At 36.6% G+C, this 64,803-nt stretch overlaps 2 protein-coding genes, 1 long non-coding RNA gene and 2 pseudogenes across 3 annotated transcripts in view; 2 read left to right on the forward strand and 3 right to left on the reverse strand.

Moving 5' to 3' along the window:
* Positions 1-560, reverse strand: part of LOC142554072 (nucleobase-ascorbate transporter 4-like) — a 3,756-nt gene extending 3,196 nt beyond the window's left edge. The window contains exon 1 of the mRNA XM_075664690.1: positions 349-560. Coding sequence (XP_075520805.1) covers positions 349-442 — 94 coding nt within the window. The 5' untranslated portion in view covers positions 443-560. The remainder of the gene's footprint in view (positions 1-348) is intronic.
* A 1,268-nt stretch (positions 561-1,828) lies between these two features.
* LOC142554757 (uncharacterized) lies at positions 1,829-3,748 on the reverse strand (annotated as a pseudogene).
* A 14,923-nt stretch (positions 3,749-18,671) lies between these two features.
* LOC142554758 (uncharacterized) lies at positions 18,672-20,814 on the forward strand. Its single transcript, XM_075665435.1, has 5 exons — positions 18,672-18,929; positions 19,014-19,175; positions 19,365-19,567; positions 19,823-20,291; positions 20,398-20,814. Exons 1-5 carry the CDS (start codon positions 18,672-18,674, stop codon positions 20,812-20,814), a joined length of 1,509 nt encoding a protein of 502 aa, XP_075521550.1.
* Positions 20,815-30,659: 9,845 nt separating this feature from the next.
* Positions 30,660-56,009, reverse strand: LOC142554759 (uncharacterized; annotated as a pseudogene).
* A 423-nt stretch (positions 56,010-56,432) lies between these two features.
* LOC142552532 (uncharacterized) lies at positions 56,433-57,143 on the forward strand. The gene is made up of 2 exons (XR_012821830.1): positions 56,433-56,531; positions 56,787-57,143. It is a non-coding gene; the product is annotated as an uncharacterized LOC142552532 (long non-coding RNA).
* The last annotated feature ends 7,660 nt before the right edge of the window (positions 57,144-64,803 follow it).

The following is a 64,803-nucleotide window of genomic DNA, read 5'->3' on the forward strand; positions in this document are numbered from 1 at the left end:
GTCGAATGAACATGTGTTGGGTGCCATGGTAACAATCAAAACGTGGTGCTTAAATTGTTTTACGATTTAAAAGATTTGAATCCTATAATCACTGTCAGTTATAGTTTTTGGTTAGCGTTCGATTCGATATAAGAGCCAAGATCACGTGTTCAATTCCTATTGATTGGAATGAGTTCAATTATTGAGAGTAAGCTAGAATAAACAAAACACTGGTGCAGTTACCATCTCACTTAAAATTTAAGTTGTTCGTCAATAAATTTCTAGACAAACCATTACACAAATTCGTCTGAGAGGGAGCTCAAGATCAAATTTTTAATCGAAGTACGCGAAGCGAAGAGATTTACCGACCCCATGAAGGGTTGCTGTTTATGCAGTAATCTACGCCGGGGAGCTGTTCTTTCACCGGATGAGGCACGAATTCATCCACCACCTTTGCCGCCATCGTCTGTTATCTTGCACTTCTGTTTCCTACCAAAAAATTCATTCAATCCAAGCATGAAATTTGCAAGACTGGGAGCTAAAACAGAGCCCCCTTCTCCATTTATAGTAATGTTTTTTGCAACTATTGTACTTCTAAGTAGATATATGTTAGAACTTCGTATGTAAGACTATCGGTTTTCCATGCATTAACAATAGATTAATCATCATTTGCACATATTATTTTTTAAATAATTTTCGTGTAAAAATTTAAAGATTATAGTAAAATTAAGAATTTTAAAAATACCCGTTTTATAACTATTTAAAATAAATGTAATAAATATTTTTTTTTCACTTTTTAGATGATTTTAAAATAAAAGTTTTATATCATAGAATTTGAAATAGTACAATATATTATTTGTCCGAATTAGAAAGAAATAATCCCAATCTGATGGATAAAGTTAGGCAAGGAAGTTGAGAATTGTTATTTATTAAAATTAAAAACAAATAAAAAGATGAGTAACAATTATACGTTACTTATATTTCTCTGAACCGGAAACCTAACGTACCCACCAAGGATTTTCTTCCATGGAAATATTTTTAAGAAAAAATTAAATTGTATATAAACACATAATTTCTTTAAAATAACATTTTTAAAAAATTGTTAGAAAATAGTTTTTCCTTTTTTTTAATGACTTTATATAGTCATGGAGGGTTAAAATTAAATAAACGTTTAAAATTTAATGAACGATGTATATATAATACATTATAAAATTTTAAAATAAAGAGAAACTTTGAATTTGAGAAAATTTAAAAATTCAAAACTTTTAGATTTTGGAATATGTTTGGGCTGAGAAAGATAATGTAAGTAGTCAAAAATGGAGTTGACCAACCAGCATAAAGCTAGTTATATTATTTTAAAATCATTTTAGAATTTTCTTGTTAATGTTGCCGTTCCTCACTGCTTTAATTGTTTAATTATATTTTTCAGTGCAATAAAGAGCAATTATTTTAATTTAATTACATCACATTACATTGTTATAAAAGAAAGAAAGTTAAGTCTATCCCCAATCCAAAACTCTATTTTAAAGCAACTCTATTTTAAAATAGTGCAGTTTTTGTACCAAATACAATATTCATCTCCAATCCATCTACTTCAAATCTTAGTCTAAAAAAGAATATTCTCGAAATATTATTTTTTATTTAATTTTTTTCTTAATTACATTTTATATTTGATATAATTAATATTATATTATTAATAATTGAGATAATATTACTAAAATAATTAATTTAATTATTTTAAATATATTATTGAAATCTATATTATACGAATTGAAATAGAATGAATTAAAATTGGTGAAATAAAATTAATACCCGACATTAAATTAAATAACATATTATAAATACAACTTCAAATATTTGAACGACCATATTCATCCCATAAATTATCAATTAAAGCATATCGTAATACATAGTGAACATCTTTGTCTTTTATTTTTTTATATCGAGCGATAAATTCTCGAAATCTGATATGCTCATTGACAGTCATTTCTACCATTGGAGTCAGTGCTTCCCTAGCATCTTGAATTGGAGCACTAAGATCACGTTCATTTTCGATTATCAAATTGTGCATTATAATACATGCTTTCATTATATCATTCAAATGATTTCTCTTCCAACCACGTGCTGGAGATGCCACAATCGCAAATCGTGATTGAAGAACGCCAAATGTATGCTCTACATCTTTCCTGCATGACTTTTGTTTCATCGCAAAATACTGCTTCTTTGGACCACATAGATCATGGATAATTTGCACAATAGTTGACCATTTCAGATAAATACTATCAGATAAATAATATCCAGTGTCATATTCTTTTGTTCCAATAGTATAATGAGCTGAATGAACAATTCCTTGTGCAATATTGGAAAATAGACTGGAAGACTCTAAAACATTTATATCATTATTGGTTCCAGTTATATCAAAATATGCATGTCATATCCAAATATCGTAATCAGCTACCGTTTCTAAAATGATTGGTTGAGAACCACTACGACTTGCATATTGTCCCGCCCAAGATGTTGGACAATTTTTCCACCTCCAATGCATACAGTCGAGACTTTCCAACATTCCAGGAAAACCTCGTTGTTTGCCAATATAGAGAAGTCTAGCAACATCATTGGCAGTAGGTGATCTCAAGTACTGCTCCGGAAAAACTTTCACTATAGCTCGACAAAGGTGTTGCATACACTGAATTGCAGTAGATTCTCCTATTTTGATGTATTCATCAGTAGCATCCGCATGTAAGCCATATGCTATCATTCTCAAAGAAGCAGTTGATTTTTGATTAGTCGATAGCCCGGTCCGTTCCAAACTATCACTTCTTTGTATGAAATAAACATCGCGATTCTTTACGACATCATCTATCCGAAGGAAAATATTTCGAGACATTCGAAATCTTCGTCGAAACATTGCTTCATTATAGACTGGATTTTCAGCAAAATAGTCTTTAAATAACTTATGATCAGCTATTTCACGTTCGCGTCAGATGACTATGTGACCTGGAATTGATCTTCCGTGTGTGACTTCTTGTTCTTGTTGGATGATGCAGGCAGCAACTAAATCTTGTTCTCGAGCTATAGTTGACAGTATTGCTCTTTTTCTATTTTCAAAGTTTTCAACAAATTGAATATCATCTTCATTATCTAACAATGAAGATGAGCTAGATGAGTTTGCATCAAATAGAAAATACAGATTCATTTTTAATTTAGAAAGAAGGTAAAATATGTATGAAAATATGATACTATAGTTACATTATATAGATGTCTTGTAGATGCATTTTGGACTGGTAGATGAGTTTGAAATGATAGATGAGTTTTGACTGGTAGATGAGTTTGGACTGGTAGATGAGTTTTGACTGGTAGCCGAGTTTGGATTGGTAGATGACTTTTGACTGGTAGATACGTTTTGACTGGTAGATGAGTTTGGACTGGTATATGTGCTTTTGACTGGTAGGTCACCTTCCCACTATAAATAAACTTCTTGTTTGTTGATTAAATAATAAACATCTACAACCAAAAAATCTCACTGTTCAAAGAAATTCAATGGACTCCACTTTCCGAACAACTAATTACGCTATTGAAGAAGATAAACTCCTGTGTCATGTTTATCTTGACGTTTCGCAAAATCCTATCATCGGTATAAACTAATCCAAAGAACGATTTTGGAGTCGGATTCAAGAAGCTTTCAATGCCGGAAAATCGAATAACATGCAAGTACGCAATATCAGATCATTGCAATGTCGCATGCAAGTTATCCTCCGTGCTGTTAGAAAATTATGTGGATGATTGAAAAGCTAAAGCCGAGTGGCGCATCTGAAGAAGATATTGTAAGTGTTTATTATTATATTTACATGAATACTCTAAGTCTATTTTTTATACGAGTAACATATTTTTGTGCAGTTGAACATGACAAAGAATTTAATGATGCAAGATAAAAATTTCACTAAAAGATTCAAGTTTGATCATATTTGGCCTAAAATGAAATATAAGGAGAAATTTTCAGCCAACGACAGTGCACCGATGCCAGTATCCAAACAATATGTCACAAATTTGGATTCATCACAGTCGAATACTCAAGAACCAGAATCTCCAATTCAAGTTCCGCTGCAATAAATTCTTTTTCAATTAATTTAAGCAGTGATGAAAATGAAGGTGGAACTCCATCTCAACGACTTCTTGGAGTGAAAAAATCCAAATTAAAGAAAAAAGAGAAGGAAATGTTTCAAAATTAATTTCTACGATGAAGGAAGGACATCGCGAGCTTATCAATGTATTGCAAAAGGGATCTACCGATATGCAACAAAATTATGATATTAAGCTGTTAGCATTGCAAAATGAGCAAAAAAAAGTAGAAATTCGTCAACAACAAATATAATTGGCTAAAATTCAGGAGGAGGATAAAGTTTTATACATGGATCTAAGCACAGATGGCTATCCAGAAATGCGTCAAAATTTTCAAAATGAACGAGCAAGAATTATGCGAAAAATAGATGTAGAACGTCGTCAACATGAGGGCAACACATTTGGAAAATATTTTGGTGATTTTGGAGGATCAGGATCTGGATTCAGATCTGATTTTCCAAATTATTGATGATTTAGTTTGTTTATCTTTTATTATATTTGCATTTAAATTATCTGAAATCAAATTCACATTTTTATTTTAACTGTGTGCTTGAATGTTTAAATATTATTCAATAAATTTGTGTGTTAGATGTTTAATTATAAAATTATTTTAAAATCTATTTATAATTTTTTATAATTAAATATTTCAATTTTTTATGATTAAATATCTAATTATTAAAATAATATAATAAATATTATACTATTATTTAAATATATCTAATTATTAAAATAATATAATAAATATTATAATATTATTTAAATATAAATAATATTTATAATTTTTAATATAAATATTTATAATTAAAAAAAAACAAAAAAATTTTAAAAAAATAAAGCTCCCCTCTGCGCCAAATTTGGCAAAGCGCAACTCCGTCGGAGAAGAACCCTGCACCAAAATTGGAGATGCCCTAATCTTATGGAGACTGATGGGTCCAAGCCATTACATTTCGAATTAGAATATGTAAATAATGTATTCTGCAACCAAAATTTAAGGTCAGATAACTTTATATTTTGGATATTTAATTTTATATGCCAATATATATTCAGGGATCCTACAATGGCTTTTAGTAGTTAAAACAATTTTTCATAATGTTAATGATATGAGTTGATTAAAAAAGGCAAAAATACATTTTGGTCTTGTATATATTACTTCGCGATATTTGTTATCAATGTTATCAAATTTCAGCTTTGTTTACGATCTTTGTTTTTTTTTGTTTTTGATAATTTTAAATTTTTCTGACGTGCTTCTGATGTGACGATGATGTAGTTAGTATTGACATGTATACTGCACATCAACATTCTCAATGAATAATAATTAAATTTGTCAAAAATTTTAAAAATATATGATTAAGATAAAAATTTGATAACAAAAATAAAAAGATTGAAAAGAACAAATATACATAACTAACATTACAATTTCCCAAAAAAATATATCCAGTTACTCCATTTCATGTACAAAATCACGATTATTTATAAAGTGAAGTGCAAATAATAATTTTCTTTTCAAAAACTAATTTTATGTTTGGTTCAATAATTGGTCTTCGGGAAATGTCTCAAAATAATTCTTGAAATATAACAATAAAAATCGAAATTTCAAATAACAATTGATGGATGTTGGTGCTAATTTGTGTCGGACTAAAATTAGAATTACCAGCAATTCTACAGCTTAAATCTGCATTTGGGCAGGGCTAGGAGTCCCAAACTTGGATTTGGTTTGATCTGGGAGTCCACACCGGCATATCTTAAGCTTTCTGCCCAAATTATATTTAAATTTTAAATAATAAAAATATATGACAAACACAGTGATAAGTTTGAATACCCGATAACAAAAATAACATCGAACCGTTTTAGGTTCAGCCCACTATTTACTATGTAACCACAGGTTTCTAGCTAGCTTGACAAGTCAAGCCGCGGAGTGGTGAAGATCAAGACTCAAACCGGAACACAGCTTGAAGCGAAGAAAATGGAATTATCCAAGTCCGCCCCCCTTATTCATTCTGGGTATTACCGAGAAACAAATCATTACGTATATGTTCCAGACTCCAACGTACAGTTGAATGAAAGTTGGCAATAGAGATCCCAACCACTAAGTTGAATAGCACTAAAGTATCTAACAAGAAGATATGAAGTATGCATACAAGTCTAACCGGACGATATCAAGCCGTTGAGCATATTTTTTAGAGTAACAATATCACATGTGAAGCTCAAGCTAAAAAGGTAAGCTTACAGAACTTGAACCACAGAATGAAATCTGGCCGCTATGTATTCATATCAAAGTTTAACCGCAAGAAGTCTAACCGGACCACTTTATAAAGTCTAGATGTAACGTCCCAAAAATTTGAAGGTCCACGTAAACCACCTGCATGCAAGTTATTAAATTTTTTTGGTATTTTATTAAATTGTTTTAAAGGCTAAAATGCAAGTTTCTTTCAATAATTTATGTTTAATTATTTTTATGCATTTTATGCATAATTCATGCATGATAGGATTTAACTCATGAAATTTTAAAAGTTCACGCATTAGGGTTTCTAGGTGCATTTCACGTTCGAACGAGGATTAGAGACCGGAGAATTTTCAGGAAAATTATTTTATTACACGATCTATTTTTATAAATTTATTTAAAGCGTTTTAAGTGTATTTTTCGTAATGTGGTTTTATTGGGTATTTTACCCGTAGAATTTTATTTTTATCGATAAGCAAATTTTATCCAATCGGGAGACTTTTTAAGGGTCATACTATTATTTTCAAAATCTTTCCAACACAAAATATTTTTCGGGAGTGTATTTGAATTTAACGAGCCAACTTTTAAACTCATTAGCCTTAAATATTATTTTAAACCTTTAATTAGCAAGGTTAGAACCCATTAATCTTTTAATTATTATGACATTTAAACCTATTCAACCCTTTTATCTCCCGTAACTCCCATGACCGATATTCACCCATTTCTTTCAAAACACACCCCTCGGTTTCATCACCAGCAGCAGAAAACACCGTTCTTTTTGGTTGGGTTTGCAAAGAAAATATCTCTCGGGACTCCACGTGCATTGTTCTTGTTCTTCATTCACCAAGGCATGTCCTATACCATTATTTTTGCATCACTCATGTCATATATATTGCTGATATGTGTGGGTTTTGTGTGAAGAATTCTCGGTCCAACATAGAACAAAAAGAACTTACGGTTTTTGTACATGTTATGCATTCTTTTAATGTAATTCACGCTTCTATGATTTTTTGGGCAATGGGCTGCATTTTCAGGACTGGTAGTGACTGATGTAGGGGCTAAGATGTGGTTTGGGGAATGAAACCAAGTGCTGTTGTTGTAGGGTGAGAGATCGAGGGCCGTTTCCTAGTAGTGCAGGGTTGGGGGGCTGTGGTTCGGTTAGGGAGTGGATCGGGCGAGGTGATGGCTGAACCAGGGCACGGACCAGACCCTGGTGGGTCTGAGTCGTGGCCCAGTAAGGCCATACCACGGCTGGAACCGCTGGGCTAGCCGGCTACACGCTTTGCAGAATTGGGGATCGGGTGGTGTTACGGTTGGGGCTTTAGCGTTTGTGACTCGTGTGCTGCATGGGGCCGATTGTATGGTTAAGGTAGGTTCTTTAGGATCTAATCTAGGTCCATGTTAGGTGGGTTCAGGGTTGGCGCATCGGGGATTAGCTGTTGAAGTGAAATTGGGAAAGGGGGTGCATGAGGTGGTGACTTGTGAGAGGACCGAGAGTTGTGTTCGGTGCTGGAAGCTTCAACCGTGAGTTTAGAGGCTTAATGACATTGTTTTAGGAGTAGTTAAGTGTTTGTAAAATATGGTAAAAAGTTGGGAAAGTTTTAGTAAATTTTCGGTTCGATTCGGATTAAAACCGGAACCCCAATCCAAGTTTTAAAAACGAATCGTTCAAGTTCTGATTTTTGCTCGTGTTTACGTCTAGGAATACCTTTAAAAATGTTTTGGGACATTTAAGAAATTTGGTAAGCTTCGGGTCAATTTTAGAGGTCCAAGGGTGAAACGGTAATTTTTGGGTTTCCTGGGGCAAAATGGTCATTTTGCACCCGGGGTGAGATTTTGGTCCTGGCAGCGCCCTGAGCACATTTTATTATGTTTTAAATGTTTATGCATCATGTTTACGATTTTTACGCAATTATGATAAATACGATGCATGCTTGGTTTAAAGGAAAAATTACGTATATGCATGTTTTTATCAAGTGATGAATATGATGACACATTTTGAAGGAAGTGATTTAGTTGTGACTAACACGATGACATGATGATATGATTGGAGATATCGTGAGGGAAAAGACCCCAGAGGGAGCCCGTTTACGGGAGAAGACCCCAGAGGGAGCCCGACGATCGTATTTTCATTGACATGATATGATTATATGATAGACTCGGGCTCAGTTGACGGGTGAGAGTATCGCTGATGTCCCCCGCCGCCGGGTACCGCGGTTACACGTAGATGGATCCATCGACTGACATGATGAAATGATGATACGAAAGTCACAGCTATTGAACGGAATTCAAATTAAGATTTTAACACGTATATGCTGATACGATGATACATGCTATTACCATGTTTTGACAGGTCACGGTTACACATACGATATGATAACATGATGAGACATGTTTTGACACGTTACGATTTACACGGCACACTCATGTTCACGTTTTTAAGCTCATGAAATGTATGTTCATTATGCTATTTTTCACTGCTGTGTGCTACGTATATGTACTCGTTATCTCTGGTATAGGTGTGTTGAGTCTTTAGACTCATTAGGCGTGTGTGATGCAGGTGTGCATTTTGATCAGGGGACCGGAGGTGCCGAAGACTGAGTAGGCAGGCGGGATGTGCGGTGACACGACCCGAGGACCATTATTTTTCCGCATATTTATTTATGAGATTGAGAGAAGTTAAACATTTTTATATGTTGATGATATTACGATTTTTACTCCTTTAAGTTTACGTTTTTACGTTTGATGTTGGTCATTTTAAATTGTGAGATTTCTATTGTCAAATAAAGAAGATTATTTAAAGGTTATTTTTTTATGGCGAGCTTTTAAAAAAAAAAAAATTCCGCATTTTAAAACGAGTAAACGTTTCACTAGCTGCCGGATGATGTCTAGCCGTTTACAAACAATCAAGTCTCTCTGCTCGTACAATAGACAAACTTTTATTGAGAATATTTAAATATTCAAATATCCATCGTCGACATTCTCAAGCAAAAAGTGCACTCCCTAAAAATGCGAGATTATTCCCAGAAAACATGGGATCGTGCTATGTTTATGTTTACGAAAGATTTTAAATATGAAGTTTCTAAACAAATGTTTGTAGGATAGCAGCCTCATTTAGCTCTCTTTGATTTTGAAAGCATTTACAAGAAAGAGGTGGTAAGGAAAAAACCCCTAATATTATTGCTCAGCATGGAAAACAAAGGCTAGATAGCCCAGAACATTTCTAGTTCATCCGCCAGTAATACTGAGCAAAATGATTCGTTATACAATGAATTTCAAGAATTCTTGAAATAAAAATAGAGAAATAATACAGATTCTCAGTCTCAAGCATCATATGCTAATATCATTAAAGATGATGAAGGTGATTCAGCTCTATATATAGAGATAAAATATCGAGATTTAATTCTTTTTATAGAAGAAAAAGATATCCAATGGCAAAAAACTCCATGGACTATCATGGAAAGATATTTAACCAATACATCATATATGTATATGGTTATTACAAACAAAGAGGATTTTATGAAAATATTCTATTATCAACTAAAAGTGTTGAAATAAATCACTTTTATAGTAATACTTAACAGAAAGGAAGTTGTAACTTATCAAAATTTATCATAAAAAAGATTATATCTATTGAAGAATGAGGTATAGCTCCATTAGTAGAAAAAGAGTTTTACTCCCAAAATCATCAAATGAATTTTAAATTTAATTTTTGGGATTATATTGAAAGTTTTGATAAAACTCTATTATATGAAAACGAAAAAAGGAAACATACATGATTTTTAAAAATCTTTGAAAATGTTTTCCATTATCCACTTCCAAATTGGTTTTTAATATGGTGGAAAATATTTAGTCCATCAGCAAAAATTTTGCCAGAGGTTTTCATAAAATCAATGAATACTTGGTTAAATATTTCCCAAAGTATTAAAAAAATCATTTTCAGAACATTGGATCGATGTAAAGACTTTATGTCTGTTCTGTATGGAATTTGGAATCTCATGGATATGGTGATGACAACCAAAATTTTGTAAAACTAACCTTCCATAAGTATGGAATGCCTTCATCAGTATAATATTTTTTTAATAATAATTTTTAAATTTAATTTAGATTATAAAAATAAACATATATATTTATATTGTATCCACTATTTTGTACATACTAATGTGTGTGAAAAATACTAATATAAATTATTAATAATCCATCAAACTAGACCAAGCAACTTAAGATTTTCAATCAGATTTGGATTGAATTATCCATTCTACACTTTGAGAATTGTTCAATTTAAATATTTCGATTATCTTTAAACATAAGTAAGATTGTATATAATCTATTCATACAAATAAACCAATTACACCAAGTGTGCATCGAAGGTAACAGCTGCGGGTTCCTATATCATAAAAAAAAACCAATAACAATTTACAAACAAAGGTTAAGGAATTTAACAATACAATTTAATATAAGTTGTTCAATCTATTTTTCAGAGAGTTGTGTTATGTTGTTTGAACTTAGATTTATAAAGACAACTCGCTTATATTTGTTGTTGATAAGTGTACTAGGAGTTTCATTTTACCGTGAATGAGTCCTAACTGGAATGAGTTGTTTGTAAAACCAAATTCTTCTAGTAAATTTTTTCATTGAGTAGAAAAAGGTGAAATGATTTTTGTCTTCAAACTTCCATATATTTTGTGTTATTTACTTTATACATCATTATATTTATGTGCTTCAGTTCATTAATATGTTTTATTTGTTAAAAAATCATCCAAGCTAAGTGAATATTTAACAGTTCACTAGTCCAGCCAGCTCATTCAATACTTTGAAAAACCATTTTCTTGTGGCCAGTTGTGTCTAGCTGGTTGAGAAAGAGACGTCAACAACTAATAAGTATTAAGGCCAACTAATAATTTTAATTTGCATGAATTAAATGATAGATTAGATGGTACTAATATCAATGATAGAAGTAATGATGAGATAAATTTAAGAAAAACAGTTGGAGTTGATCAAGAACAAACTATAGCCATTATTGAGGAAAATCAAGCTGCTACTAAAGTCGAGCCGTTGGACAACTACCAGCCAGATTTACCTCAAGGAGATGTTTTTGCACACTCAAATCAGAATCAAACTACCCAATATCAAGTTTCAATCCCTTTGGACCTAGCTTCTGGCAGAATAAGAATCATCGACTCGAGCTTGTCATCGATAATCCAATCGCTCCTCTTAGAATTAGAAAGCAAATGATTGATGAATTATTGTATGATGAATTCATATCTCAGATTGAACCTAAGAAAATAGATGAAGCTGTAGCAAATTCTAGCTGGATGGATGTTATGCAAATTGAGCAAAATTAGTTCAAGAGAAACAAAGTTTGACATTTAGTTCTTAGACCTTCTAATCAACACATCATTGGAACTAGATGTGAGTTTAAAACAAATTAGATGAAGGTGGGATAGTTGTAAAAAAATAGGAACAAACTATATGCCCAATGGTTTAGACATAAAAAAAGTATTGAATTTGATGAATCATTTGCTCTTGTAGCTAGACTCGAGACAATTAAAATATTCCTCGCATTTGATGTACTTAAGGAATTCAAAGTATATCAAATGAATGTTAAATCAATATTTATTAATGGGCTACTAAATGAAAAAGTTTATGTTGAACAAACTCCTAAACTCCTGGTTTCATTTATCATGTTTATCCTGATTATGGATCAAAACTTGATAAAGCATTGCATGATTGAATCCAGATCCTCGAGCTTTGTATGATACATTGTTCAAGTTTCTAATTGATCACGAATTTGTTGTTGGAATCATAGATAAAAATTTATTTAGATTCACAGAGGGTGATAATTAATTGTTTGTACAAATTTATGTTGATAATATCATATTTGGTTGCACTAACCTCGAGTTTTGTGAGAAATTTTCAAAGGTAATACATGATAAGTTTGAAATGATATGATATGAGAATTAACTTTCTTCCTTAGATTACAAGTCAAACAGCTAGACGCTGGAACTTTCATTAAGCATGCCAAATATACCAAGGAATTACTAAAAATGTTTAGGATGGAGAATTGTGCTGCTATATCATCCCCCAATGACCTCATCAATTAAGCTATACAAAGATGAAAAGAGAACTTCAGTTGATACAATCATTTATAGATGTTTAATTGGGTCATTTCTATATAATTAACCGCTAGCCGGCCAAAAATCACGTCTTTGTGTAAGATTCCAAGAAAATCCTAAATTATCTCATTACATTGCAGCTAAACACGTTCTTAGATATTTAAAAGATACTCCTGATATGGGTCTTGGGTGACTCTAGCTTCAATCTAACCAGCTACTCAGATGCAGATTATGCAAGTTGTAAGATTAATAGGAAAAAATCAATGGATCATGTCAATTTCTTGGAAATAGACTGATATCATGTTTCAGTAAGAAGCAAACATCAATTGTCACATCAACAGCTGAAGCTGAATATCTAGCCGCTGGAAGCTGCTATGCACAAACACTCTAGTTCAACAACAATTGAGAGACTATGAAATTCAAGCCGTTGAATCCACAATCTTCTGTGATAATACCAGTGCAATATCAATCACATACAACCCATTAATGCACTCTCAGACAAAACGTACTGAAATCAGACATCATTTTATCTGAGATCATGTGATGAAGATCGATATTCAGCTAGATTACATATCATCAGAACAACAAGCTACTGATATCTTCACTAAACCATTATCAGACGATAAGTTTTCTTATTTTTTGAAATATTATCGGCTTAAAAAATTTAAATTAAATGCATAAGTTTAGAGGAAATAATAATCGAGCTGGTGAATTAATTTATTAAATTGGTACAAAACTCAAGCTGCTCTGTCTCGAGTTTGTGCAAAAGAGACTACACCATAACTTAAGCTACTCCAGCTAGAGTTTGTGGAAAGTTTGACTGAACCATATGCTCTGACTATTTATCTCTCTCATAAATAATATCAATATTTTGAATGGGCTGATGTTTTAAATGTTATAAAGTTTCTTTAAATATTTTTGTGGGACCCTTAACTCTTAATCGTTATTACTATGCAATTTAATTAGAGTTAATTAATTACAGCGAAACACGGTGAAAAATTTTCTTTACAATGAGCTCAAAACGTGTCAACTATTATTATGATACTAAAAATAGTATATAATATAGTCTCGTCCGTCACAATATAAAATAAGCCCACACATAATCCAGATCAACTACATACAAACAAACTCATATCCTCGGGACATGCCCCTATATATAGATACATATATATACTGGGAAACAAAACATAAAATCTCATCTCAACTGTGACTCCCTCCAGAAGTACCGTCTCATGTCTCCTGATATCCTATAGTGCCTATCAATATCCACATACAAAGATAACAACAGCCCCCTCTGGGGTGAGCAAAGCTCCGCATGAAACAACCACAATATATATCAGAAGTATCTAAACAATGATATATGATATGCAATGCATGTATGTCGTGGAGGTATTATGTCAAATGCCCATCCACTGAGCATATATCAGAATCAATCGAATCGCTTTCAAATCAATGCTCGAGCTGGCACACCGGCCGTAAGGGATGATCGTGTGATAGCGTCAACAAATCGTCATCAAATCCCAAATCTCAATCAATCACCTGGGCCACTAATAACTATGAACATAGCATCGTGTTCACAAACCCCAGAATCAAATCCAATAATATCAAGGTATCCAAGGATCATAACTCAATGTGTATGTCATGTATGCCACATCAACTCAACAGATAAGGCATATAGACACATATTCTCAGTCAAATCAATCAAACATATATCATATGATACAGATACCTGTTTTATGTTACTTGGTTGCAACATACCTTAATTCTTCGTTTCCAGTCCACTGTAGCTTTAGATTTCAGTATATAATATCTATATACATCAATAACATAGTAATTTCAATCAATAAAATCATTCAAAATCAACAATATAAGTTTCAAATATCTTTTGAAACTTTGAAAATTCATATCAAATTGAAATCATAACATAATTCAATTCCGACTTCGAATACGAGTTTCTTGTCGGTTATTCTATCGCATATATGGATCTCGACTTCAGATACATGATATTCCAGCATTTCAATAATTAAAGTTACTGAAACCAAAAGAATCTTACCTCAAAAGAAAGATCTTGACGCGAGGGTTCCGAATATACAATTTATTTTAAGTTTGGACAACGTTTCGAGGTAGATTCAGACGGTAAAATTCGAGTTTCTTCGTGTTTCTTTGAATTCTTCCTTTGAAAAATGATAAACCAAATCGTTCTCATCCACCTTAATGGCATGAAGCAGATGTATTCGCACCTGGGCGGCAAAATATGGCGCTCGAGCGCGCCTGGTACGGCTGAACACATTTTGGCTTGGTCACGCGCTGGGGCATGCAAGTTATTGCGACCTATTGCGAATTATTCTGCCCAAAACTATATTTTTTAAGTTTCGAATTAGCAAAAGTGGTCAACATGAAAGTTGTAGATCTATGTCTTGGATTTTCTTTGCCACTAGCTTCACTCAATTTGGATATTGGACATGAGAGTTATGGTCATTCTCCCAAAATATGTCAATGTAGAAACTGCAATGCACACGTTACACTTCGGGATGATTTTGCCCCTATTTCCAAATGGATTTGGACAAAACTCAAAATATAAAATTTTTAGTATTATGTATTTAGCTTTCTAATGAAATTGATCTCATTTAATTTGGACTAATACTCAGATAATTATGCTAAAAACCGTAACATGCGTCATTTTTCCATTGCGGTTCAACATACTTTTCAAACACAAATCAATTTCTAATACAATCTTTCATTATCACCACCTATTTTCTCACTTTCATTGTCAATTATATACTTCATACATTTCATAGCATAACAATTTCATGAATTATCGATAATCAACATAGGATTTACGACAATAAGATACACGGTCCTTACAATTTTAATGCATATTCAATTATTATCCACCTTTTATTATGTATTTAATTTCTAGGGGATAAATTTGAACCACCAACAGTCATTCTCTGACTTTTCAAATTTAAAAAATAATCATGAACATTCAAACACTTGGAATAACATTTTTGTCTCAAAGACCTTATATATTTTCAATGTAGAGCCGTTCATTTTTCGAACACTTCGGAATTTTCATTGTATCTTGCTATCCTTTGTTAGAATATTAGAAGTTTCAGAGTTTGACGAATATATTCGCAAGAGAACTGAAGAACCAAACTGATCAGACAAATTGTAACTGAAAAGAATTAAATCCATTGTCGTAAAAGTTCAATTAACGAATCGATATTTAAAACTGAAGACCTCGATTAAATGAACTGGAAAAATCTTCATCAACTAAAGTATCCAAAACTGAAAGTTTGAACTGAAAATGTCCAGCTGAACTGATCCGCTATAAGTTGACTTTTGATTAGTTAGCCACGACATCAGTTGTAGTATCAGCCGACAGACTGACAGTTCGTACACAATCAAAATAGATGTAACAGAGCAGAACAATATGATATTTCGTACCACTTTCAGATAAAGTCAACAGCTTAAACTAAACGACGATTCAACGTGATGATGCCCTGGGATATCCCGGGCTATGGATAGTGCCCGGGTCAGGTACATGAATAGTTCATCAAGTCAAGGATATGGATTATTCCCGGGTCATGGAGGATCCGAGAATAATGGGTGAGGTCTACAAAGGAAGCCCGGGTCCCAAGTGACCCGGAACATTGGATGGATAGCTCGTCAGGTAGAATCTACGAAAAGGGTTCGTCAGAGGCCGGGCCATTGAATGCCCGGGGCGTCTTCTCCCCGGGCTATTGAGTGCCCGGGCTCTCATGCAAACTCCCGGGAAGTTTTTTACCTGGGCCACTTCGATATGATCGCCGCACTCAAGTATACTAGTAAGATAGGGTGTGGGAGGCTGTCCCATCTCTGACACTAATCCAAATGGTTGACAAAATAAGGTAGGCTGGATGTGAGTAGTATGAGATTTGACATGTCATAATATAGGGTATAATCAATCGCCCTACTATAATTAGTAGGTAGCCTGCAGAACGACGTCATCATTACATCCCCTACTATAAATACCATGTTCTCTCTTTACATTGATTTTCTCTATTCAGATATTGAATACTCACATTTACTACTCATTTATGGCATAAAATCTTACACCAATATCACAATCATCATTTGGTTACATTGGTTTTGTGCTTAAAGCATTCACTAACTTAAGCATCGGAGTGGCCACGACGGACACCTCTCTTGCGCCCATTCATGTTGTTATCTTCTTGAGTGCAGGACATCTTGTTCGACCAGGGAAGAAGCTTCTGATCCAAACATCTTGCTCTTATTTCCTTCACTATAATGATAGCAGATTCGGTAGACCACCCGAACCGGCTCGTCCATTTCACCGGATCGTATCATTGGCGTCGTCTGTGGGAAGATAGAGTTAAGACGTTGATATGGCTCCTACTCGAAGAACAAATCAAGAAACTTCTCAAATTCAGGAAGATAATACACTTCCCTCTGGTACAGGTGGGCCACTGCCTACTAGTCCTCGGCCTACTGTTAACGTAACACCTGAAGAGTTGGCCAAAATTATATCTGGTGCTGTGGAGACAGCTTTGGCAAAGAAAGCACTTGCTCATCATTCTACCCGTCCAGAACAAGAACATGAGCAAGTGCAGGAAGGTCAGGAGGAAGAGAGGAGGGAGGAAGAGAGGGAGTCGAGTGCTGGTTCTAAATCTCCTATTGTGGCCAAAAAACTAAAAGAGTTGAGAAAGAAGGTGAAAATGTTGGAAGGGCAAGTCGGTTCTAGGGGCAGCACTCGAGTTACTGTCAAGGGTTGCCCGTTCTCTGATGTCATCGTCCGGGATCCACTTCCCGGGCACTTCAAGACGGCCAGGATTAATGATTATGACGAGAGTTTTGACCCTGAAGAACATCTAGCCAGATTCAAAAATATGGCTATGCTGCATTGTTATGGGGACTAGATCAAGTACAAAGTATTCCTAACCACCCTGGTCGACTTGGCCCAGAGATGGTTTGAAGGGTTGGCGCCTCAAAGTATTCAATCTTTTGAAGATTTCCAAAAAGTATTTTTGCACCAGGTCAGCAGCAGCAAGAAATATAAGAAGACTGCTTTCAGTTTGTTTGAAGTGAAACAGGGACAGGACGAGACTTTAAGGGCATACATCAAAAGATTCAATCGAGTGGCTTTGTATGTCCCCGCTTGCGCCCCGAAACAAAAACTACTGCATTCACGCAAGGGTTGTGGGAGGGAGATTTCTTTCGATCTCTAACAAAGAAGTTATCCGGAGACTTTGAAGATCTCTTATCCCGGGCAGAGAAATACATCAACATCGAAGAGGCCCAGAACCAAAAAAGAGAAGCATTGAAGAAAGCCAAGGGAGGCCGGGTTGTTAAGCCCGAGGAGAGAGCTCATAAGAAGGGTGGTTTGGGGCATTTTTCTCATATCCCCCTGAGAATTGCTCGGGATCGGGATATTCAAGAATGTAGCTCCGACATGGCCCATCACCCGAGTTCAATGGCGCGATTGCCAAGACCAGAGAAAAAAGGGTTCTGTACTCTCCATAAAGAATGTTCTCATGACACTAGTGAATGCTGAACTTTACGGAAAGAGTCCAAATGGCGTTCTACGCCAGGATCTAATACGCACAGTGAGCCAAGGCAACCACCCTGGTTGGCCCGGCGCTCCAGACCTAAAACTTTTGGAAGATCGGCAGGTGTCCCGAGTGGGAGCAGGAGAGAAGAAGGAAGCTCCCAGGAGAGGAGAAATAAGCAACCAGAAAAGAAAGACTCATCCTCGATTCGAGGAGTAATAAAGATGAATTCAGGGGGGATCCATGGATGGTGATTCCAACCGGGCTCAGAAGGCAATAAGTAGAAGAGAGTGTCTGGAAATTGATGGGAGGGGGAGAAATGAGCCGGTCATAAGTTTCAGCCCGAAAGACCTCAGGGGAGTCAGCCTACCCCATAATGATGCTCTTGTTATCCAAGCCCGGGTTGTCAATTATGATGTATTAAGAGTTTTCGTTGACAATGGTAGCTCTGTTAATATCATCTTCAAGGAAGCCTTGGTACAAATGGATTTGCAAGAATACCAGCTGGAGGCTGTTGAGACAGCTTTGTTTGGCTTTGCGGGCCATGCTGTGTATCCGGAAGGAGAAGTAACATTGCCATTAACTCTGGGAAATGGAGAGTTATAAAAGACGGTCATGACAGTCTTTACAGTAGTGGATGCCCCATCTTCGTATAACATCATCCTCGGGCGACCAGCTATGAACGAGATGAGGGCTATGGCCTCCACTTACCATCAGAAAATCAAATTTCCGGTTCGAGGTCAAGTCGGGGAGGTCCGAGGAGATCAACCTTCTTCTCGGAAATGTTATGTGGAGACGGTCCGAGTGGATCAGAAGAGGGCAAGGAAGGAAGATAAGGGGAAGAAGGTGAGCCGTGTAGATGAGGTGGCCGAGAAAAGGGAGATGCATTTTGTTGCTGAGGAGGAACAAGAAGTTGTGAAAATTGAGCCGGGGAAGCATATCCGGGTGGCCTGAGACCTTGGAATTTCCACCCGGGTAAATCTTTTAAATTGTTTAAAAGCTAACATCAATGTTTTTTCTTGGTCTCAGCAGGAACTAGTCGGGATCTCACCTCAAGTGGCTGAGCATAAATTGAATATTATCCCTGGATCCCGGCCTGTGAAGCAGAAGAAAAGGTATTTTGGCCCTGAAAAAGATAAAGTCATTGATGAACAGGTGCAAGAGTTGCTGCGGGTCGGCCACATTCGGGAGGTACAATTCCCTACTTGACTCTCGAATGTGGTCCTTGTTCCAAAAACTAAGTGGAAGTAGAGGATGTGCGTAGACTTCCGGGATTTGAATAAAGCTTGTCCAAAAGATTGCTACCCGCTTCCCCGGATTGATCAGTTGGTAGATTCAACCTCCGGGTTCAAAGTGTTGAGCTTTATGGATGCTTATCAGGGGTACCATAAAATACCCCTTGCCTGGGAAGATCAAGATAAAGCAAGTTTCATCACTTCGGGAGACACTTTCTGCTATGTGGTCATGCCCTTTGGATTGAAGAATGCCGGGGCCACATACCAGCATCTGATGAATCATGTCTTTCAGAAACAGATGGGTAGGAATGTGGAAGTTTACGTGGATGACATCTTAATCAAGACCCGGTAAGTCTCTTGCTTTGTTTCTGACCTGGCCGAGACCTTTGCCACCCTAAAGCAGTATGGAATAAAGCTCAACCCGGCCAAATGTATTTTTGGGGTAAAGAGTGAAAAATTCTTGGGATTTTTGGTGACTGACCGAGGAATTGAAGTAAACCCGAAAAAAATCAAAACAGTGCTTGACATGTCTTCCCCTCAATCTATCCGAGAAATACAAAAGTTGACCGGAATAATTGCTGCCCTGTCTCGATTCATTTCAAGGTCCGCCCACAGAAGCTATCCTTTCTTTCAAGTTTTGAGGAAGGCTCAAATGTTTAGTTGGGACGAGAAGGGTGAGCAAGATTTTCAAGATCTAAAAAAACACTTGACCGAGTTGCCCATCTTAGTGAAGCCCGAGCCCGGAGAGAGATTGTGGGTTTATTTATCCGCTACAGAGTACGCCGTTAGCTCTGTACTCATCCGGAAAGAAGGGACCGACCAGAAGCCGATGTATTATGTCAGTCATGTCCTCAGAGGAGCAGAGCTAAAATACAGTGAAGTAGAGAAGATAGCTCTGGCCTTGGTAGTGACTGCCCGAAAACTGAGACCCTATTTTCTTTCACATCCAATTGTGGTTCTCACTAACTACCCACTTGGGAGAATCATGACACATTCTGAAGTCTCTGGAAGAATGGTCAAATGGACAGTAGAGCTCAGGAATATGACATATGACATTAAGTATAAACCTCGGGTTGCTATAAAATCCCAAGCATTAACAGATTTCTGGATAGAGATGATTCAACCGGAAGAGGAAGAAGTATGAAGAGTTTTTGTTGACGGTGCATCGAACTTGTCAGGATGTGGGGTCAGGGGTAGTTTTGATTGCTCCATCAGTAGAGAAGCTAGCTTTAAGGATTGATTACCGGGTCACCAATAACGACGCTGAATATGAAGCTGTCCTGGTTGGATTACAAGCCGCCCGGGAAGTTGGAGCTTCCTGGGTCATTATTTATTCTGATTCTCAACTAGTTGCCCAACAAATAAAAGGAGTATATGAAGCCAAAGATGAAAAAATGCTCAAATATTTGGGGCTCATCACAGCCCGGGCAGCGCGCTTAATTGATTGGAGTATCGAGCAAATTCCCTGGGAAAAGAACGGGGAGGCTAACACCTTAGCCAAAATGGCCGCCTCCTTGACAGACATAAATAGCCGGGAAATCTTGTGCTTCACCCGACTGGTTCTCTCTATTGATGAAAATGCACCATCAACATAGAAGAATTAATGGATGGCCCCTTTGATCGACTATATAGCTCATGCCAAGCTCCCAGCGGACCGGGCTCAAGCTCTAAAAATCAAGAAGCAAGCACCTAGGTTTGTCCTTTTAAATGGTGTTATACAGGAGATCGTACTAGGGCCCTTTGCTTAAATGCATAGCAGAAAACAAAGTGGAATATCTCCTCCGAGAAATCCATGAGGGATGCTGTGGTGAACATCTCGGCGGAATCGCCCTGGCTCGAAAAATGATACTAGCCGGATTTTGGTGGCCCCGGATAAATCAAGATGCTGCTCAGTTTGTTCAAACATGTAAAAGTTGCCAGCATCATTCTAAATTTCAGCACAATCCAACTACGAGTATGCAACCTATCTCTGCATCATGTCCCTTTGATCAATGAGGCATGGATATCGTGGGTCCTTTTCCTATAGCCCAGGCTCAGAAAAAATTTCTTCTGGTGGTCGTGGATTATTTCTCTAAATGGGTGGAGGCCGAGCCTTTGGCCAAGATTACTGAGGAAGAGGTGATGAAATTTCTATGGAAGAATATTGTTTGCAGATTTGGTATCCCCAGAAGATTAATTTTAGACAATTGGAGACAGTTCCAGGGGAAGAAAATCATGTCTTGGTGCAAAGAAATGAAAATCACTCAATCTTTCACCTCAGTAGCTTACCCACAAGCCAATGGCAGACCGAGGTAAACAATAGGATCATTGTACAAGCATTAAAAACCCGACTTCACGGAAAAAGGTAAAGGCTGGGTTGAAGAATTACCAAGCATACTGTGGGCATACCGGACTACTCCCCGGACAGCCACCCAAGAAACTCCATACAGTTTAGTCTATGGCTCGGAAGCAGTTTTGATTGTGGAAATCAGACAATCTTCTACTCGAGTGGAATCCTACCCGAGTAACAATGATCAAACCCGAGCCATTGAGCTTGATCATGTTCATGAAAAGAGGGATCAGACAGCCATCCGAATGGAAGCCTATCGAAGTCGGGTTATAAAATCACATAATAAACATGTTCGAGCACGGGATTTCCAGGTCGGAGACCTAGTTATGAAGAAAGTGAAGCCAGTAGGTGATGTGGGGAAATTAGAAGCTCGTTGGGAGGGACCTTTTAAAATAATTCAAAGAGTCAGCTCAGGATCAACTTATTATCTGGAAGATTCCCAGGGACACACCCTCAAGAGACCTGGAATGCATTTCACTTGAAAAGATTTTACGCTTAAAAGTTCTTTTGTATCCCTTAATCTGTATTCGAATAAAATGAAGATCATTCAAGGAAATGTCTATTAGGTCCAGAGACCCGTAACCTGGCCCGGGGACCCGCATACCAGTCATATATTAAGTCCAGGGACCCATACCCTGGCCTGGGACCCGCACCCTGGTAATCTATTAAGTCCAGGGACCCGTACCCTGGCCCGAGGACCCGCATCCTGGTCATCTATTAAGTCCAAGGACCCGTATCTTGGCTCGGAGACCCGCACCCTGGTCATCTATTAAGTCCAGGGACCCACACCTCGGTCATATATTAAGTCTAGGGACCCGTACCCTGGCCTGGGGACTCGCACCCCGGTTATCTATTAAGTCCATGGACCCGTACCCTGACCTGGGGACCCACACTCCGGTTATTTACTAAATCCAGGGACCATTACCCTGGCTCGGGGACCCATATCCCAGTCATCGGATAAGCTTAGGGACTTGTAACCCAATTACATGTTAAAAAGATTTTTAGTGAGTTATTAATTGTGAAGATATTTGAAAAAGCTCGAGCCATTTCTAACACTTGGGAATATTTTCAACCACTTGTCAAATGCAAGAAAAACGAAGAGGAAAAACATATTTCATTAAACAAAAAAAGGAATTTACAGGGTGCCCCGAAGCCCGGGAAAAATAAAAAAAATCCTAGTCTACTTTGGGGTCCTCCTCCTCTTCCTCCGCATCCTCCGGGAGAGAGGCAGCAGCCTTCATCAAGTCCGGGAAATCTTCCTTGTCAGTAGGAACGAGGCCTGCTTCTTGAAACTGCTCCAAACATTTGTTGAAGCCCAGGTCAAAGTAGACAAAGGTTTTATTAGCCACCATCTTCTTGAACTCCCGGGACTTCAAGAATTGGGCCATCTTTTCTTCCTGAGAGGTCCTCAAGAGATCCAGAGCGGCTTATGTCTCTTCAGCTCGGGCCCAGGAGGATTCTGCTTCTTCCCTGGCCGCCTATACCTCTAGCTTAATAGCCGCTGAGTGGTCATCGAGGGCTTTTTGGGTCGACTCCAATTCTGACCGGGCCTAGGCTAATTCTGCTTGGGCCAGGTCCACTTGCTATTTCCAACCGGCTTTCTCCCGGGCCAAGACGTGCTCATGAATCTCCTTTACCCGCCCCAATTCCTCCTGAAGTTTGTCGTGCGTCTCCCAAGCAGTGGTGACTTGGTGGTTTGCTATCCTGACTGCATTAGCTACCTGCTCATAAGCAGCTATGAGCATTTGCAAGCCCTGTAATCAAAAGAGGGGTCAGAAATTGGTGATACATAATTAAATAGCAAATAAGGAAACTTACATAGAAGGACCGGGAAACCCCCTCAAAGAGTTTTTGGTTGGGGTGAAGTCCTTTAAAGTGCTCAACCTCTTCAGGACGAAGGAGACCCCGCACCATCTTGGTCAAATCCGTGCTTATGTCATCGCAAAATATGTTGGGCAAGACCATGGGCACTTGGCCCTGTGGAGTAGTGTAATGCCCGAGATTTTTTTCTGTTAATCCGAGATTATTAATTGATAAATTGATGTGATTATAGAAAGACAACTTCGAGACAAGAAATTGGAAAGCATGAGGATTGTAGTTATGAAATCCTGTAGTTATCGCGCATATGCGCTAGAAGCAAGTGCCGAAGTAGAAGACCTCGCGCATATGTGAGAGACTAGGCGCGCATATGCGCGAGCATGTGAATCACCCGAGTGCCGAGACAGTAGGTCTCGCGCATATGCGGGAGATGAGGCGCGCATATGCACGAGCAGATGCAGTGTACAAGCGTTGAGACAGTAGGTCTCGCGCATATGCGCGGGACGAGGCGCGCATATGTACGAAATGGTGAATTCATCATTTTCCGAGACAGAGATCTCGCGCATATGCGCCGGTGATGTTCGCGCATATGCGCGAGACATGCAGAATGTATATTGAGCCACTTGTCTTTGCCATGCAATAAAAAGGATGATAATCCTTCATTTCCTTCAGACTGAGCAGCAAGAATCGAGAAAAGCCCATGGCCAACTTCAAGTTTCTTCATTTTATATGAATTTGATTTTGCGAGATCCGCCCGTCTGATTTTCAATCCGGGTTCGGTACCGTGCTTCTCTCGTTAAGAGCTTCAAAAGTATGCGAGTTTATTTACTTTTCAGCATGGATTGAAAATATATTGTTGGGGGAATCATGATTTGATCTATATTATGTGTTCTTGAAATTGTGGTAATTGTATAACCGAAACCGGATCGAAGAACGGACATCGTATGAAATTGTTATCAATTTCCATCTTATTTTGATTGAGACTATGCAGATTTTGAGAGTTCTAGCTTGTATTTGTTATTGATTATGTGTTGGGATTGATATCTATTGATATTTGAGTTGCTGGATATATCGAGATTGTGCTGTTATGCCGTCGAAACAGAATTAGATTGAGTTCTGATCATATCCAGTATTGATTTGAGTTGTATATTGATATTGTACTTCTCGAATATATGTCATTCCAGAGTTGGTATTGAATGCTTCGAAGACTGAATAGAGCCAGACTGATAATTGATTTCGTTGACCAGACTGATCTACGAAAAAAAGGTATAAACCAATGTTAAACCGGGAAGATACGACTCGAGTAAGAGATAGCTTGAGTTTCCCAAAATCACATAATTTATTGTAATTTCTTTGATGTTTGCAATTCATGAGATTGATATGCTTAGTCTATTGATTTATAGCAAAGCATGTATTGAGTCTTTGGCAGAGGTGCCAAGTCACTGGACATTTGGTGGATATCGATGTGCTTAGGAGTAGATCGACTCCTATTGCAGAGATTCGATATAAAGAGCCAATGTCTGGGAATAAGAACGTACCACCATCTAGCTGGGAAGAGTAGGTGGGAGACTTGTTACGTTTTTATTCAACCGAGATCCCTAGATAAGAGTCGAGTCAAGAGTAAAAGTCAAAGAGTTGATTTATTGCTTTGTATCGATTTATGCTTTCGTAGACTACGATGCATATTGTTTTACAAATGTTATATGCTTTTGTATATGTTTATATGAACTGCATGTATACGTTGTTTATACTGGAATATATTTTTCACCGGAGTTATCCGGCTGTTGTTGTGTTTGTATGTGTGCATAACTGTTGCGACTTTGATTGTTGCACTCCCAAGAGCAGGTTGTCCACAAGTAGTATAATTCGGTGAATCCAAATATCGTATCCACATGAAAGCTAAGATAATTACAAGTCCACTACAATGTCTTTTTGTTTTTGTTTTTTTTTTCTTTAATGGTTTGAATCTTTAATTGGTAATTTTTAATTGTTCAAATTGTAATTTAAGTAGTTAAGTTTAAAGGATGCACTCTTGGTATTTTAATAAAGTTAACATTAATGAACATTATTGAAATCCACTTAATAAAATGGTTCCAATATATATTAAATAATCATATTTTTATTATGTTATATATTATTATCTTATAAGTATATAATATATACCAAAACTTGTAAATGTTTTCAAGTATTTATTGTGTTATATATATATTTGTAAACACTAAATCAATGTTCCCACTTTAAATGGTTGGTAAACCAAACAAACATTTAAATGGTACCAAGAAATTAATATTATGATATAATCATATAATAAATCAAGGCATCCACTTTAAATGGTTGGTAATACCAAACTAACATTTAAATGGTTCCAAGAATTTACTGTAACATATAGCAACAATAAATCAAAACTCACACTTATAAGTAGGGTATAATAATACTTAAAAAAATAAATATAACATAAACAATAAATAATGATTAAATAATATAAAACAGAGATTCTTACCTTAATAACCTTATTACCATGCCAAGAGTTTCACCTTTTCATCTCAACTTTGGGAAGTTAGCTACTCATTATTCAAAGTGTAAAACTTTGAATATGAATTTAACATGCTAATTATATTTAAATGAAGAAATAAAGGAAAAATAAATAGAGAAATATTATGAACTCAAAGGTTTGTTCATAAAATGAGGGATATCTCAATACATTACAATGCACTCCTATTTATAGCCAAATTTGGGGAGACAACCACAAATAAAATATTATTTTTTACACATAAGTCTTCATTGGTGTTCCAAGAAATTAATATTTTAATACACATCACTTTTGAAAATCTTCCCATCTGAATTTTCTTCTCCACATAAAATAAAACATGTAGATATCTGAGTTGTTTGAATTGTCGTATTTTTTTTTAACCATTTGACCAAGTAATTTGATAGATATGGTCAAAATACTAGAGCATGGTAAAACTGCCACTTCTTTGGTAACTTTAATTGTTGCTTAATTTGATCCCACTTGTGAGAAGATTTTTATCTCATGCTTGCCACTAATATTGTAGATATTAACATCAACTTTCTACAGGTCCAAGAATCATCTTAATCCCATTTGCAACGCCAAGTTTATTCTTATTTTATCGAACTTGTAAAAAATAGTAAAAACTTATAATTACACAACAACTTATATTTTATACAATTTATTATAAAACATATAATATTTAAACATTTAATAAAACAAAAACTATATATTTATATTATAAAACATTTAATTAATATACAATTTTTTATTTTTATCACACTCCCCAACCAGCTTATTGCTAGTCCCTAGCAATTTAAGCGTTAATAGCAACACAAAACATATTGATTAATTTAAATAGAAATGTAATCAGAACTATCCAAGTGTTTAAATTAAATTTGAAAACTGTCAAAGTAATATCAAGATCATTATAATTATAATTTATGAAATAATATGAACTGATCAATTCAAAGCTTATTTTCAGGTAGTTAAATGTACATGGCCTTCAGAAATTCCTACTAAGAGTCTCAACTCCATATCCTCACAGGTTAATAAGTGTTTCAATTATGGGAATGATTTCTCTCATGGAGTTGGAATACAGATAAATGCTCAGGAAAATGGTTTACAGAATGCAGACAGACAAACGAGCCAAACTAATCAAAAGATAGGAAATCCATATATTCAAAATCCAGTTGTTCTTATTATATATTTTTTTCCTGATTTTTTTTACATCATGGAATCAGACTAAGTTTATGCTTCTTGACCACATATTTATTTAATTTGTACAATGTATTTCTCTCTTTCTTTCTTTTTTTTTTCCTTTTTTTATTTGTATTTTTATGAGAGATAAATGGGTCGCAGCATAAAACTTAGAAATTACATAAATCTTCAATATCTTTCTTTTTTTTTCCAGGAAATATCAATTTTATTTTTCAAAATAAGAACACAATATCTAAACAATAGATAGCCTCTCTGATGATCAATAAAGGCTCGCAAGCTGTTTTCCCAATCCTCTCCACCCACTCACAAAATATGTGTGAGTTTAAAAAATTTAGGCACTCTTATCAGGTATATCTTGGGCCATATACTTTAATAACTGATTTTATCACAATGGTTAATCATTCAAAAAGATTTCATAAATCATATTTTTATAGTGATCAAAATATTAAAATTGACTTTTTTTTTTCAAATAAAAATTTAAACATCCTTAGATAGATTATTACAATTTCTAATCTAAACTTTTCAAACATGTAATGTATGATATTTTGCAAAAATTACTAAGATACAAACAATAAACATGTTTTATTTTAAAATAATTTTATATGTTTTTATTTTAAAATAATTTTTTTTTAATTATTTTTTTTATTTTTAAGTTTGTTCTCCCCTTAATCAGAATATGACATTGTCCCTAATGTCAAAATAACTATTAATAAAGAGTACATAATGAAAAAGATATCGCCTGGAATTTTATTGAAGATAACAAACTGAAACAAACGCAAACCAATCCACGATTTTTGAATCAATGATCCAACTTTCTTTTCTTACTGCTTGGTTGCGACCAATTGATATTTGTTATCATCGGATCAGGCTTATGAACAAAAGCTTCCAAGTCATCAATTAATTGGTCGGCAGTCGAAGCAAAAATGAGCATCCGTCGTGAATTTTCTGAAATGAAATTCTGTTCCACAGCTTTATCAAGAAATGTCAACAAACTGTCATAATAATTATTGATATTCAACAAGCCCACAGGTTTATTATGGATATTAATTTGTGCTCAAGAAACAGTGTGAAAAATTTCTTCTAATGTACCAAAACCACCTGATAGTACGATAAAAGCATCAAAATTTTCATTCATTTTGGTGATTCTTTCATACATAGAAGAAACTTTTAATTCCTCCCCAATCGTAACACCTGTAATATTTCCTTAAGCTAAAGCTGTAGGAATAATACCTAAAACCTGACTACCTCCAAGATGAGCGGATGTTGAAACGGATCTCATTAACCCAATATTACCTCCCCCATATACCAAGTGAATTTTTCTCTCAGCCAATATCTTTCCAAGATTATTCGCTGCTTCTACAAATACTTCATTTTCTCCAGAACTCGACCCACAAAATACACAAATATTTTTCAATGTTTGTGCAGAGGATCCAACCATGTTTTTACTTTCTTTTTGGTCTGCGAAAATAAAGAAAAAGATGAGAGATTTTATAGGGGTAATATATTATCATGACAAAACTATGGGTCATAGCTGTAAGCAAAATAATCAGAATAAACAGTAAAAATAATAATGACACACATGCATATAAACAGTAGTGTGATTGTGGCTCACATTTTTCCTCTGGTTTTACGTCCAGAAACGGCTTCAACGCCTTCTATGAGTCGAGGATATGCTTCCCATCCAATTTTCTTATAAATTGGCAAACATGGTCTTTTTTAGTCGGATTCCCAAGACTATGACGCTCATCTTGAAATTGTTTCCATAAACGGAGAAGTTCAATTTGCACATGTCCACTAGAATGCGTCTCAAGAGTCAATAAGATGTTATCTAAAGTCTCCTTACTCAGCCCATTCTTAATGAAACCAATTTTATCTTCTCTGTTATCGGAAACACATCCCAAAGATCTGCATCGTTTGTCACAAGTCCATCTTGCACACTTATGACAAACCCCTAACCTTTTGGCCCTTCATTTTTCGCATAAGTGCTTTTCCTAATCTAGACAAATACCGAATGAGCAATGATTGTGGAACTTCTCTTCCTAATCGGACCCTTAGCTTCTATTACAAGACGAATATCTTCTGGAATTCCTTTTTGCATTAACAATCTTAATCTTTCACACCTACCTGCATAAATTTTTCTTAGAACATTTTCAGAAACAGAAGGAAAATATTTACAAATTTTTGAGAGATTTTCATCCATTTTGAAAAGAAAAGAAATGATTTTTTTTTATTTTTGTATCAGCAATTGTGGGAAACTGATTTAACCGACTATGAGAGTCACGGAGTACCGTTATCCGCCATTTAATCGGGAAAATAAAAAGATTAAGGAAACATGAAATAAAAACAAACAAAATTAAATGCAACATAAAAATTTAAGGATCAGAAAGGGAAATAAACTCTTCCTGAAAGATTTCATTTTCCAAAAATGGTTTAAGCCTTTGTCCATTCACTTTAAAAACATCACCATTTTTAGGATTTTCAATATCCACAGCTCCATAAGGATACACATGTTTTACAACATATGGGCCTGTCCATCTTGATCTTAATTTTCCTGGGAATATGTGAAATCGAGAATTATAAAGCAAAACTTTTTTACCAATCTCAAAGATTTTCTAAGAATTGTTTTATCATGAAATTATTTGATTTTTGCTTTATAAATCCTTGAATTCTCATACGCATCATTCCTGAGTTCATCAAGTTCATTAAGTTGCAATTTGCGCAATTTGTTGCAATCATCCATGCTTGAATTAAAAGTTTTGATCGCCCAATAAGTTTTATGTTCCAATTCCACAGGCAAATGACAATGTTTTCCGTAAACCAACTTATAGGGAGACATATTCAATGATGTTTTAAAAGCTGTTCGATATGCCCAAAGTGCATCATTAAGTCGCAGAGACCAATTTTTTCTATTTGAGTTAACAGTTTTTTCCAAAATTTTCTTTATCTCCCTATTAGCTAATTCAACTTGTCCATTTGTTTGAGGATGATAAGGAGTAGTTACTTTGTGAGTAATACCATATTTTTTCATTAATGAAGCAAATGGTTTATTAACAAAGTGAGTTCCCCCATCACTTATCATGGCTCGAGGAATTCCAAATCTACTAAAAATATTTTCTTTCAAAAATTTGATAACGATTTTATGATTATTTGTTCGACATGGAATTGCCTCTATCCATTTGGAAACATAATCAACTGCAACTAAAATATACAAGTATCCAAACGACGGTGAAAAAGGTCCCATAAAATCAATTCCCAAACAGTCAAAGATTTCAATTTCAATGATAGGATTCAAAGGCATCATGTTTCTTTTTGAAATCGCACCCAATTTTTGACAATTTTCACAGATCTTGCAGATTTTGTGGGTGTCTTTAAACAAAGTGGGCCAATAAAATCCACACTGCAAGATTTTTGCAGCCGTTTTCTTTGAAGAAAAATGTCCTCCGCATGCTTCTGAATGACAAAATTTAATGACACTACTTACCTCATTGTCGGGTATGCAACGTCGAAAAATTTGATCCGGACAATACTTGAACAGATACGGATCATCCCAATAAAAGTTTTTTACCTCATTCAAAAATTTTCTTTTATCTTGGGAACTCCATTGCGGTGGCATTTTTCCTGTCACAAGAAAATTTACTATGTTAGCAAACCAAGGTGTAGTAGTAACTGAAAATAGATGTTCATCAGGAAAATTATCGTTAATTGGTGTCATTTCACAAGATGATCCTGTTACTAGTCTCGATAAATGATCGGCTACGACATTCTCGGTTCCTTTTTTTATCTTTGATCACAATGTCAAATTCTTGGAGCAACAAAATCCATCGTATCAGTCGTGGCTTGGCATCCTGTTTGGTCAACAAATATCTAATATCAGAATGATCAGTAAACACAATAGTCGTTGATCCAATCAAATAAGAACGAAATTTATCTAATGCAAATATTACAGCAAGTAGTTCTTTTTCATTTGTGGAGTAATTCATTTGATCATTGTTTAAAGTTCTACTTGCATAATATATCACGTAAGGCTTACCGTTTCTTCTTTGACCCAGTACTGCACCTATTGCATAATCACTCACATCGCACATGATTTCAAATGGTAAAGACCAATCAGGAGGTTGCATGATAGGAGCTGATGTTAAATGTCGAATGATTTTATCAAAAGCATTTTGACAGTCTTGAGTCCACTCAAATGCAGTGTCTTTTGTTAAGAGGTTACAAATGGGTAGAGATTGAACTAAAGTCCTTTATATACCTCCTATAAAATCCAGCATGTCCCAAAAATGAGCGAATTTGTTTAATGGTTTTTGGAGGGGGTATATTGGCAATGACATCAACTTTGGCTTTATCAACTTCAATTCCATGAGATGACACGACATGTCCCAAAACAATCCCAGAAGTAATCATGTAATGATATTTTTCCCAATTTAAAATAAGACCTTTTTCCTCACATTTTTTTAAAACTTTTTCCAAATTTTCAAGACATTTATCAAATGTATTCCCAAAAACAGTTAAATCATCCATGAAAATTTTCAAACAATTTTCAACCATGTCGCTAAAAATGCTTAGCATACATCTTTGAAATGTTGCTGGGGCATTGCATAATCCAAATGGCATCCTTCTAAATGCAAATGTTCCAAAAGGACATGTGAATGTAGTTTTATCTTGATCTTCGAGTGCAATGAAAATTTGATAATAACCTGAATATTCATCAAGAAAACAGTAGTATGGATGACCTGCTACTCTTTCTAAAATTTGATCCAAAAATGGTAATGGAAAATGATCTTTTCTAGTGGCGTTATTTAATTTTCTATAATCAATACACATCCGCCAACTAGATGGGACTCGACTTGTTAACAATTCACCTTTTTCATTTTTTATCACTGTGGTGCCAGATTTTTTTGGAACTTCTTGTGTTGGGCTTACCCACTTACTATCAGAAATAGGGTAGATAATCCCAACATCAAGTAGTTTGAGAACTTCAGTTTTCACAACATCTTTCATGTGTGGATTTAATCTCCTTTGGGGTTGTTGAGATGTTTTTGCATTTTCTTCTAAGTGAATTTTGTGAGTGCAAATTAGTGGATTAATTCCCTTGAGATCTTTTAGTGTCCAATCAATTGGATTTTTATGTCTTTTAAGCATATCAACTAATTTACCTTCTTGATCACTTGCTAGTTTGTAAGAAATTACCACCGGATATGTTTCATCTTCTCCAAGAAATGCATACTTCAATTCTTCTGGCAAGGGTTTTAACTCCAATATGGGTGGTTCGTCTTTGTTCTCATATTTTGCCTCAAATTCTTTCTCTGATCCTGGTAACGAGTGATACCTGATAAAATCATCAAGATCAATTTCAATATTTTCTTTAACAGTTTCAATTGAACAAATATCTAATTGATCACGAGTACTCCCTTCTTGAATGTTTTCTTCCACAAGAGTTTCAATAAGATTTTCATCTTCACTTTCATCTCCTTTGTCATGTGGTTGCTTACAAAGATTAAAAACATTGAGCTCCATGGTCATGTTACCAAATGACAACTTCATTATTCTATTCCTGCAATTTATAATAGCATTAGAAGTTGCTAAAAATGGACGACCCAGAATTACAGTTGCATTACAAGCTTCGATAGGTTGTGTATCTAAAACTATGAAATCGACAGGATATACAAAGTTATCAACTTGGATCAACACGTCTTCTACCATACCTCTTGGCACTTTAACAGATCTATCGGCAAGTAAAAGTGTTACCGAAGTAGATTTTAACTCGCCTAGATTGAGTTCTTGATAAACTGAATATGGAAATAAATTCACACTAGCTCCAAGATCAAGCAAGGCTTTTTTAATCTTTCGTTCTCCAATAATACATGAAATAGTAGGACAACCAGGGTCTTTGTATTTCAAAGTATTATTATTTTGAATGATTGCACTTACTTGTTCGGCTAAAAATGCTTTCTTTTTCACATTCAATTTTCTTTTCACAGTGCACAAGTCTTTCAAAAATTTGGCATATGATGGTACCTGTTTTATTGCATCTAATAAAGGAATATTAACTTTTACTTGTTTAAAAATATCATATATATCAGAATTCAAATTTGATTTTTTTGTATTTTTCAATGCATGAGGGAATGGTGGTGACACTGTCTGTTGAACCTCCTCTTTGCAAGTTATGGATTCCACATCCTTACCTTTTGGAGTTGATTTATCATCATCTTCACAAGGTTCAGGAATGGATTTTTCCACAACCTTACCACTTCGAAGGGTAATAACAGATTTTACCTGATCCATCGGTTGAGTTCCAGAAGTTCCAGTTTGTGAATGATGATCCTTGGGATTAGGCTGTGGTTGTGAAGGAAATTTACCTTTTTCATGAACATTAAGTGCAGATGCAAATTTAGCAAGAGTATCTTTTAAATCTGTCATGGTTTGAGCAGTTTGAGTATTGATAGACTCTTGCTTTGCAATGAAAGAATTCACTAAATCTTCCAAATTTCTTTTAGGTGGAGGAACATAAGGTGCATAATTTTGAAAATTTTGTTGAGTTTGAAAATGTGGTTGCGGAAATTGTGCAGCATTATCATTCCTCCAACTAAAATTTGGATTATTTCGCCAATCTGGATTGTAATTTTGAGAAAATTGTTCAAAATTTGTCCTTTTGAAATTGTTCAAAACATTGACTTGTTCATGGAGACATTCTTTAAAAGAGGGCAAAGTGGGACAATCTTTTGTAGAATGTTCACTTGTATCACAGATGTGACACGCAATTTCTTGAATAGCTTTTAATTGACCATTTTTTTTTCAATTCAAGTGCCTCAACTTTTCTTGCCAAAGAGGTAAATCTAGCTTGGAGATCGTGTTCATCTTTGAGGGTGTACATACCTCCACCAGATGTGGGAGATTGAATCTTGTTTGATGGTTCGATTGTACCTATAGTGTCCCAATTTTGAGCATTTTCAGCTAATGAATCGAGATACTCAATTGCCTCATTTGGATCTTTATCTTCAAATGTTCCATTACACATAAATTCAACCATTTGCCTATATTTAGGTGTCAAGCCTTCATAAAATTGAGAAACAACTCTCCAAATTTCAAAACCATGATGTGGACAAAGATTAAGCAATTCTTTGTATCTATCCCAACACTGATAAAAAGTTTCTCCTTGTTTTTGAGTGAAAGTGATGATTTTCCTTTTGAAAGAATTTGTTCTATGAGATGGAAAAAACTTTTTCAAAAATTGTTGTTGCAATTCATCCCAAGTTTGAATGGATCCCGATCTAAGATTTTGTAGCCAAATTTTAGCTTTATCTTTTAAAGAAAAAGGAAAAAGCTAAAGTCGAATGGTGTTCATGCTACAATTTAGATCATTATATGTGTTGCACACTTCTTCAAACTCTCGTAAATGCATGTATGGATTTTCAGAATCTAAGCCATGAAAATTGGGTAAAAATTGGATAATACCAGGCTTAAAATTGAAATGAGATGCATCAGGGGGAAAAACTAGACATGAAGGTGCACTAGTACGTGTAAGATTCATGTGATCTCTAAGTGTTCTTCGTCTATCATGATCATGTTGAGATTGAATTTCATCTTCATTTTCTTGGATGGGTTCTTCCGCCATGTTTTGTAAAAATAAAGGGTTATTTCGAATGAGTCGACCACTAAGTGTACGTGACCAAATGCTCATGCAAATGCAAAAGAATAAAAACACACAAAAGCAATAAAAATTCAAATAAAGAAAAATAAACTATAAACAAAATTAAATAGACTTGAAATTAAATTATACTTCCCCGGCAACGACGCCAAAAACTTGTTGCGACTTTGATTATTGCACTCCCAATAGCAGGTTGTCCACAAGTAGTATAATTCGGTGAATCCGAATATCGTATCGACATGGAAGTTAAGGTAATTACAAGTCGACTACAATGTATTTTTGTTTTTGTTTTTCTTTAATGTTTTGAATCTTTAATTGGTAATTTTTAATTGTTCAAATTTTAATTTAAGTAATTGAGATTAAAGGATCCACTCTTGGTATTTTAATAAAGTTAACATTAATGAACATTATTGAAATCCACTTAATAAAATGGTTCCAATATATAATAAATATTCATATTTTTATTATGTTATATATTATTATCTTATTAGTATATAATATATACCAAAACTTGTAAATGTTGTCAAGTATTTATTGTGTCATATATATATTTGTAAACACTAAATCAAGGTTCCCACTTTAAATGGTTAGTAAACCAAACAAATATTTAAATGGTACCAAGAAATTATTATTATGATATAATCATATAAAAAATCAAGGCATCCACTTTAAATGGTTGATAATACCAAACTAACATTTAAATGGTTCCAAGAATTTAGTATAACATATAGCAACAATAAATCAAAACTCCCACTTATAAGTAGGGTATAATAATACTTAAAGAAATAAATATAACATAAACAATAAATAATGATTAAATAATATAAAACATAGATTCTTACCTTTTAATAACCTTATTATCATGCCAAGAGTTTCACCTTTTCATCTCAACTTTGGGAAGTTAGCTACTCATTATTCAAAGTGTAAAACTTTGAATATGAATTTAACATGCTAATTATATTTAAATGAAGAAATAAAGGAAAAACAAAGAGAGAAATATTATGAACTCAAAGGTTTGTTCATAAAATGAGGGATATCTCAATACATTACAATGCACCCCTATTTATAGCCAAATTTGGGGAGACAACCACAAATAAAATATTATTTTTTACACATAAGTCTTCATTGGTGTTTCAAGAAATTAATATTTTAATACACATCACTTTTGAAAATCTTCCCATCTGAATTTTCTTCTCCACATAAAATAAAACATGTAGATATCTGAGTTGTTTGAATTGTGATATTTTTTTAACCATTTGACCAAGTAATTTGATAGATATGGTCAAAATATTATAGCATGGTAAAACTGCCACTTCTTTGGTAATTTTAATTGTTGCTTAATTTGATCCCACTTGTGAGAAGATTTTTATCTCATGCTTGCCACCAATTTTGTAGATATTAACATCAACTTTCTACAGGTCCAAGAATCATCTTAATCCTATTTGCAATGCCAAGTTTATTCTTGTTTTATCGAACCTGTAAAAAATAGTAAAAACTTATAATTACACAACAACTTATATTTTATACAATTTATTATAAAACATATAATATTTAAACATTTAATAAAACAAAAACTATATATTTATATTATAAAAAATTTAATTAATATACAATTTTTTATCTTTATCAATAACAACAGGTGGGACATGATCATGGTCGTGAAGAGGATGAACGATCGAGATAAGAGTGGAGATCCGGGCCTAGATGTAGAACTAAATTTCAACACTTGATATGTAGTTGTTGAATACTAGTTTCTATGGATTTCTTTTGTACAAGACTTGTACTTTGGATATGTTGTAGATATTAAACTTGATCCTGTAATTTGAATGAGATGGGACCTAATTTGTTGTAGAACTTTGTACACTTGTTTATAAAGTGTTCAACATTAAAAAAAAATTACTTCCCAGTTTATTTAATTGATCCATTAAATCCTAATGATGATTGAAAGCGTCCGGGTCCCCACACCAGGTGGTATCAGAGCTGTAGCTGTATGTTCCTTAGATTGTGATAGAAGCGAGAGCGGGGTAGATTGAGTTTTCTTTCCAGCTTTTTTGGTGCTAGCATGTTTTATTGCTTTGAAAATACATCTTTACCTAATTATCTGATTTGATTGGAAACGTGTATTATTGAAAGAATGAATCAGAACCGATTCTTGATCAGAGGTATGATGATCAGAGGAGGACTGAGACAGATTTGTTATATTTGGTTACTAATCCTTTTGATAATCAGATATGCCTCCTTGAAGAATCCCAGAACAGGGTAGTACTTCTACTAATCCGATAGATGTTACAGCAACACCCATGGAAACACTGCTGAAGAGATTTCAGTCGTTCAAACCGCCGACTTTGAAAGGCACTGAGAATTCTATTGATTGTGAGAGTTGGCTTGATGATATTGAAATGCTGTTTGATTCCCTAGATTACACATATGAACGAAGAGTTAGACTGATTGGGCACCAGTTGCATGACGTTGCAAAGAATTGGTGGCTCACAACCAAGAGGGCTTTGGAGCATCGAGGTACAGTTATTACTTGGAAGATCTTTAAAGCTGAGTTCTATCAACGATTCTTCCCAGTGTCGTACCGAAAGGACAACGGTGCAAAGTTTGCTAATCTGAGACATTGTCATCTGAATATCGAATAATATGTGGCCAAATTCTCTACCTTGTTACGTTTTGCTCCTCATGTTGCTGAGACTGATGAAGCAGTGACTGATCAGTTCATTAATGGGCTGAAACCTGAGATCTTTACACTGGTAAATGCAGGGTGACCGAATAATTTCGCTGATACCTTGAACCGATATAAAGGAGCAGAAGCGGGCCTGATCAGGCAGAAAGGAGCTTCGTATGTTGCCTAGCCACCGAAACAGCAACAACCCTCAGCTCAGTTCCACCAACCCCCTCCCATATTTGATAGTGGTGGTAGCAGCAATGGAAAGAAAGATAATATGAAAGTCCGAGGGAAACAGTTTAAGAAGTCTGGTAGTAGTTCATCTAGCTCCATTGGTTCACGACAGAACAAGAGTTAAACAGGGGTCTATTACAGAACTTGTGGCGGGAGACATCCCACAGAGCAATGCTAAGGAGTGTTTGGTAGTTGCAATATCTGTCGACAGCAGGGACATTTTGCCAGAGTCTGTCTACAGCGAAGTTCTCAACGATCCCAGGGAGCAGAATCATCTGGATCAGTGGCTCAAACTGATAGATGATCATCTACTGTTAACTCTTTCCAGCCACCGATTACCCAGTCACAGCAGACGTCAGGAGGAAGCCAGACTGTTAGCCAGCCTCCGAGACAGCAGGCCAGAGTGTTTGCATTGACTGAAGAACAGGCTCAGGAAGCAACTGATGATGTTGTTGCAGGTAACTGTTCTCTTTGTAGTTACCCTGCTTATGTATTGATTGATACGGGTGCATCCCATACTTTTATATCTGAGCGATTTGCATTGATACATGATTTGCCTGTTGAGTCATTATCTGCTGTAGTATCTGTCTCTTCACCTTTGGGGAGAGGTCTTATATCAGTGAAGTCTGTTAAACATTGTATACCGCAGTATGATGGGAATGAGATTGAGTTAGATTGTATTGTACTCGGTTTGTTTGATTTTGACTACATTATCGGTATTGATTTGCTGACCAAGTACATGGCTACCGTAGATTGTTTTCAGAAAATTGTAAGATTCAGACCTGACATGGCTACCGTAGATTGTTTCCAGAAAATTGTAAGATTCAGACCTGACATGGCTGATCAATGAAAATTTTACGGTAAGAGTTCCAGAGCTCGAATTTCTTTGATATCTGTTTTGTCTATGACTCGATTATTACAGAAAGAAGCAGAGGGGTTCCTTGTGTATTCAGTAGATGTCTGAAATCGAGCCCATCATTGGCAGATTTGTCAGTGGTATGTGAGTTTGCTGAATGGCACCGATTGAATTGAAAAAGCAGCTAGAAGATTTGCTGGCCAAGGGTTACATCAGACCTAGTGTTTCTCCTTGGGGCTCTCCAGTACTGTTTGTTAGAAAGAAAGACGGTTCAATGAGACTCTGCATTGATTATCGGCAACTGAACAAGGCTACGATAAAGAATAAATATCTTTTGCCTCGTATTGATGATCTATTTGATTAGTTTCAGGGTTCTTCTGTTTATTCCAAGATCGATATGAGATCTGGATATCATCAGCTGAGAGTCAGAGATTCTGATATATCGAAAACAACTTTCAGAACCAGGTATGGCCACTATGAGTTTATAGTCATGCCGTTTGGTTTAACGAATGCTCTAGCTGTATTTATGGGTTTGATGAACCGTATATTTCAGAGATATCTTGATGACTTTGTGATTATCTTTATTGATGATATTCTGATTTATTCAAAGAATATTATTGATCAAGCTGAACATTTAAGAACCGTATTGAAGATTATGAGAAATGAGAAACTGTATGCAAAGCTGTCTAAATGTGAGTTTTGGCTGAGACAAGTTGTATTTTTGGGACACATTATATATGGAGATGGTATTTCTGTTGATCCTAGCAAAGTTGAGGCTGTGATCAGTTGGCCTAGACCGAAATCAGTGCCAGAGACGCAGTTTTATGGGTTCAGCTGGCTACTATCGTCGATTCATTAAAGATTTTTCCAGCATTGCTAAGCCGATTACTCAATTGACTCAGAAGAATGCCCCATTTGTTTGGTCAGAAGCTTGTGAATCCAGTTTTCTGGAATTGAAGAAGAGATTAACCAGAGCTCTTGTGTTGACTATTCCGTCAGGTACTGGTGATTTTGTTGTTTATTGTGATGCTTCTCACAGAGGACTAGGTTGTGTTTTGATGCAGCGAGGACATGTTATTGCTTATGCTTCAAGACAATTGAAACCACATGAGACTCGATACCCGATTCATGATCTTGAATTGGCTGCCATCGTATTTGCATTGAAGATCTGGCGACACTATCTATACGGTGAGAAATTTGAGATTTATTCTGATCACAAGAGTTTGAAATATCTATTTTCACAGTCAGAACTGAATATGAGGCAACGTAGATGGCTTGATTTATTGAAAGATTTTGATTGTGAAGTCAAATATTATCCGGGGAAATCAAATGCAGCAGCTGATGTACTGAGTCGAAAGGTATGTTCTTTATCCTTATCGACGATTTGTGTCTCGAATTTGATTGAAGATTGCTGTCTTTCTGGATTAGTATTTGAGACAGATTGTCAACCTCTGAGATTATATGCAATTCAAGTTGAACCAGAGTTGATCTTTTGAATTAAAGAAGCACAGAAAGTTGATTAGAATGTTCAGAACTCGATTTTGATGGTCAGATCAAGGCATCGATCAGAATATCAGGTTCGTGATGATGTATTGTATGTGAATAATCAACTTGTTGTGCCAGATGTTTCAGATTTGAAACAGCAGATTTTAACAGAAGCACACTGTAGTCGTTTGTATTCATCCTGGTGGCAGAAAAATGTACAATGATATGAAGAAACAGTTTTGGTGGAAACAGATGAAATGAGACATTGCAGATTTTGTATCCAAATGTTTGAATTGCCAACAGGTGAAAGCAGAAAGGAAGAAATCAGGAGGTCTGTTGCATAGCTTATCTATTCCAGGATGGAAATGGGATCACATTTCCATGGATTTTGTTACGAAGCTACCACGATCCTCCAGAGGTTGCGATGCGATTTGGGTCATTATTGACAGATTAACCAAATCAGCATGTTTTATTCCTTACAGAATGACGTACAGACACGACCAGATGACAGAGATTTATGTCAGAGAAGTTGTCAGATTGCATGGTGTGCCTAAGTCTATTGTATCAGATCGTGATACTCGATTTACTTCGCACTTTTGGCACAGTTTGCAACAAGCTCTAGGTACGAAACGCACTTTTGGCACAGTTTGCAACAAGCTCTATGTACGAAATTACATTTGAGTACTGCATATCATCCTCAGACAGACGGACAGTCAGAGCGGACTATCCAGACATTGGAGGATATGCTGAGAGCTGTAGTGCTAGACTTTGGCACTAGTTGGCAAGATTCTTTGCCACTTTGTGAATTCTCGTACAACAACAGCTATCAGACGAGTATAGAGATGGCTCCATTTGACGTTGTACGGCAAGAAGTGCAGATCCCCTCTTTATTGGGATGAGATATCTGAGGTACCTGAACTTGGGCCTGATATGATTCGAGATATGACTAAGAAAGTGAAGCTGATTCAGCAGAAAATGAAGACAGCTCAAGACAGACAGGCCAATATGCAAATATTTGACGTTGACCGTTAGAATTTGAGCAAAGAGACAGAGTATTTCTGAAGATTTCTCCTTTCAGAGGCATTGTCAGATTTGGCAAGAAAGGAAAATTATCTCCACGTTATATTGGGCCATATAAGATTCTGGAGAAGATAGGTACTCGTGCCTATCGACTCGCCATTCCGCCTTCTCTATCTGGTATACATGATGTCTTTCATGTATCTATGTTGCCGAAATATCTTCCTGATGCTTCACACGTTCTTCAGCCAGAGGAGGCAGAACTTGATGAAACTCCGAGTTATTTTGAAAAACCGATCCAGATTCTAGATCGTAAAGAAAAGCAGCTCAGAACGAAGACTATTCCGCTTGTGAAAGTTCAGTGGAGTCGTCATGGCATTGAAGAAGCTACTTGGGAAACTGAATCCGATATGAGAAAGAAATTTCCAGAGTTATTTCATTGATGTGAGTTTTCTTATTTAGCTTCTGTATATATCCTCTTCTTGTATGTGATTTGATTGCCTGTGATTTCGGGGACGAAATCAGATCTTAGAGGGGGAGAATTGTAATGACCGAGATTTTATTCTGTTAATCCGAGATTATTAATTGATAAATTGATGTGATTACGAAATACAACTCCGAGACAAGAAATTGGAAAGCATGAGGATTGTAGTTATGAAATCCAGTAGGTATCGCGCACATGCGCGGAGACGAGATGCGCATATGCGCGAGAAGCAAGTCCCGAGGCAGAAGACCTCGTGCATATGCGCGAGACTAGGCGCGTATATGCGCGAGCATGTGAATCACCCGAGTGTCGAGACAGTAGGTCTCGCGCATATGCGCGAGTGTACAAGCGTTGAGACAGTAGGTCTCACGCATATGTGCGGGACAAGGCGTGCATATGCGCGAGATGGTGAATTCATCATTTGCCGAGACAGAGAGTTTCGCGCATATGCGCTGGTGATGGTCGCGCATATGCGCGAGACGTGCAGAATGTATATTGAACCACTTTTCTTTGCCATGCAATAAAAAAGATGACATTCCTTCATTTCCTTCAGGCTGAGCAGCAAGAATTGAGAAAAGCCCATGGCCAACTTCAAGTTTCTTCATTTCATAGGAATTTGATTTTGCGAGATCCGCCCGTCTGATTTTCAATCCGAGTTTGGTACATTGTTTCTCTCGTTAAGAGCTTCAAAAGTATGTGAGTTTATTTACTTTTCAGCATGGACTAAAAATATATTGTTGGGGGAATCATGATTTGATCTATATTATGTGTTCCTGAAATTGTGGTAATTGAATAATCGAAATCGGATCGAAGAACGGACACCGTATGAAATTGTTATCAATTTCCATCTTATGTTGCTTGAGACTATGCAGATTTAGAGAATTCTAGCTTGTATTTGTTATTGATTATGAGTTGGGATTGATATCTATTAATATTTGAGTTTGCCGATATATCGAGATTGTGCTGTTATGCCGTCGAAACAGAATTAGATTGAGTTCTGATCATATCCAGTATTGATTTGAGTTGTATATTGATATTGTACTTCTCGAATATATGTCATTCCAGAGTTGGTATTAAATGCTTCGAAGACTGAATAGAGCCAGACTGATAATTGATTTCGTTGACCAGACTGATCTACGAAAAAAGGTATAAACCAATGTTAAACCGGGAAGATACGACTCGAGTAAGAGATAGCTTGAGTTTCCCAAAACCACATACTTTATTGTAATTTCTTTGATGTTTGCAATTCATGAAATTGATATGCTTAGTCTATTGATTTATAGCAAAGCATGTATTGAGTCTTTGGCAGAGGTGCCAAGTCACTGGACATTTGGTGGATATCGATGTGCTTAGGAGTAGATCGACTCCTATTGCAGAGATTCGATATAGAGAGCCAATGTCTGGGAATAAGAACGTACCACCATCTAGCTGGGAAGAGTAGGTGGGAGACTTGTTACGTTTTTATTCAACCGAGATCCCTAGATAAGAGTCGAGTCAAGAGTAAGAGTCAAAGAGTTGATTTATTGCTTTGTATCGATTTATGCTTTCGTAGACTACAATGCATATTGTTTTACAAATGTTATATGCTTTTGTATATGTTTATATGAACTGCATGTATACGTTGTTTATACTGGGAATATATTTTTCACCGGAGTTATCCGGCTGTTGTTATGTTGGTGTGGGGACCCGGGCTCTAACTCAATTGTCTTTGGGATTAATTGGATCTTTGCTAGAAAATGTGGGTCAAAATTTTTGCTTTTAATATAAAAAACAATTTTATATAAATCATGCACAAATAATACCTCTATTTTATTTCAACAAAGTAGGTACATATCTTGTTTCATTACATACTTAAACAAACTAGTATTTGAAACACATTACATATCAAATGTAAAAGCTACTAGTCCATCTTCTACGCCCGTAATCACCACGCTATCTCGATCTCTCATCCTTGTCTCGACCCTGATCCTGCCCCACCTGTTGTCATGCACACATACAGACACAACAACAGCCGGATACTCCGGTGAGAAAAAATCCCAGTATAAAATATGTATACATGCATGTCATGCAATTACATACAAAATCATAACACATAAATCAGTAATTATGACACATTAGTGAATACAGATAAAACAATTCGACTCTTATTCTTTAACTCAACTCATATCTAAATCTAGGGATCCCGGTGTGAATAAGACGTAACAAGTCTCCCACCTACTCTCCCAATCGGGGTGGCGGTACGTCTTATTCCTAGACTTCGGCCCTGTCTGTATCTAATATCTACAATCGGAGTCGATCTTCTCCTATGCTTCGATATCACCGAACGTCTAGAAACTTGGCATATCTGCCAAAGACTTTCCTATCTCAATGCTTGTATATAAATCAATATAAAGCACAACATAACAAGGTATAAAAATCTAGTATGTGATTTGTGGGAAACTCAAACCGGATCTGATTCGAGTTATATCTCCCCAATCAAACATGGAATTATACCTTTCTCGTCGTAGTCTCGGTTTGAACAAGTCTAAGCCTTGAAATCTCGATATCAAATCTGTCAATACCAATCTGAAATAACATATATAACATGTACCATATCAATCTCCAATTCAAGGTAGGATATGTGTGTAGATCAACAGGCAATTTCAATAAATTTCGACGGCATAACGGCGTAGTCTCTATATACCGATAATACCAACACGAGAATTATATCATCAGCTCCTAACCATCACAATCTATACATCATAATCTCCCAATCTGCATATTCTCAACTCAAGACATGCTGGAAAATGAATAAACTCGCATATCATATCCGTTCTTCGATCCGGTTATGAATATAAGTTCATAATAATCACAAGAACACATGATAGTACTCAAAATCTGATTTCTCCAACATCATATTGCCAAATCAAACAAGAACATAACAAAACTTACATCCTTTCGAAGCTAGTAATACGAAGAACACAAATATGAACTCGGATCGAAAATCGGATGGTTAGATTCTTCACAATCAAATGTCTAAGATGGAATGAAGTTTGGAGAAATCTCTGAATTTGCTCTCGGTCCTTTTGCTGCTGAAAATGCAGGAATGAAGACACTTCACATATATATTTTACATGCAAGGCAAATGGCTTATTCTTTATTCAACACGTCGCACCGCGGGTGCGCTGAGCTTACTGTAATACTTCCACAAATTCAGAAGGAACGACCGCGGATGCGCTGGCTTTTGGAACGCGGGTGCGTTGCCCTCTCTGTCCCAACACCGCGGTGCGGTAGCTTTTAAAGCGCGGGTGCACTGACTGTACTGTACACCAAACTCGAATTGCAACTTTGCCTCTCCATGTCTATTCTTCCATTCCCTTATTCATAATACATAGTAAACTCAAAAGTATTAAACTAAAATTTCGGGCATTACATTTCTCCCCCTCTTAGATATGAGTTCGTCCTCGAACTCGCAAGCAATCAATCAAAATAGGTAAAAGAAGCAATCTAATCAAAAGCTGAATAAATACTCACATCATGGAAATAACTCTGGATATCTTTGTCTCATCTCTGATTCTGTCTCCCAAGTTGCTTCTTCAGTGCCATGACAACTCCACTGAACTTTCACTAACGGAATAGTCTTCGTTCTGAGCTGTTTTTCTTTCCGATCCAGAATCTGAATTGGCTGTTCAATATAACTTAAAGTGTTGTCAAGCTCGGCTTCGTCAGGCTGAATGACATGAGAAGTATCAGGCATATATCTACGCAGTGTCGACACATGAAAGACATCATGTATCCCAGATAGAGAAGGAGGAATGGCGAGTCGATAGGCACGATCGCCAATCTTTTCAAGAATCTCGTATGGACCGATGTATCTAGGAGACAATTTTCCACGTTTGCCAAATCTGACAACGCCCTTGAAGGGAGAAATTTTCAAAAATACTCTGTCTCCCTGTTCAAATACTAACGGTCGACGACGTACATTTTCATACTTGGCTTGCCTATCCTGCGCTGTCTTCATTCTTTTCTGGATCACTTTAACTTTCTCAGTCATTTCACGAATCATATCAGGCCCCAATTCTGGTACCTCTGAGATGTCATCCCAATACAGCAGATATCTGCACTTCTTTCCGTATAATGCTTTAAACGGTGCCATCTCGATGCTCGTCTGATAGCTGTTGTTGTACGAGAATTCACAAAGTGGTAGTGAATCTTGCCAACTAGTGACAAAATCTAGCACTACAGCTCTCAGCATATCCTTTAATATCTGGATAGTCCGCTCTGACTGTCCGTTTGTCTGAGAATGATATGCAGTACTCAGGTGCAATGCGTACCTAGAGCCTGCTGCAAACTGTGCCAGAAATGTGAAGTGAATCGGAGATCACGATCTGATACGATAGATTTCGGCACACCATGCAATCTGAATACCTCTCGGACATATATCTCTGTCATTTGATCATATCGGTACGTCATTTTGTATGGAATAAAACATGCTGATTTGATCAATCTGTCAATTACGACCCAAATCGCATCACAACCCAGGGATGATCGTGGTAAATTCGTAAAAAAATCCATGAAAATGTGATCCAATTTCCATTCAGGAATAGATAAACTCTGAAGTAAACCTTCGGGTTTCTTCCTCTCGGCCTTCACCTTTTGGCAATTCAGGCACTTAGATACAAATTCTGCAATGTCTGATTTCATTTGTTTCCACCAAAATTGTATCTTCAGATCATTGTACATCTTTCTGCCACCAGGATGAATACTAAACCGACTACAGTGCGCTTCTGATAAAATCTGTTGTTTCAAATCTGAAACATCTGGCACTACAAGACGGTTATTCACATACAAAACATGATCATGTACTTGATACTCTGAATGATGTCATGATCTGACCATCTCAATCGACTTCTGCACATTCTGATCATTTTTCTGTGCTCCTTTAATGCGCACAATCAATTCTGGTTCCATTCGAATCGTAGCAAGTCGCAATGGTCGACTATCTGTATCAAATGCTAACCCAGACAAACAGCAGTCTTCAATCATATTCGAAATACCTATCGTCGATAAGGATAGAGCACATACCTTTCGACTCAAGGCATCCACTGCTGCATTAGACTTCCCTGGATAGTACTTGATTTCGCAATCGAAATCCTTCAATAAGTCGAGCCATCTACGCTGTCTCATATTCAATTCTGACTGCGAAAACAGGTATTTCAAGCTTTTGTGATCAGAGTAGATTTCAAACTTCTCGCCATAAAGGTAATGTCGTCATAACTTCAATGCAAATACAATGGCCGCCAATTCAAGATCATGAATTGGGTAACGAGTCTCGTGTGGCTTCAACTGTCTCGATGCATAAGCAATGACATGTCCCCGCTGCATCAGAACACATCCTAGCCCTCTGTGAGATGCATAACAATATACAACGAAATCACCAGTACCTGAAGGGATAGTCAATATAGGAGCACTGGCCAATCATTTCTTTAACTCCAAGAAGCTAGATTCACAGGCTTCAGACCACACAAATGGCGCATTCTTCTGTGTCAACTGGGTAATCGGCTTCGCTATACTGGAGAAATCTTTACTAAATCGTCGATAGTACCCTGCCAAACCAATGAAACTGCGTATCTCTGGTACAAAAGTCGGTCTAGGCCAACTAATCACAGCTTCAACTTTACTTGGATCAACATAAATACCGTCTCCAGATATGATATGCCCCAAAAAGACAACCTGTCTTAGCCAAAACTCACATTTTGACAGTTTAGCATATAGTTTTTCATTTTTCAGTGTTTGCAACACAATTCTTAAATGTTCGGCATGCTCAATCATACTCTTGGAATATACCAAAATATCATCAATAAAAACAATAACAAACTCATCCAAATACTTCTGAAAGACACGGTTCATCAATCCCATAAACACCGCTGGAGCATTCGTTAAACCAAAAGGCATGACGATAAACTCATAATGTCCATACCTGGTTCGGAACGTTGTCTTCGGTATATCAAGATCTCGGACTCTCAGCTGGTGATATCCAGATCTCAGATCGATTTTGGAATAGACAGAAGATCCCTGCAACTGGTCAAATAAATCGTCGATACGAGGCAGGGGATATTTGTCCTTTACTGTTGCCTTGTTCAGCTGCCGGTAATCAATACACAATCTCATCGAACCGTCTTTCTTTCGCACAAACAGTACCGGAGCACCCCAAGGAGACACACTCGGTCTGATGTAACCCTTGGCCAATAAATCTTCAAGCTGTTCTTTCAATTCTTTCAATTCAATAGGTTCCATTCTATAGGGAGTTCGAGATATAGGAACGGTACCTGGTAGGAGATCAATACTGAAATCTACCTCTCGGACTGGAGGTAACCCTGGGATCTCATCTGGGAATACATCCGCAAACTCGCATACGACTGGCAGATCTGCCAATGCTGGGCTCGATTTCAGTAGATCTACTGAATATACAAGGAACCCCTCTACTCCTTTCTGCAATAATCGACTCATAGACAACACAGATATCAAGGGAATCCGAGCTCTGGAACCCTTACCGTAGAATTTCCACTCATCAGCCATTTCTGGTCTGAATCTAACAATCTTCTGGAAACAATCTACAGTGGCTCTGTACTTGGTTAACATATCGATACCGATAATACAATCAAAATCAGATAACCCAAGCACAATGCAATCTAAGTCAATCTCATGACCTTCGAACTGTAGCATGCAATGTCTAACCGAAGTCACGAATATCAAACAACTCCCCAACGGAGAAGAAATAGACACTACAGCAGATAATGACTCGACAGGTAGAGCATGCATCAATGCAAATCGTTCAGATATAAAAGTATGAGATGTACCCGTATCTATCAATACATAAGCAGGATAACCGCAAAGAAAACAGTTACCTGCTATCACATCGTCTGGTTAATCTTGGGCCTGCTCTTCTGTCAGTGCAAATACTCGAGCCTGCTGTCTGGGAGGTTGGCTCACTGTCTGGCTACCTCTGGCTCGGGGCTGGGTCTATGTAGGGGTTGGCTGAAAGGAATGAACAGATGAAGCTTGCCTCTCAGGCTGAGTTACTGAGCCAGATGCTCCTACACTCTGAGCTTGTTGTACTCCTTTCTGTGGACAGACTCTGGCGAAATATCCTTGTTGTCTACATATAATGCAGTGACCCATCACACCCTGACACTGATCTGTGGCATGTTTGCCTCCACAAGAACTGCAATACACACCTGTATACTCTGTACTCTGGCCAGGACCTCTCTGTCGTGATCCACTGAAGCTCGACGAACTGCTCTCTGATCTCTTGAACTGCCTTGCCCTTCGCTTTCAATTGGTCTTTCCTCCCGCTGCTACTACCACCGCTCTCAAATCTGGGAGGGGGTTGAATAGAGGGTTGTGGCGGTCTAGGAGTCGGAGCGACGTAGGAAGTGCTTCGTTGCCTAAGCAATCCAGATTCTGCCCCATTGGCACGGTTCTAGGCATCTGCAAAATTGTTGGGTCTACCGGTATTCACCAAGGTAAATATATCAGGATTCAAGCCATTGATAAACTGATCTGCAATGGCCTCGTCATTCTCTACGACGTGAGGAGCAAATCGAAGCAATGTCGAAAACTTTGCCACATATTCTTCGATATTCAGCTGTCCTTGTCTCAAATTGGCAAATTCAGCACCTTTATCTTTTCAGTAGGACACGGGAAAGAAGCGTTGATAGAACTCTGCTTTAAAAACTTTCCAAGTGATCTCTGTGCCACGATGCTCCAATGCTTTCTTCGTGGTAAGCCACCAATTCTTTGCAACTTCTTGCAATTGATGCCCAATAAGTTTAACTCGTCGCTCGTCAGTGTAGTCAAGAGATTCAAATAGCATCTCGATGTCATCGAGCCAAATTTCACACTCAACTGAATTTTCTGTGCCCTTCAGTGTCGGCGGTTGGGACGAATGAAACCTTTTCAGCAAAGTCTCCATTGGTGTAGCGGTCACATCCATCGGATCATTGGATGTACTGCCCTGTTCTGGTGCCCGACCTGCTAATGGTTGCGGTACTCGTCGAGGAGGCATATCTGATTATCAAACAGATTAATACACAATCTATACAATCTGTCTCAGTCCTCCTCTGATCATATACCTCTGATCCAGAATCGGTTCTGATTCAGTCTTTGCAAATACATGCCGTAATCAACTCAGATAACAATACAACATATGATAGGGAAAGCAATAAATCATGCTAGCACAATAAAAGCAAGGAAGAAAATTCAATCTACCCCCGCTCATTCTATTCTATCTCAATCTACAGAACCTACTGCTCTGATACCACCTGTTGTGGGGACCCGGGATCTAACTCAATTGTCTTTGGGATTAATTGGATCTTTGCTAGAAAATGTGGGTCAAAATTTTTGCTTTTAATATAAAAAACAATTGTATATAAATAATGCACAAATGATACCTCTATTTTATTTCAACAAAGTAGGTACATGTCTTGTTTCATTACATACTTAAACAAACTAGTATTTGAAACACATTACATATCAAATGTAAAAGCTACTAGTCCATCTTCTACGCCCGTAATCACCACGCTATCTCGATCTCTCATCCTTGTCTCGACCCTGATCCTGCCCCACCTGTTGTCATGCACACATACAGACACAACAACAGCCGGATACTCCGGTGAGAACAAATCCCAGTATAAAACATGTATACATGCATGTCATGCAATTACATACAAAATCATAACACATAAATCAGTAATTATGACACATTAATGAATACAGATAAAACAATTCGACTCTTATTCTTTAACTCAACTCATATCTAAATCCAGGGATCCCGGTGTGAATAAGACGTAACAAGTCTCCCACCTACTCTCCCAATCAGGGTGACGGTACGTCTTATTCCTAGACTTCGGCCCTGTCTGTATCGAATATCTACAATCGGAGTCGATCTTCTCCTATGCTTCGATATCACCGAACGTCTAGAAACTTGGCATATCTGCCAATGACTCTCCTATCTCAATGCTTGTATATAAATCAATATAAAGCACAACATAACAAGGTGTAGAAATCTAGTATGTGATTTGTGGGAAACTCAAACCGGATCTGATTCGAGTTATATCTCCCCAATCAAACATGGAATTATACCTTTCTCGTCGTAGTCTCGGTTTGAACAAGTCTAAGTCTTGAAATCTCGATATCAAATCTGTCAATACCAATCTGAAATAACATATATAACATGTACCATATCAATATCCAATTCAAGGTAGGATATGTGTGTAGATCTATAGGCAATTTCAATAAATTTCGACGGCATAACGGCGTAGTCTCTATATAACGATAATACCAACACGAGAATTATATCATCAGCTCCTAACCATCACAATCTATACATCATAATCTCCCAATCTGCATATTCTCAACTCAAGACATGCTGGAAAATGAATAAACTCGCATATCATATCCGTTCTTCGATCCGGTTATGAATATAAGTTCATAATAATCACAAGAACACATGATAGTACTCAAAATCTGATTTCTCCAACATCATATTGCCAAATCAAACAAGAACATAACAAAACTTACATCCTTTCGAAGCTAGTAATACGAAGAACACAAATATGAACTCGGATCGAAAATCGGATGGTTAGATTCTTCACAATCAAATGTCTAAGATGAAATGAAGTTTGGAGAAATCTCTGAATTTGCTCTCGGTCCTTTTGCTGCTGAAAATGCAGGAATGAAGACACTTCACATATAGATTTTACATGCAAGGCAAATGTCTTATTCTTTATTCAACACGTCGCACCGCGGGTGCACTAGCTCTGCACCGCGGGTGCGCTGAGCCTACTGTAATACTTCCACAAATTCAGAAGGAACGACCGCGGGTGCGCTGGCTTTTGGAACGCGGGTGCGTTGCCCTCTCTGTCCCAACACCGCGGGTGCGGTAGCTTTTAAAGCGCGGGTGCACTGACTGTACTGTACACCAAACTCGAATTGTAACTTTGCCTCTCCATGTCTATTCTTCCATTCCCTTATTCATAATACATAGTAAACTCAGAAGTATTAAACTAAAATCTCGAGCATTACAGTTTGTATGTGTGCATAACAACAGGTGGGGCAGGATCAGAGTCGAGAAGAGGATGAACGATCGAGATTAGAGTGGAGATCCGGGCCTAGATGTAGAACTGAATTTCAACACTTGATATGTAGTTGTTGAATACTAGGTTGTATGGCTTTCTTTTGTACAAGACTTGTACTTTGGATCATCTTGTAGATATTAAACTTGATCTTGTAATTTGAATGAGATGAGACCTAATTTGTTGTAGAACTTTGTACACTTGTTTATAAAGTGTTCAACATTTAAAAAAAAAATTTACGACCCAGTTTATTTAATTGATCCATTAAATCCTAATGACGATTGAAAAGAATGAGTCAGCATCCGGGTCCCCACAAGTAGGGCCAGCAGATGAATCGAGAGGAGGGTGTGATCGGGAGGTTATCTCGGGCTCCTCCTCTTCCACAGTAACTGTCTCGATGGTCGGCTCAATCACAGCTTTTCTTTTGCGATGGTTCAGAGGAGCCGGATCCTCTTCACTGACCAGAGAGGTGGTCTCCCCCTGGTAGGAACGGTCTCTTCCCTGGTCTCAGCCTCTGCCCTGGCCCGGAGCTCTTCTTGCTCTTGTGCTTCCCGGATCCTCTTCTCTTCCCGGGCCTGCTCCTGCTCAGCCTTTTTCCGGGCAGCTGCTTCGAGTAGGCTGGCCTTGATCATTTCTTCCTCTGTTGCACCAAAAATAAATGTTAAAGAAATAAAACATGAGAAAGAGTTAAAAGCTAAGAGGAAAGTAATTTACCAGTCTGTGGACCGGCCTGGCCGAACTCGTCTATTATCTGGTCCAAAGGGTCTTGAGGGCGGGGCCCTATCCCATAGTGAACCAGATTGTCCCCCCAATCAACACTGATGATAGGAAGGACTGGTTTTCCAAGGCGTCCCAGGCATGGATGAAAGGGGGGAGAAGTTTGAAATCCCGAGGAAGTTCAGGCTTCTCGGGCATTGAGTGCAAGAAGCCTTTCGAGCATGTCAGGGGATTGGGGAGTTGAAGGAAGAAGAATTTGGTTTTCCATCACTTCAAGGAGGAAGGGATATCTGTCAAGAATCGGAAATGCATCCGGGCCATGAAAGAAAAGACTCCGTCATTAAACCGACAAGAGTAGAAAAATGAAAATTAAAAGAATTGATAGGGATATCTTTCATACGGATTAAAATGAAAGTCGCCCCCATGATTATAAAGGCATTGGAGTGGAGATGATTAATGGGGAGCCCAAAGAACCGGGCAACCCCTTCAAAGAAATGATGAACCGAGAATCGAAGCACACTCCTAAGTTGTTCTATGAAGAAGGTTTGGAAGTCAGGAGGAGGAGTATCCGGGTGATCGTTGGGCCCGGGAATCTTGATTTTATAATTGGAAGTGATCGATCCTAGGGACCTAATTTCCTCCGAAGCCCCGGGACGGAGAGTGGAAGTCACTGTGGAGAACCACAAGGGCCCTGCAACCTTGTCCTTCCCTTTGCCCCGGGGACCGGTTGGTTGGGAAGAAGAGGCGGTGATTATGGTTTTTTGTTTTTTCGAAAGAAGTCGGGAGGATGGAATAGGGATGGCTATGGGTATGTGGACAGAAGTTTTAGAAGGGATCGGGGAATTGTCCACCGAGAGACCTTTAACATTTTGGCCAGAGGTGGAGGAAGTGGAATGGGACATGATTGACAGAAGAATAGAGAACACAGAGGTAGAGGACAAAGGATAAGCGGACTTACGAGGTAAAGATGGTGGCCGGTGACTGGTAACAGAGAGATCGCCTGAGATGAGAGAGCGCGTCGCCGGAGAAGACGAAGTTCAGAGGATTAAAAGTGCAAGAAGTGAAAAGTAGAAATGAGCCTAAAGAAATCGTATATATAGGGAGGAAGGGATTAATCTGAGCCGTTAATCGCGGAACAGATGGACGATTGAGATGGACATTGGAAATCGTACGGGAAAAAGTGAAAAGACCGGCTCAAAATTCGAGGCGTTGTCATGATTTGTATTCTCGAAATACGAAAAGTTTCTGACAAGTTTGGATTCTAGGGCTTACGTCAGCCCTAAAAATATGACATCAGTCCTACTAAATCGGGGAGACTAAATGACAAATTATTTTCCCTGACCGGGCATACAAGACTAATCGGGACAGCGAGTATGACTCTAGCTCGACTATTAAAGATGGGAGTGATGATGCTCCGGGATATCCCGGGATATGGATAATGCCTGGGTCAGGGACATGAATAGTTCATCAAGTCAGGGCTATGGATTATTCCCGGGTCATGGAGGATCCGAGAATAATGGGCGAGACCCGGGAATAATGGGCGAGGTCTACAAAAGAAGCCCGGGTCCCGAGTGACCCGGGACATTGGATGGATAGCTCGTCAGGTAGAATCTACGAAAAGGGTTCGTCAGAGGCCGGGCCATTGAGCTCCCCGGGCGTTTTCTCCCCGGGCTATTGAGTGCTCGGGCTCTCATGCAAACTCCCGAAAAGTTTTTTACCCGGACCACTTCGATATGATCGCCGCACTTAAGTATACTAGTAAGATAGGGTGTGCGCGGCTGTCCCATCTCTGACACTAATCCAAGTGGTTGACAAAATCATGTAGGCTGGATGTGACTAGTATGAGATTTGACATGTCAGAAAATAGAGTATAATCAGCCGTCCTACTATAATTAGTAGGTAGCACGTAGAACGAGTTCATCATTACATCCCCTACTATAAATGCCAGGTTCTCTTTTTACATTGATTTTCTCTATTCAGATATTGAATACTCACATTTACTACTCATTTATGGCATAAACTCTTACAACAATATCACAATCATCATTTGGTTACATTGGTTTTGTTCTTAAAGCATTCACTGACTTAAACATCGGAGTGGCCACGTCAGACACCTCTCCGGCGCCCATTCATGTGGTTATCTTCTTAAGTTCAGGACATCTTGTTCGACCAGGGAAGAAGCTTCTGATCCAGACATCTTGCTCTTATTTCCTTCACTATATTTATAGCAGATTCGGTAGAGCACCCGACCCGGCTCGTCCATTTCACCCGGATTGCATCACAACGCATATTTGTCATTAGATGTATTCAATACGACCGTTGGGTTCGAAGACTATATATATAGCTGATCAACTCAGTTGAAGAAGGTTGGTGAACATACTGAACACACTATTGTCGATCATCGATCAGTTGCGATACTCTCTTCAAGAATTTTCTAAATCTATAAATCGCACACTCACGCTCTTATTTCTTTGTATTAATTCGTGGCAGTCAGACTACTTGTTAAGAGAAAATCAGTTTTCTGTTGTAAGAAATTTGAAAAACTAAGAGTTTCAGTTTGGGAGTGTATAAGTTCAACTGAAGTTAATTATTACAATCTGTTGTTTACATCAAAGGCTTTTAGTGAAAAACATATCTTTGAGATAGAAAGAGTGATGTAGAAGCATTTGAAGACTTTGAATATCCATAAAATTCGTGTGTTCTAGTTTATTACTTATTCAGTTTTTACAATATTCTACACTGAGTATTCAATATATATTTCAGTCTATTTCCGCACTATTATTAGTTGACTGATTTATATCGACAAACAAGATTTCAGGATCAGTCAATCTAAAGACCGATTCATCTGTCAAAAAATAACAAAAAGCAGAGCGTTTATTCAACCCCTCCTTCTAATCACTCTCAACTATATTAACCGATCCTATCAAGTGGTATCAGATCACTTCCGTGGTATTGAACAATGTTTGGGTGCGAAAGCTGACTTAGCAAAGCTATTTCCTGGTTCAGTTGCTTTAGGCTCTCCCTTGAAGATTGATCATCCGAGACAACTTTAACTTTTTTAATAGCGTACATTTGCCCGTTCTCACTATTAAAACCGAGATAAACATGACCAAATGTGCTTTTTCCAAGAAACTTTCCTTTCCTCCAATTTGAAGAAATACCACCAGGTCTTTCAGGTGTTCCGGGACTTCTTAGGGTCGATAATGAGGAAAGGCTAACTAAAGAAGCAGGTGGAAGGGGCAACTTATGAAATTCATTCCTTCCATCTTCCAGTTTCCCATTTGAATAGTCCAAATTAATCCCATTAATTCGAGCATTGATAGACAAAGTGGCGGTTGTAATACACCTCAATCCTCGACCAGGGCTTCGAGAAAGTGGGCTTAATACTCTGTTCTCAATGTGTCCTCTAAAACCATTTTGATCCGTAAAATGACCCGAATCGTCGGATGATCCTGATGAACTAACGCTTGAAACAGAGCCTGTCCGAAATCAACACAATGAAAATGGCCTGGCTGCCCTGTTGGTGGTTCTAGAGGCAGCGACAAGGGGTGCACTCTATCCCTTTTGTCTCAACACCATGAAGACGATACAATTTCATCTAATGTTGCATATTTTGTAAATCGCCTTTTGTCTCATATTCATTCAGTTCGGTGTTTCCAATATGTACATTTTTTCAATGATATAAATCCCATTTACTATTGTATTTTAATTCACAATAAATTCTCTTGATAGAAGATACAAAACTATCAATTATAAACAATGATTGAGTTAAAAAATTATTGCTCTGAAATTTTTTCAAAATCACGTCGTTCGATGCATGCTAATGAAAAACAAATATTATATTTAGTTTTGAAGAAAAACAAATAGTATTTGATATTATTTTGTCCTTCAAACAATTAATTTCCTAATAATTTATCTATAACATGATTCACGTTAAATTATTAAAACAGCCAATCCACAAAACCATGCACATGCAACAATCAAATGATATCGTGCTTCCTGAATTTTATATAATAATATAATATAAAAACCAGCTAATATTTTCTTAATTTATTTATTTAGCTATTTTAAATGGACTCGCCCGAAAGCTTTTTCCTCCTATAAAAAGGGGTTGTTTGGACATGAAATAATTCAACTAAAACTAAACTCATCCATGGAGAAGGCATTCCTTAAGCTTGCTTTTTTCTGCCTCCTCCTCCTCCTCTCGACACCTAGTAACTCTCTTACTTCATCATCTTCAATACTATTTATTCTTTACTTTTTAATTTCTTTATCACACAATATGTAAAAGTGCTGTAAATATTAATATTGTTTCAAAAAGATCATCATGCATGGTTTTTACAGAAATGTCGTACATGATCATCGGATTCGATATAATTTCAACATGTTTTAATATGATTAACCGTCTCAATACATGCACTTGTAGATTTATTTGTTGGTCGAACACTTAGAATATATATCGTTTGCAGATTCGGGATTCATAAGAACGACGATGTCTTCAATGGTGGTTACTGCAGCCCCATCTCGAAAACTCCTGCAAACTGAATGCACTATAAGTATCGGTCAATTATGTTCAACAGATGCAGAGTGTTGTGAAAGCCAATGCACACCATTAGCACAATTCTTTCCGGCTGTCAGAATATGTGCATGAGTGAAACTGGCAACATAAATCCTGCCCGACCGGACTCTACTTTAACCAATAATAATTTGAATGATTTGTCTTTCATGAACTTAATTTGTCTTGTGGTATTTTATGTTTCGAGTATCGTCTCTTCTATTCCTAAATTTGTACGGTGAATGAATAAAAATCTTGCCGTTTGTGTTGAGTGTATTATTACAGTGCACTAACTTAGTTTATTACGTTACATATTTTGATCATACCCCTGATCAAAATAGGTAAATCCACTTACGTACATGATATATTATTTTTGGTTGATTTGTTTCAACTTTCAAGTAGTGTGTTTGCAAAAGATCATGATTTCAAATAAGCAATTAAATTTATAGATTGTGAAAAAAACAAGTAAAAAAAATCAAAAATGACCAGTAGTATTGTTTGAGATTAAAAGCGAACGGATGAATTTTTTTTAAAAGTAGAGTGTTTGATATATAAATAAGTGATTCTAATATTAACTTTTTATAAAAGTATAAAAAAATTCCCTTATTATAAACTAAAGATAGGGTTTTTTGAATACCATTTTCTAGAAAAAAAAATAGTGAGGTAAGAGTGTAAAAACTAATCACATTATTTACCAAAATGTCATAAACAATGGAATTCTAAAAAGAGTTCTAGCACACATAAATTATAGCAGCAGCTACGCTTGTGTCGAGCTATGTGGTTAAAAGCAATACTTGATTCGTTGCATTGTTCTAAACATGTACGAATTATTCAGTCAGCATTAATTTGTCCAAATATCCAATATTTTTACGCAGTAGAATCCTTCGACTATGTGACTAGATCTGCATACGCAAATTCACTCGACCTAGTTAACTATCATGAGAACATGCATGAGAAAATCCACCATTTGGTCTTCCATTTTTTTTCTGTATTGAAAATCACATCTTTTACAATAAATACTTTATTCAAACACATACCAAACGACTTCTTCATTTTTCAGTATGAACATTTGCATAAACCCTACTTAATAAATCACTTTCCCGAACGAATAGGTGGCAATATTGAATTTGAAAATGACCCGGAATTTTGAAATATCCTCTTTACTTAATTATATTACTGTCAATAGAGTGAAATGGTTAGATTATTTGCATCTATCTCCATTTATAAATTATCCCATCAATTTTTCTTTCTTAACAATGGCTAGCTCTATACTCGACGTGAAGTAGATGACGTGAGTCTCTTATATTTTAATGAAAAGTTGTATCATGTATCGACGATTCAAAGATGAAAGGGGAACTTCAGTTGATACAAATGTGTATAGATGTTTAATTGGGTCATTGCTATATAATTAACCGCTAACCGGCCAAAATCATGTCTTTGTGCAAGATTCCAAGAAAATCCAAAATTATCTCATTACATTGCAGCTAAACACGTTCTTAGATATTTAAAGGATACTCCTGGTATATGGGTCTTGGGTGACTCTAGCTTCAACTAACCAGTTACTCAGATACAGATTATGCAGGTTGTAAGATTAATATGAAAAAACCAGTGGATCATGTCAATTTCTTGGAAATAGACTGATATCATGTTTCAGTAAGAAGCAAACATCAATTGTCACATCAACGGCTGAAGCTGAATATCTAGCCACTGGAAGCTGCTATGCACAAACACTCTAGTTCAACAACAGTTGAGAGACTATGAAATTCAAGCCATTGAATCCACAATCTTCTGTGATAATACCAGTACAATATCAATCACATACAACCCATTAATGCACTCTCAGACAAAATGTATTAAAATCAGACATCATTTTATTTGATATCATGTGATGGAGATTGATATTCGGCTAGATTACATATCAACAGAACAACATGCTGCCGATATCTTCATTGAGCCATTATCAAACGGTAAGTTCTCTTATTTTTTTGGAATATTCTCGGCTTAATAAATTTAAATTAAATGCATAAGTTTAGAGGAAATAAAAGTCAAGCTGGTGAATTAATTTATTAAATTGGTACAAAACTCAAGCTCCTCCGTCTCGAGTTTGTGCAAAGGAGACTGCACCATAACTTAAGTTGCTCCAGCTAGAGTTCAAGAAAAGTTTCACCAAACCATATGCTCTTACTATTTATCTCTCTCATAAATAATATCAATATTTTGAATGGTCTGATGTTTTAAATATTATAAAGTTTCTTTAAATATTTTAATTCATATTCAGTTATTATCAACCTTTTATTATGTATTTAATTTCGCGCGGATATATTTGAACCACTAACAGCTATTCTCCGACTTTTCAAATTTCAAAATAATCACAAACATTCAAACACTTGGACTAACATGTTTGTCTTACAGACCTTATATATTTTCAATGTAGAGCTGTTCTTTTTTCGAACACTTCAAATTTTTCATTGTATCTTGCCATCCTTTGTTAGAATATTAGAAATTTCGGAGTTTGAAAATACATTCGCAAGAGAAATGAAAAACTAAACCGATCAGACAAATCGTAACTGAAAAGATTTAAATCAAATGTCGTAAAATTTCAGTTAACGAATCGATATGTAAAACTGAAGACCTCGATTAACTGAACTGGAATAATCTTCGTGAACTAAAGTATACCACACTGAAAGGACATTAGTTTGAACTGAAAATGTCCAGATGAACTGATCTGCTGATCAGTTGACTTCTTATCAGTTAGCCATGACATCAATTGTAGTATCAGGCGACAGACCGACAGTTCGTACAGAAGCAGAACAGTCTGATATTTTGTACCACTGTCAGATAAAGTCAACAGCTTAAACTAAACGATGATTCAACGCATATTTGTCATTAAATGCATTCAATTCTACTGTTGGGATCTAAAACTATATATATAGCTGATCAACTCATTTGAAGAAGGTTGGTGAACATACTGAACACACTATTGACGATCATCGATCAGTTGCGATACTCTCTTCAAGAATTTTATAAATCTACAAATCGCACACTTACGCTCATATTTTCTTTGTATTAATTTGTATAAGTCATATTGCTTATTAAGAGCAAATCTGTAACGTCCCGAAAAAAAATTGAAGGTCCACGTGAACCACATTCATGCAAATTATTAAATTTCTTTGATGTTCTATTAAATTCTTTTAAAGCATAAAATACATGTTTATTTTATTAGTTTGTGTTTATTTATTTTTGTGCATTTTATGCATAATTCATGCATAATAGGATTTAATTCATGAAATTTTAAAAGTTCAGGCATTAGAGTTTCTAGATGCATTTCACGCTCAAACGAGGATCGGAGACCGGAGAATTTTCAGGAATATTATTTTAATTACACGATTTATTTTTATAAATTAATATATGGTGTTTTAAGTGAATTTTTCAAATAATGGGATGTTACTGGGTATTTTTACCCGCAGGATTTTATTTTTAACGGTACGCAAATTTTATCGAATCGAGGGACTTTTTAATGGTCCGTTTAATATTTTCAAAATCTTTTCAACACGAAATATTTTTCGAGAGTACGTTTGGATTTATTGGGCCCACTTTTATACTTATTGGGCTTAATTATCTTTTTAAATCTTTAATTAAACAATTAGGGCCATTGTCTACTAATTAATAATTTAAATATTCCTTAAACACTCATTAACCTAAACCTAATCCCACCCCAACAGCCGACACCCCCATTCAGATTTCCCCACTCTCGTTTTCATCAAAATCCCAAGGAGTCCACGGCCAAGCTCCATACTTGAAGGAATAATATTCTCCGGCACTCTTTCTTCAATCCTTTTGCGTCTACGTCGTCAAGGCACGCTTTGTATTACCTCTTGCTGCATCATACACGTTTTTATATGCTGGAGAATGCATTCATGGATGATAATTCAGATCTAGCTTAGTTCATGAAGAGTTTTCGGTTCATACTTATGTTCTTGCACTTTCTTGATTGCTACTCACTAATTCCTTGATATTGTTGCAAGGGGGCTGTCATGTGGCATGCTGAGGGGTTCCTTATGCCAAGGGTATGCTGTCATTAGGTTGGGTTTGAGTTGTAGGGGCTGTACGCGAAGGATGGTTAAGGCAGCAAGGAGTTTGTCTCGGTTTTGGGGTAGATCGCGTGCCAAGGACCGATCCAGCAACACAAGGACTGATCAGAGCCATGGATTAGATCCTTGAGGATATGAGACAAGGCCTGAAAGGGGCCGATACTTGCTGGAAAGTGAGATCGATCGAGTGAAGGGGAAGGGTAGACGCGGTAGGTGCTTTTGGTGGGTTCTCGGTTTTTAGTGGTTAGAGACTTGCATGGGGCGGTGGTTTAGTTCTGATAGGTGGCTTGGGGTCTGGTCTAGGTCCTTGTTAGGTTGCCTCATGACTGGTGCGACGGGTTAGCTTGAGGTGTGAGTTTTGGGAGGAAATCAAGCATGAGGTGGGGAATTAGGATAGGACCGATAGTTTGGGCAAATTCTGGAAATTCAGCCGTGTGTTTGGGGGGCCTACTGTTATTGTTTTAGGACCTCTTAAGTGCTTTAAGCTATGACAAAATGTTGAGAAAAAATTGGTAGAGTTTTGAGTCGATTCGGGTTAAAATTGGGGTCCCGATCCAAGTTTTAAAACGAACCGGTTCAGTTCTGATTTTGGCTCGGGTTTACGTCTAGCAATACTTTTAAATATGTTTTGGGACATTTTAAGGAGTTTGGTAAGCTTCGGGTCAATTTTAGAGGTCCATGGATGAAAGGAAAATTTTTGGGTTTCCAGGGGCAAATTGGTCATTTTGCACCCGGGGTGAGATTTTTGTCTTGGCAGCACCCTGAGCACAAATTTATGATATTTTAAATGTTTATGCATCATGTTTAAAAGTTTTACGCAATTATGACAAATACGGTGCATGCTTGGTTTAAAAGAAAAATTACGTATATGCATGCTTTTATTAAGTGATGAATATGATGACACGTTTTGAAGGAAGTGATTTAGTTGTGACTAACACGATGACACGATGATATGATTGGAGATATCGTGAGGGAAAAGGCCCCAGAGGGAGCCCGTTTACGGGAGAAGGCCCCAGAGGGAGCCCGACGATCGTATTTCCATTGACATGATAGGCTCGGGCTCAGTTGACGGGTGAGAGTGTCGCTGATGTCCCCCGCCGCCGGGTACCGCGGTTACACGTAGATGGATCCATCGACTGACATGATGACATGATGATACGAAAGTCACAGCTAATGAACGGAATTCAAATTAAGATTTTAACATTTATATGCTGATACGATGATACATGCTATTACCATGTTTTGACAGGTCACAGTTACGCATACGATATGATAACATGATGAGACATGTTTTGACACGTTACCATTTTACACGACACGTTTATGTTCATGTTTTTAAGCTCATGAAATGTATGTTGATTATGCTATTTTTCACTGCTGTGTGCTACGTATATGTACTTGTTATTACTGATACAGGTGTGTTGAGTCTTTAGACTCACTAGGCGTGTGTGATGCAGGTGAGCATTTTGATCAGGGGACCGAATGTGCCGAAGACTGAGTAGGCAGGCGGAATGTGCGGTGACACGACGTGAGGACCATTATTTTTCCACATATAGATTCACGTGTTTTGAGAGGAGTTGCACATTTTTATATGTTGATGATATTACGATTTTTATAAGTTTACGTTTTCGTTGATTTTAGATGACGTTAATTATTTTTAAACTGCGTCATTCTTGTTGGAAAATAAATACGATTATTTTAAATGTTATTTTGTAATTGCGAGCTTTTAAAAAAATAAATAAATAAATCCGCACTTGAAAACGGTAGACGTTTCAGTTGGTATCAGAGCAAGGGTCCTGTATAGGGTTGTGCCACCGCCAGCTTCTGCCGCTCAGTCTTCAAGCCTCAAGTCCGTAAGCTTTTATGATCTAAATTTTTTAAATGTTTTTAATACTGTCATCTGCATGTTTACATGATATACGTTTTACGGTACATGTTTATCTGTCGTTATGTTTTGAGATTAGATGCTTAAAATTGTCATGCATGTTGCGACATGAAACGAGAAATTAAATGATTTTCATGCATGCTGGTTTTGTGGTGGAATTGGACATAAATAAAAATTTGGCTATTGGGCATTGGGAAAGGTTGTACATGATTTGTCTATATTGATTTTGGTTAGTAGTACTCATGTTCTACTTTTGGATCATAAGTTAATCTTGAAGATCATGAATACTTTTGGGGTATGTATGGTTTTTAAGAAAATATTGATGGTTCGTGATTACTAGTTGAATTAATTTTTGAGGATTTCATGTAAGGAATAATGATTCGAAGACTACGACGATTTTTGGAAATATAAAAACGTAGAATTTATTTAAGATGCATGTTCTACCTAGTTGGATTTAAGGATTGAATTGCATGAATTGAGAATTTTAAGGACCTAATTGTAATAACCAATAATTGAGGACCTAAGTGCAAAAATAGAATTATAAGGGACTATTTTCGAATTTGCCAAATTTTGGGATTAAATTCCGAGTTTTGAGAATTTTAAGGCCAAAAAAAAAAATTGGGGACCAGGAATGCAATTTTAGAAGATTTGTAGGGTCAAAATGTAATTTTCGAGAACTTTAAGGGTCATATTGCAAATTCCGAAATTTTTGAGGATTTAATTCGAACTTTGAGGAACACTTAGGTTAAATCAGTAATTTTTCAAGGTTATGAGAATTGATTTTGGGTTTAATAAGCTTAAAATTATTGAAATATATATTCCGGAAAACCTATAAAGTGGAATTAGTAACGCCAAGAACTTATGGGTAATTGTGGAATTTTAGAAATTAAGGACAAATTGGATAATTTTTGAGGAAATTAAGAATTTATGTTGCAATTTTAAGAAATATGGAGGATTAGTTTAGCAGTAAGTGAGAATTGATGGTTTAAATTATAGGAATTTTCGGTGATTTAGGCTGGAAGAATATTTAGAACATTTAGATATCTGGCTTATGATGTTATAAGGAATGGTAATCAAGGACGGTGTAGGATGAATCAATACTAGGCTTGAAAATTTAAATGTTAATGGAGTAATCCTGTGGAAAATTTAAGAATTTAGAGTGATAACAATTTAAGATAAAATTGAACAATTGGTCAATTTACAAAATTAGACATTAAGTTAACATATTTTTGAAGACTTAAGGTTTGATGTAGCATAAGTTTTAATCATGATCTTAGAAGTTAAAAAAAAAATTATATCTTCACTACGGTTAAATTTTTCTAGAAAGTTGGGCATGACTGATGGTTAGGGTATTTCGTAGACGCATGTAAGGGTTGAGGTGGACACGTTGTTTTGAGAATTCTTTGGAAGTCATTAAGAAACTTGAGACTAAGCGGATATGTGTGTTGGAGTTATACTATCTATTACTATTTGGGTTGAGTAAATTTGAATTTCAAATTTATGAGACAAGTGATTATACAAAAATTTTGGGTGAAATAAACAAAAAGAGAATTAGTGATGTTCAACATATGTTATCAATGAACGAATATCAAGATTTTTATCGAGTAAAAATCTAAAACCTCGATATGGCAATTCTAAAATTCTATGGGTTATAAGTAAAGTTGATTTACTAGAGTTAGTCCAACATTAACATGGGATAACTTAGTAAGTTTTATACGCTACAATTAATTAAGCATTAAGGATATGTAAGAATGCGACATTCGTTTCCAATGAGGAAAGTTCAAGGGTCTTAGGCCTCAACTATATTGTAATTGGGAAAGAAATAGTTTAAGAATGTAATTGATACTAGAATGGTTTTATTATTAAGGTAGAAGATCGATATTGCCTATCTTGGGTTTTATGGATTAACGTTACTCGAATTTAAGATTTGCGACAATTTAATATTTGGGATGTAC

The sequence above is a fragment of the Primulina tabacum genome, chromosome 8 (genome assembly GCF_025594145.1).
Source record: "Primulina tabacum isolate GXHZ01 chromosome 8, ASM2559414v2, whole genome shotgun sequence".
In the NCBI taxonomy this organism is placed as follows: Eukaryota; Viridiplantae; Streptophyta; class Magnoliopsida; order Lamiales; family Gesneriaceae; genus Primulina; species Primulina tabacum.

What these genes read in the sequence shown, in the direction of transcription:
- LOC142554758 (XM_075665435.1), top strand. Translation starts at nt 18,672, where the DNA reads ATGAGGGCTATGGCCTCCACTTACCATCAGAAAATCAAATTTCCGGTT. An exon ending in AGCCGGGGAAGCATATCCGG is followed by an intron (nt 18,930 to 19,013) that starts GTGGCCTGAGAC and finishes TCTTGGTCTCAG; the next exon opens with CAGGAACTAGTCGGGATCTC. An exon ending in ACATTAAGTATAAACCTCGG is followed by an intron (nt 20,292 to 20,397) that starts GTTGCTATAAAA and finishes CGAACTTGTCAG; the next exon opens with GATGTGGGGTCAGGGGTAGT.